The sequence below is a fragment of the Mytilus californianus genome, unplaced genomic scaffold (assembly GCF_021869535.1).
Source record: "Mytilus californianus isolate M0D057914Y unplaced genomic scaffold, xbMytCali1.0.p SCAF_12, whole genome shotgun sequence".
Classification (NCBI taxonomy): Eukaryota; Metazoa; Mollusca; class Bivalvia; order Mytilida; family Mytilidae; genus Mytilus; species Mytilus californianus.
The window spans coordinates 20,643,264-20,715,352 of record NW_026262604.1 but is presented as its reverse complement, the minus strand read 5'-3'; the positions used below and the strand labels follow the sequence as shown (position 1 = coordinate 20,715,352).

At 32.6% G+C, this 72,089-nt stretch overlaps 1 protein-coding gene across 4 annotated transcripts; it reads right to left on the bottom strand.

Moving 5' to 3' along the window:
- Positions 1 to 18,304: 18,304 nt before the first annotated feature.
- LOC127721528 (coronin-6-like) lies at positions 18,305 to 52,930 on the bottom strand. 4 transcript variants are annotated; one of them, XM_052228289.1, is made up of 14 exons: positions 52,851 to 52,923; positions 51,898 to 51,960; positions 42,840 to 43,034; positions 41,033 to 41,149; positions 40,050 to 40,196; positions 38,119 to 38,283; positions 36,919 to 37,035; positions 34,350 to 34,548; positions 32,702 to 32,814; positions 31,535 to 31,651; positions 30,455 to 30,693; positions 29,392 to 29,533; positions 28,832 to 28,852; positions 18,305 to 24,045 (listed from the first exon to the last, which is right to left on the bottom strand). In XM_052228289.1, the coding sequence occupies exons 2-14, from the start codon at positions 51,901 to 51,903 to the stop codon at positions 23,896 to 23,898; spliced, it is 1,728 nt and encodes a 575-aa protein (XP_052084249.1). In that variant the 5' UTR covers positions 51,904 to 51,960; positions 52,851 to 52,923; the 3' UTR covers positions 18,305 to 23,895. The 4 variants fall into 4 exon arrangements, with proteins under 4 accessions (XP_052084249.1, XP_052084247.1, XP_052084248.1 ...); XM_052228287.1 differs by lacking the exon at positions 28,832 to 28,852 and adding an exon at positions 25,263 to 25,340; XM_052228288.1 differs by lacking the exons at positions 28,832 to 28,852; positions 51,898 to 51,960 and adding an exon at positions 25,263 to 25,340 and having other exon boundaries at positions 52,851 to 52,930.
- Between the last annotated feature and the right edge of the window lie 19,159 nt (positions 52,931 to 72,089).

Genomic DNA, 72,089 nt, shown 5'->3' with positions numbered 1-72,089 from the left:
TTAAGTTTATATGGCAATAAACATTTAAATTGAATTGAATTGATAAATTATAGATAAATATAATCCTCTATATCGTATCATCTATGACGCATATCTTACTTCTGTCGTGACCGATCGACTAAATAACTAGACTGTGACGTATCGTTTTCTGTATCTAATGTACATACAGTTTCAAATAAAGTTGGTTTACTTTTGTTTTGTTTTTTTATGTCATAGCAATTTACATAAAGTTTATAAATTCATCACGAATTAATAAAATTTCGTCTTTTTGTGTTTATAAATGACACACACAGAAGGAAAAAAACATATGTCTTGCCTGCATTGAAGCACGATAAAAAACACTATATTTATATAAATCATATGAATAATGTTTATATTTGATTTTTTTTAAAGTAATGTATCTTAAGATTACCGTTCCAAGCTTTTACTGCCGAAACTCTAAAATAGTGTCGGTCCTATACGGCAGTATGGGATGGGTGTTTTATAATAACACAATTTTTGTAAATGATCATCCTATCATTATTCAAATTTGGTTTTAAAATATTTATCTCTGTATAGTTCCTTCACAGATGGATGTTTAATATTAGCTAATCTGAGAATCAAATATGCGGAATAATTATAAAGGAAGTTCCATACATTATTTCTTTCATTGAAAGTTGAGTTCTAATTGGCCTGTGTTGCAAGTGATCGGGGTGATGAAACTTTGAATTGTCTCACGACGAAAGAACGGACGACGGACGCAGTGTCTTCTCTTTTCATCTCTTTAGAATATGCAGGATCAGGGACGGATTCCTGATTTTTGAAGATGGAGGGGCTTACTTCCCTAAAGCTGAAGAAATATCGCGATGCAAACTGAAAAAAAAATTAGACGATATACTGCTAAAAAAAAAATATATTTTCAAATCGAATGGGAGCGTACACCCTCTACGCCCCCTCCTGAATCAGCCACTGAGAATCAAAATACGGAATCATACACCAAGATTAAAGAATAAGGAAATGAGGGACCACCCATCAAGACCCTCATAAATATGCAATTCTTTGATTTGATAATTTTCGAAATAAACTTTTCTGTTAAAGATTTATCTGATGAAGAAAAGGTTGTTTTGTATACTCAATCAATCAACACCATCACAAGTAAATAAATTGGGGTTCTACATTAAAAAGTCATTAGAACTGAGGACAGGGGACTCGATCTGGGCTAGTTACTGTTATTAAATGTTGTGTATATATGTGTGAATTTCAGTTATATTGTACATATACTTATTTTGTATTTGTCACAATCTTATTGTTTAAAGTTCATATGGCAATAAACATTTGAATTAAATTGAATTGATAAATTATAGATAAATATAATCCCCTATATCGTATCATCTATGACACATATCACAGCTGACGTGGCCGATCGACTGATAACTAGACTGTGACGTATCGTTTACTGTATCTAATGTACAGACAGTTACTAATGAAGTTGGTTTACTTTTGTTTTTTTTTTTTTTATGTCATAGCAATTTACATAAAGTATAAATTCAATAAGAATTAATCAATTTACGTCTTTTTATGTTTAAAAATGACACACACAGGAAAAAACAAACATATGTCTTGTCTGCCTTGAAGTACAATACAAAATTAAACCTAAATTTATATAGATTCTATGAATAATGTTTATATTTGATTATATTAAAGTAATGCATCTAAAGATTACCATTCCAAGCTTTTATTGCCGAAACACTAAAATAGTTTCGGGTCCTATCAAGCAGTATGGGATGGGTGTTTTATAATAACACATTTTTTGTAAATGATCATGCTATCAGTAGTCCAATTTGGCTTTAAAATATTTATCTCTGTATAGAAGCAATCCGAGTATCAAATAAATGCGGAATAATTATAAAGGAAGTTACATACATTATTTCTGTAAAGTTGAGTTCAAATTGGCCTGTGGTTGAAAGTGATCGGGGATGAAAGAACGGGCGATAGACCCAAAGTGACTTCTTTTATCTCTTTAGAATATGCAGAACCAAAATACATATTATATACACTTCGTATAAGAAGTCATATATATCTTTGGGTGACACGGATGTTCAATTAACAGAGAAACACTTGTCGCATAAAAGAATCGGACTTTCAACTTCATTTTTGTAATCTTTTGTGATACGACTAATATACTTCATCAATCGTTTCAAGCCTTGCAGAAAAAAGTCAAGAAAAATTATATTTTTAAGCAATTTTCTATATCCAAGGATATACAACTTCTGTAGAAGTCACTTAATCAGAACGAAAATCAGACTAAATGTGTGGCTTATTCTTACAAACATATTTGTATATATGAAATGACTATATATATAACTTCGATATATATTGAACCATTACTCACAACAACAAAAAACGGAGAGCTGAAGACACGGTTTTGACGGACAAAATGATCTGACGGGAGCGCAAACCTATAAAACCCCTTTACCGAAGCCAGAAGGGAAATAGAAAGACAAAAAGACTGACAACTATGCAGAAAACTACAAAGGCCGAGCAAACCGAATGGCTACGGAACCAATTATGAAAGAACCTTCATTAGGGAAAAAGGTCAAATCCTCCACGCGGCAAAACCAATATTTCCAAAAAGTATGGACTGTTCTATCTCCTATGGAAAAAGGGTATCCAGGGTAAATGCTGGAAGATTCTACGGGCACTATACAAGAATGTTAGCAATAAAGTCCTTTTTGGTAATTACGAGTCTGATTTATCGTGAAATGATTGGATGATGATAGATGGATGGCTGTTAAACCTCAAATGCATGATCAGGACGAGAATATGTAAATGCAATATGAAGTGAACCCTACTTTGTACTACACCGACTCATTGAGTCGGATTTTGAACCTGCTGGGTCAAAAGGTAAAAGTGCACTGGAAGATGTCATCCTTTTTTGACTTCCCAGTGTTCTCACTCCTTACCGCGGCGTGCGGCGTATTTCTCCGTACCAGAGGCCGGCAAGCTACCAAAAGATCACGGAAGCAGTTGAAATACTTGGAGACTTAGTAGATATCTTTCTTCTGTTGTTTAATGGTTATGTCTCTGTTCTCAATTTAACATGTAAATTTAATTTTTATAGTTACGATGAGATGTTGACATCAGAACCATTAAGGCTCCTCCTTTATTTCTGACCGAAAATGTTTGGTTTTGGTCCAATCCCATGCACGGGTCTGTTTTTGGGTAATTGTGTGGGAACCTCTTATCTGCGCTAAATTCATTCTATTTTTAACAACTGTGACCTTGGCTTTGTGAGGCATCATGATATCAAAATCAATAGGGAATTTCCTTTAATACTTGTAAATGTTACAATACATGAATGTTTTGTTACAATCCATGCATGTAAAACACTAGTTATTATCAAGTAACCCCTTTTCAGGACTTGTTTTGGTCTATTTTTAATAACTGTGTCCTTGGAATATTACCCTCGGAATCACAAGGGATTAACCTTTTCTTGTGACCAAATATGCTTGGTCTGGGTCCTCAGAACGAGTCTGCATTTGATATATGTATGGAAACATCATCTTTCCTGTATTAACTTCTATCTATTTTTAATAACTGTGACCTTGACTTCGGAAGCAAAGATTCCAACATCAATAGGTAATGTCCTGTCACATGTGACCATATGTGCACTTTAGTTACAAACCAATTTAAATTTCAGGAACTGTTATCCGGAAATCCCCTTCTCAGTGAACTTAGACCTCTACTTTTAGCAACTATCCTATGACCTTTACCTTGGAAAACATTTATCTCGAAATTTAAATGAAACTTCCAATTATTTTATGTGACCATATATTAGTTTGGTTCTTATCCATTACAAGGTTCTTGAAATCAAGTCTGGAAACTCATTTCTTGTTGTTTTGTCTATTTTTTGGAACTGTAATCTTGACCCCTAGATGAAGTAACCTCGAATCATTATTGTTGATCTTCACTATGTTTGACCATATATTCAAGCTGGGTAAAAGTATACCAGGATAGTGTATATGTCCCAGATCCAAGCAAGAGTGCAATCCTATTTGGATTGTCACCACAGGGTAATAGAGTAAATTAACACCCTCGTATTAGCCAATCAAAATATGGCATTTTGACATGAAGTATAATTAAACACAATGGATACAAATCAAATTCAAATCCTCACGCAGTGTTGTTGAGGAACTACGGATTAGATTTCAATACGATTCGATCAACTGTCGGACCTTTGCTAAGGGCGGTTATAGGAGTTAAAAAATGCATACTACTGAAGTATATCATATGGACCACTTGACCATCGTTTTCACTAACATCTCCGTAAAGGTGATCACGCAACCGGTACAAACGAATCATGCCAATCTAAATGGTTCAAGGGCGGATAACTCCGTCGGTCAATAAGTCCACAAATTGTATAAATGGACCGAAACGGCTCGCCAGAGACTTTTGAAAGATGATGGGTTTAACATTCAGCGGCAAATTAAATTCATATTCAGGACCTGAACATATTAATGCGATATGAATATGAACACTATTTGTACTCAACAAACACGCTCACTCAGATTATAAACGTGCTGGTCAAGAGCCTGTTGTTCAGTGGTTGTCGTTTGTTGGTGTGGTTCACAAGTATTTCTCGTTTTTTATTTAGATTAGACCGTTGGTTTTCCTGTTCGAATTGTTTTACACTAGTCATTTTGGGGCCATATATAGCTTGCTGTTCGGTGTGAGCCAAAAAGCTCCGTGTTGAAGGCCGTACTTTGACCTATAACGGTTTACTTTTTATACATTGCGACTTGGATGGAGAGTTGTCTCATAGGCACTTATACCATGTCTTCTTATTCATAGTTCACAAGCTAAAAATCGGCACAAGACATGTCACCTACCCGGACACATTAATCGAACTCCGAACAAGTTACCCGTCTTTGATCTTACTAGCTCCTCAATACCGCATGCTCATCGGAAAAGCAGCAAATATAAATGTTTAAGTACCTCCCGCACTCCGAGTCGAGAAGGCTCCTAAAATATTTTGATATTTGAAATAATAAATACTATCATCATGTTGTATAAAGATTAACGTGAAAAAAACAAATAAATAATGAAATTTGCTTTTGAATCTGTTCGTGGTTACCGTGATATAGACACAACAAATATATTTTTTATTTTTATTTCTACATGCAAAAATATAGCCCTATAAGACATCATTTTGTATTCCTTCACAAATGGTATAACAATATATATGTACAAATTTATAGATTTGCAATGCTTCTTTTTTAAAATCTCCTTTCTTCTTTTATAACTAAACTTTAATTCCGTGGTCAATATTGTTATCAATATTTATTACTTTTTTCTTACTTTCCACCACGTCATTTATTTACCAATACGGCATCGTTTTTCTCTTTTCAAATATACTAAAAAACTTTTCTCTCAGTTTTAAGTAACTGCATTATATTCAATTCATTTAAGAAAGCAAAGCGTGTTTCTTTCTTTTCTCATGTATTAACACATCACTTTTCTTTTTTCATGAAAAAAAAATAAAATAAATAAATAACAAAAAAATATAGAGGTTCTCTATCAGATTTGAGTACCTGTATTACCTACCACACTAGTATATACTTCAATTCAAAAGCAGTAAGAACTAGCTATTATCAAATATATTTTTTCTTTTTTCTAAAACCAAAATTTTAAAAACTATTTACAAATGTCTTCAACTTTTTCCCTGTTTCATGTAAAAGAAAAAAACTTATAAAATATAAAGGTTCTCTTTCAGTTTTCAGTAACCTCATTACCACACAAGCAATTGCACCTCAACTCATTTAGAGCAACGCTACAAATTCGCAAAGCCAAAAACCTCCAACTATAAGAAAATAAATACAACTTTTTTTTTCTGTTGTCACATTACCTAAAACAACCTATGAAATATAAAGGTTCTTTCTTTTTGGCAACTGCATTTACTAGACTAGCATATAGTTCAATTCATTTAAGAAGGCAAAGCTGCAAATTTGCAATAGCAGTAGTACTAACCAGTGTATTATTTTTCTCCTCCTTAAAACAAAATAAAATAGTAAAAAATAATTTCAAGTCATCTACTTTTTCCTCTTATTTACATAAAAAAAACCTAACAAGTACACGTTCTCTCTTTTCAGTAACTACATCACCGCACTTGGAATATACGTTTATTGTCAAATATATTTTTTGTTCTTTCTAAAAACAAAAATAAAAAAATAAATACAATTAGCATGAAATTTTTTTTCTCTTTTCACATTACCTAAAACAACCTATGAAATATAAAGGTTCTCTCTTTTTAGTAACTACATTACTAGACAAGCATATCCTTCAATTCATTTAAGAATGCAAAGCTACAAATTTGCTAAAGTGATAAAAACTCATTATCATACTTAATCAAGTATATTTTTCTTTCTAAAAACAAATTGTAAAAAATAAATGCAACTGTCGTCAACTTTTTTTCGTGTTTTAAAATTATGATCAGCAACTTTACTAGAACTTTAAAATCATTACAAGAATAAAATTATTTTTTTCTAGATCAGAATATATCGTAAAACCATAAAAAATATAAATATAATATGATAATCAAGTTCGAATCAGACCATAATTAAAAACGTTTCAAAATCGTCAAATCATGATTATAATGTTTCCTTTTATAGTATATTGGAAAACAATTTACTAAAACATTATGCAACTCATTAGCTTGAACCATTTTAAAATCGTAAGAATAGACGATCTGTCAATTAAAATTTAAAACCTTAAAAAGTAATTAAAATAATACATTGTTTTAGATTAAAAAGTATTTAAAAACTTTGAAAATCATCAAAATTGTATAAAGTCGTTAAAACTATTCAACTATACGTAGATAAAGAACTTAAGTCAAATCAAAAGTTTTAAAATTTCGTGATTAAGGCTAGTTATGTAAATTTAAGAACAGTTGTAAAACTTTAGATTAAAGACTCGCTATGAAGATTTAAAATCAGAACTCGTGTATGTAAGGGCATGACACTCTTGGTTGCCATATACCGAGAGATTCAACAAAGGAACCCCATTTACTAAATAGTTTGTTAATTTTTTAATTAAACTATTTACACTTGGATACACATCGAAGATACCGAAGACAGACAGACAACATTTGAAATATATGCTTGGTCGACTGATATAGCTGGGATATATGCCCCCCCCCCCCCCCCCCTTCTGTCAGTCGGCTGGCTTATATCCCAAATACTGTCTGCCAGAACTTTATTCCTTGCATGGAAAAAGTAAAAAAAAAGTTTAAAAAACCCAAATATTCAATAATTGGGGGTCATTTTGGTTGTCTCAATGCAAGGACAACCAAAGGATTTCCTGTCGACACGTACCTGTGATTCGGTACAGTAGTAAATCTTGCGTTAAAAGTACGTGATACGAAGATAACACATAAAGACGAGTCTTAATCAATTTAAAGTTTAGGATGTCTACAAAATGAATAAATCTAAAATGCAGTTTACAAGTTAAGTAAATAAATCTTGAATTTGTTTTAAAATTCTATGACATCTAAAAGAAAATAAATAAAATTCAAATCTGATCAGATAAACTCTGGGGTACTAGGCTAATTCACGTCTTTTGGTCCCACATGGGATAATTTAAAATCTGTTTTAAAACTTTAGGATATTTCAAACAAAATTGATAAAATTTAAAACTCCGGAGTCTTGTGACCAATTCACATCTGTTGGTACAACAGGGATATCTAAAAATAATATATTTAAAACGACTTTAAAAAGTATCCGAGTGCGACATCTTAAAAATTAAGAAATTTAAAATGAAATAAAAATGTTTTAGATATTAAAAAGCTGAATTAAACTTTCGCCCTCAAACGCATTTAAAAAAACATTTCACAAATTAAAAATATTGACAAATTGTTTAAAAAGTAAATTGTTTCATCTTGGATACAATACGGTCTCCGATCAAATTATGCGATCTTCTTTCGTCGTCGTCCACAGCTACTTCTGAGGGTATAACAAGTCTCCGTGGTCGACGACCCCTGGGTGTCGGAGAATGGACAGTGGCGGAGTGTATGGGCGTTGTCACCTGTGGCCTTACACTTCGGACAAACGTATTTGCGGAGTACTGGACAAATAACTTTTCCCCTATTGTCTTTCAAAACGTGTGTAGTGTAGTATTCCCTGGTCTCACCATTCCGTTTACAAAGAATGCAGTATTTCTCATCAGAAACTGGTTTAGCTGGCATTATCTGGTATTGAAGAGGGGCGTGTACCATATTGTCCGTGTTACAGTTCAATTGTCTAAGAAAGGCTGATAAAATATAGTCGCTGGAATACCCGTCATCTGAAAAACTGTTTTCTCCGGAAGATGCGGTCTCCTCGGAAGAAAGAGAGTCCGAACGACATAACTGATTCTGATCATTGTTATATATTTGTACAGTCATCATGTTGTCCTCTGTGTCTGGCATATTTTCAAAAACGTCAAGGTCTTCATCCGAAACAGAATCAGAGGTAAAAGGTTCCGATGATAAAATGTCTTCTATTGAGCTAATCGAGTTTGCCCAATAATCAACCTCTATGTCAGATAACGGTTCAGGTGTCTTCTCGACATTTTCTTCCGTAAGATTATCTTTAAATAAAAGAGAACTTAAATTCAGGTAGTCTTTGAATGGACTGTATTCCATCTTGTCAAATCTGCAAGTATGTAACGACTGACGCTGTGTGGGATTTTAAATGTCGGCGAGATGCTTTTTTTCCCATGCTCGTTAAAATTTGCATAACAATACTGTAGACATCAAACGCTTTGCGGCTTTTGATCTTTTGATTGACATGACTATCGCACGGAACAGTGGTCAGTCCAATGAAGGGTTATACTTATTTCATGAAATAGGGGCGGTGGTCTGTGTTTCTTTTTAAATGATTAATAAAATGATAGAGTTTTTGAAATTTAAAATTTTAATCAGAGATCAAATATTCTATTAAAAATAATTAAGTTAGATATCAAAAATTCAAAAATGTAAAAAAAGAGTCAAAACTCCCCAAATTAAAACCGTCATTTGCGTTATCAGTAAGATTTAAAATTTTTTTTTTTTTTTTCAAAAAACTCAAACTGGGATGAATGGTTTGAAATTTTGAATTAAGGGAGCTACCATTTGATTTTTTTATGGGGAGTCTTAGGGAGCTACCATTTGATTTTTATGGGGGGGGGGGGCAGGGGGGCTAGGATAAAATTTGAAAAAAATAGGCAGGACAGGAGTTTTGAGTAAAAAAAAAAGGCAGGATGAGACACTTTGCTAAAAAAAAAGGCAGGATGACAATTTATGTAAAAAAGTCAGGATAAACTTATACAAAAATAGGCAGGACCGAATAGAGTGAAAAATAAAAAGGCAGGACAGAGATTACAACTAAAAAAAATGCAGGACAAAATTTTTCATCCTAGCCCCCACCCCCATAAAAAACAAATGGTAGCTCCCTAAGAGTCAAAATTCCAAAATGTTAAAACTTGTTGGATATTTTGAAATTTATATACCTGAAATCAACAGTTTAACCAGTAAAAAATAATTTTAAACGGATTTCGAGATAGAGTAAACGTTTAAGTTCGAATTTAATTCGACATTTCAAAGTTCGAATTGTAGTTGTTTTATAGATGTTCGATATACAGGTATAGTATATATACTAGTTCAAATTCGGATTGATGTTCGAGACCCGCTGCTGCATTTTTAATATTTTGAGTTCGAATCAAATTTTGAAGCAATGTAGGTTGAATATGTTTATCCTGACCAGTTCGGTTTGAAGTTCCATTTAAAAACGAAAGTATAATGGGGATCTGCATGGGGTTTACAGAATAGAGATTTGTAAATAGAATTTAATGAGCAAAAAAATAAATAGAGAAAAATAGTAAAAATAGAATGGAAAATAATGAGGTGCTTCAATATTAAGAATAGAGAAATTGACTTGTAAAAAAATAAAGAATACAGAATAACTGATGACCCCCCCCCCCCCCCCCCCCATTCAACCCTAAGTTGTACAGTTAGTTGAAAGGCGGATCGAAAACAGAACCAGTATACATAGAAAATACCGGGATCACAATAAAAACAGTCTACGTCATTTGGTCTCTGATTGATAGTTGTGTCAATGGCAATCATACCACATCTTCTTATTTTTAAATATCAGGAAAAAACATCCGTTTTCGAGTGCTTTTATAAAACATTGCAGATTTTGGTTGAAATATACCCTTTTCGTGTGTTACATGTAATAATATACAGCCAGAGAATGACAGAAAAGTCTGTAAAAATGGCGAAATTAGGAAAAAAATAAATCGTGACTGTTTGACATTCACATGCTTTGAAATACCATACCATATACTGTATTCTTTAATTTTTTTCATAGGCCATTTTTCTCTATTTTTTTAAAACTTTTTGTCCATCATTCTCCATTCTTTATATTTTAGCACCTCTATACTTTATTTTTGTGGTCCATTTTTCTCTATTCTTTTTAAACTTTTTGTCCATCATTCTCTATTCTTTATATTTTAGCACCTCTATACTTTATTTTTGTTGTCCATTTTTCTCTATTCTTTAATTTTTTTGCCCATTATTCTCTTTTCTGTAAACCCTATCCACACCCTCATACAACACAGCGCTGCCGTCATCCAAAAAGATATTTACACAGTACTAGTAAGTATGTAAGTTGTGTTTATAAAAAAAAACCGGACTATTTTTTTCCATAACATGCAGGACCGAGAAATGTTTTTAAACTCCATTTTGAATTAATTGTTTTCTTAATTTTAATGGAAACAAACTATTTTTTTACTTCCAAACAGAAACCAATAATTCGATGCCTCGTGTAAGGAGGGTGCAATTCTTTCTGCATGTAATAAAATTGAGAATGGAAATGGGGAATGTGTTAAAGTGACGACAACCCGACCAAAGAGCAGAAAACAGCCGAAGGTCACCAATGGGTCTTCAACACAGCGAGAAAACCTCGCACCCGGAGGCGGGCTTCAGCTGGCCCCTAAACAAAAATATGTACTAGTTCAATTAAAATGGACGTCACACTAAACTCCTAGACTAAAATTTAAAAATATACAAGACTAACAAAGGCCAGAGGCTCCTGACTTGGGACAGGCGCAAACATACGTCGGGGTTATACATGTTTTGTGAGATCTCAAGAACCCTTGCAGCAATCCAGCATGATGAATCCGTAGATGATTGTCTGCATTGTTAAAGATTAAATATCTGCTATTATAAAAATATGCTCTCTTTTATCAGTGGCTGTCTAAATGTACTGTCCTTCGACCAGGTCGAACCACTTTCTATAGAACCTACAATTGGAATTGTTAAGTTGAAATCGTCAAGAATATGCTGAAATATTTGACACTGGACGTTGACTAAATAGCAATCAATCAATAAATAGCAGTTACTTGTGGTTAACTGTAAATGGATGTTACTTTGATGGAGTATATGAGGGTCTGGATCGGGGGTCCTTGAATTCTGTATATATTCTTTATTATTTTTAAGCCATTTTATATTTTCTTGATTGCCCTTCTTCTATATATTTTGGCCTATTTTTCTCTATTCTTTATTTTTTGCCCCATTATTCTCTATTCTGTAAACCCCATCTAGACTCTCGTTTATGTATTTATAAACTCTGCGAACACTCGCAAGCTAATTACTAAATGCCCAAAAAAGGCGCAACCCAGGGCCGACCGTGCGAGGGCTGTATAGCCAGTCAAGGTCGTTAAAAACTCTCATCATCATCATCATCATCATCAAGCTAATTAAAGACCGAACCACGTAGGTTTTGTTGAGGGCAATGCTGCGTCAACTTTTCAACAGTTACTCTGAAAAAAGACCCGAAAAAAAAAAACCCTTCAAATAAGCGCATCTTCATATTCAAATCTTACAATGTACAAAGCTTTATGAACATCTGATGAAACATATAAGAGGACTTGTGGCCACAAAATGGATACTGAATTGAGTTTCTCTTTTCAAAGGGTATACTCGTTGGATTTGTTAACAAACCATGCAGGATACCCTACTCAATATTAAAAAAAATCGAAGATCATGGACTTAGTTTCAGAAATCTCAATGGAAAAAAAATCGTTTATGCTGCAAAATTTACACATTATAATGTGTAAATCATAATGTTTGGTCAACATTTGATAAAAGACTCAAAAAGAAGTTCGGATAGATTGATAGACAGATGGACGGACGGACGGACAAACGGACAGTCTGATCAATTCCTTAATACACAATATATATTCTCCTGAGCTTTGTTTGGAAGGGTATCAATATATCTATCTTGAAGGTATGGATTCGGGTTTACAGAATACAGAATAATGGGCAAAAAATATAAAGAATAGAGAATAACGGAGTACAGAGATGAAGGACCCCCATCCAGACCCTCTATCATGTATAAGTTGCATTCCTATCCTTGCATAAAATATTTGATTGCTGTAGTTTGCTCATTTCCCAAATCCCTCTTTTTTGTATTTTTTGTTCTATTTCCCAATTTTTTATCCTTCTTTTTTTCCAGACTTTTTTACCCCCTATACCCAACATCGCCACTTTTTTTATCCCCTATATCCCACATCCCAAAAGCGTGTCACCCCTTCTCAATTTGGTGAGTATAACTAAAATGTGAATTTGTATTAAAAGTACATTCTGTCGTCTCGCTATAATAATTTGTACAATTAAATGCAGATTACATCCTGGATAGAAATCAATTTGTCGTCATCGGATTTCCAATGTCAATTTCTGTAAACAAACGATAGGAAAGAACCTAAAGCTATATCATATACTAGGATCTTCCGCAACTGTTGTCAATGGATAAACAATCAAGGCTTTATAATTTAATCAAATAGTGAAAAAAGGTGAAGACATAATGAAACAATTGCGTAAGACAATATTCGGGATTTTTATCTGTGTCTGCGTATATTTGTTGTACGTGACCGTATACCCGGATGCTAAGAGACATAAGACCGTAATAATAGACAAGATAGATGATTTAGGGAATTACATTCCGTTTTTCGCTTATTCAATCATATCTATGTGTGATATAACACCAAAACTAATTGAATTGTATAAAGTATTTAATTCATCACCAATTTCAAAATACTACAAACCACTAAACTATACAACGTATCACATGACTGTTTATAATATATGGAATCAGAGGGAGAAATTATATCCATATCAGATCGACCAGAGCGGGCGAGCACAAAAAAGAGAGTTTTACACAATGAATGATGTTATGAAACCTGTTCTCTTAAAGATGGCAAGCAAAATCAAGGAATTTAAAGATCTTAACGAAATGCAAGTTACTTTTTCCAAAATTAAAAGAACTTCTACGGGAATTGTTATATCTGTTCAATTAGCGTCTTCGGTACAAATAAAAAGTCTAAGATCATGGTGTGCAGCTAACTTTTACAATGATGATGCAAAATTGAAATTCCACATTTCTCTTGGATATTTATACAAAAACGTTGAAGAAGATCTCAGTCAACCAATACATAAACTGGAAGAATGGATAAAAGAAAATATTCCAGTTATAGTGGTCAGGCGACCTACACCAACTATATTTCTGTCTATGGAAAACTTCCAATCGGCAATCCTCGGGTGAATCCGCGCTACTCCTTAGACGGAGGAACGGAGTCGGCCGAATTCGAGAAAACTTTTTTCTTTTTTTTAGGTATTGCAGAGCATTTGGCAAACTTAGGATTAGCAATTCGAATTCAGAATTTTTAAACTAATGCACAGGGTATTCATCTTTTGTTAGTGGATGAGTGTGGTTTTTCTTCTCAGGACTCAGAAACTGTAATAGATAAATAGAAACTTTAAAAACTTCAGAAAAAATTATCAGCAGGATAAGATCTACTAATACGTCAACACGACTGATATTGTCAGTTAACTCTTGATAGAGTTATTTCCATTTAATGATGTTTTTTTTAACTAAAAAGTGTGCAGGTGAGCGACACAGGCTCTTCTGAGCATTTAGTTTAAATATCTGGTTAGATTGGAACGGTTTCATAACGTTTTGAAGAAAAAAAACACCAATGATTACCTTTCATATAAGCAAACGAAAAGACAAATCACATATACGGTATTGGTGTAAAGAAAGAAAAAATGTTTGCGCCTGGCCTTTGTTAGTCTTGTATGCTTTTTAATTTTGTATATGTTTCGGAGTTCAGTGTGACGTCCATTTTTTCTGATCTAGTACACATTTTTGTTTAGAGGCCAGCTGAAGCCCTCCTCCGGGTGCGGGATTTTCTCGCTGTGTTGAAGACCCATTGGTGGCCTTGGGCTGTTTTATGCTCTTTGGTCGGTTTTTGTCTCTTTGACACATGCCCCGTTTCCATCATCTCAATCAATTTAAGTCATATACGGTATTGGTGTCATGATTCCTTGTTTTAATCGGTAATATGTGTTACAACGAACATTAGCATGGCTTTCATCTTAAAAAATGAAAAAATAAAATAAAAACATACATCTGAGAATTAACATTATTTTCTATAAACACTTTTTGTTGTGATCTTCGTTTTTGAGTGTTTTTCCAGTCTTGTTTTTGTTACTTATCCCAGCATACCCTTTTTGATATGGAACCTTGTGGTACAATGTCAGAGAGATACATACACTAACACACAAGTTATGTCTGGAAGTTACAAAAATGCTTATTTTTGGCCCCTAGTTCCTTAACTGTTGGTACCATAACCCCCAAAATCAATCCCAACCTTCCTTTTGTGGTATTGAACCTTATGGTAAAATTTCATAGAGATCCATTCACTTAAACTAAAGTTAGAGTGCGAAAACCAATGTGTCTTCGGACGACAACGACGACGACGCCAACGTCATACCAATATACAACCGCAAAATTTTTTTGCGGTCGTATAAAAATGTCAATGCATATTTTTTTTAATATATTTATTTGGAATAAGTCCATTTAATAAGAATTATTCTAAGTTTTCTTGTCGCTTCTTGACGTTTCTTGTCGCTTCTTGACGCTTCTTGTTGCTAATTAGTGAGACCCCTTATCATTTGCTAGTCGAAAGAAGGACGGTTCTGATCTCAAAACATAGTTTTATCCTGCCAGATATTCAAAAGGGTCTGGATGTGGGTCTTATATTCTGTATCGACATTTAGCTGTATTCTTTATTTTTTGCCCAATATTCTATATTCTGTAAACCCCATCCAGACCCTAATTCATATGCCTTTGCAAAGTCAGGAAGCTCGTCAATGGTTGTCTTATGTCATATCTTGTCGTAATGAGGGTCTGGATCGGGGTCCTTCAATCGTTTTGCCATTTTTTTTATTCTTTATAAATTTTGCCTGTAATTCTCTATTCTTTATATCTTAGCACCCATTATTCTCTATTCTTTATATGTTTGTCCTTTAATTCTGCACGTTTTGTCCATTATGCTTTATTCTGTAAAGGCACTGGCTACGGTTACATGTAAATGTAACAATAATATAAAAAATATTGTTACATTGGAGACTAATTGCCGGAATGCAGGGTTGGGTAAGGAACCGATTAATTACGAATGTAATAATAATATTTGGGTCTACGGTTACATTGCGTTATTGTTACATTAACGCACCGCAATGTACGATGGGAATAGTAATAAATATGTATTAAAATAAAACTTGAAAACTTTTATTTGATATTTACTATATTGCATACAATATTTTGATTTTTTATTTACGATGACAGTTTCTACAAATCCAGTATGTTGTTTTTGGAGCATGTTTTAGTCCGACGCATTTTCGGTGAAACCACTCTAAGCAGCCATCACAAACCAGTGATACGGCAATGTGCACTCTCTATATTTCATACCGTACAATTCCATTCTGCATTTTCCCTTTATGAAGTTTAAGAATTTTTCAATGTCTGAATGCCATGCTTCAGGTGAAAAATATTTTGTTACTCTTGCGATGTTTACATTTTCGTCCAATATTTTTTTTTGGAAGCATGTTAGGTAGTTTAAATACAAGTCAATTGTGAAAGCAGTTAATGTTGACATTTGCCGACAGATTGAAATTGGTGGAAACAGTGTTTTCATTTTTAGAGTCCAGATATTTTGTGATCTTATCAGTCGTGACAGTACATGCTCTATTGAACAGTTTATGAAGTATTCATCAATACTGATAGTGAACTAAACTGTAGTAGTCATGATTTTTAACAACACCAAAAACAATCAATGAGGGTGGTAAAGGGGGGACCTGAAAACGGAAACACGTGAAATAAAAATCGAAAAAACGTTGCACGGAAAATAAAAATCGGGAAAAACGAAGCACGATAAATTAAATCGTAAATATTAAGGAAAAAAGTACTAGGAGTTATTACTCAGCCGTTCTTGGAGATCATGCAGTCATTATTTATGGACATGAAGACCCTGCGGTCATCTTTTAGCGTCCGCTAGTTGCATCTGATTTGAAAAAAAATATTACTCATAGTAATTTGATGGACTTTATTACATACCATACATATAATATAGAATTGTAAATATCCGAGGTGACTTTGAATTAGTCCCGTTTATTTTTTAATCAAACTCGGGACAAGCACGAGAAATTTAGAGTACCGACACGAAACACGGAAAATAATTAATATTTATTTTCCGTGTTTCGTGTCGGTACTCTTAATTAAAGGGGAAACACGAAGCACGCACATCGAACCAAACACGAGAAAACGAGAAATAAAACGTCAAAACACGAAAACACGTGAAATAAAAAAGCCGAAAACGTTGCACGAAAATAACCCTTTACCACCCTCATCAATACTTATTCGCTGAATAATATTATTATCATTAATATTATCTAGTACATATCGAAGAATTAAGCAACATAACTATAGAAGGTTTAAGTTTAATAAATCTATCATACATTGCAGTCTTTAATATAACAATAACGCAATGTAACCGTAGACCCAAGTATTATTGTTACATTCGTAATTAATCGGTTCCTTACCCAACTCTGCATTCCGGCAATTAGTCTCCAATGTAACAATATTTTTTATATTATTGTTACATTTCCATGTAACCGTAGCCAGATCCTTCTGTAAACCCCATCCAGACCCTCCCCAATGTTGATGACAGATCTTTGGTACTTACTGTTTAACCTAATATTCTCAACAATATTTTACCCTGTATCTTTGGAAAAAAACCAAGGAGTTCGAACATCTGACAAAAATTCCTAATCCTGACCTGTGTATCCTATATATTCTCAACTTAGATGACTTGAGCTAGACAATGTATATATATATCGGTCTATTGTTGAAAACTCTGCATTTCCCTCTATTGGTTGTTTGTGTCTTTAGGTTGCTGTCAAAGTGATGTATACCACACATCTACTTTTGAATAACACAAATTTATCAATTGAGTAATTTTGTATTGATGGATTATTGAATTTGATGCTTAATGGCCAGTGGCAAATATTTCATGCATAATTGGACACAAACATGAAGGATGGATGACTGTTTAAAGTCCAGTGGCATATAAAATGCATTCCTGCAAAGAACATGATAGTTAAATATGAATATAAACCCTACTTCGTACTAGACCGATGCACTGAGTCTTAATTATTTTTTAAATTTTAGTTCAAAAGGTAACAACAGTCTGCAGGGTGACATGTCCAGGGGCGGATCCAGCCATTTTCAAAAGGGGGGTTCCCAACCCTATATAAAGGGGGGGATGGGGGTTCCAATCATATGTCCCCATTCAATTGCATTGATCGTCCAAAAAAAAAGGGGGGGGGTTCCAACCTCCAGAAACCCCCCCCCCCCCCCCCCCCCCCCCTTGGATCCGCCATTGCATGTCAATCTTCCAGAACACATGATTATGACTGAGCCAACCAGTCTTGTTCAGTGGTTGTCTTTTGTTGGTGTGGTTCATAAGTGTTTCTCGTGTCTCATTTTTTATATAGATTAGACCATTGGTTTTTCCCGTTTGAATTGTTTTACACGAGTCTTTTTGGGACCCTTTATAGCTTGCTGTTCGTTGTGAGCCAAGGCTCAGTGTTGAAGGCCGTACTTTGACCTATAATTGTTTACTTTTTACACATTGTGACTTGGATGGATAGTTGTCTCATTGGCACTCATACCACATCTTCTTATTTATATTTGCTCTTACTCCTAAATACTGTGTGCTTAGTATAAAAACAACAAATACCAATTTTGAAGTCTTTGGTTTAGACTCCGTTTGACTGGGCCTGTGATGGAACAAATGACCTCCCGCACTCTAGGCTAATACGCTACCACAAGACCACTGATACAAAAACATAAAGGATGGTTACCATAAAATAAGACAGCTGATAATAATATTGTAAGAAAACAAAGCAAACCAGAATTTCCTCATTTATTTGCACAGTTTTTACAAACATTTTGATAAAATTTAAATATTCATATAAAAGGAACACTACTCAAAGCAGAGTATATTTTGCATAATAATAATATAATCACATCTACAATGTCGTTCACATAAGCAAATAATAGGTCACATGATCACCTTAATCTGTATGACCTTATGACCTTGACACCATTCAAAGAAAATATCCCCTTTTAAATTTTAAAGCTAATTATTTTTACAAGATTTTGTTTGTACACAAAAGTATATCAGTACTTTGTTAACCAATAAATATATTCAGAGGCAGATTTAGGGGGAGGGGGAAGAAGGCCTTATGGAGCTACATATATTGTTAAAACATAGACTTTTTACGAGTCCTAATCCTAATGCTGTCTTTCCAGTGGTTCCCCCTTTTTTCCCCCAAAATCAGGGGTATGTGCCTGTTGTTTATGCAACTTTTGCAATTATCGAAATAAATTGAATTCAAATCATCCAGAATTTTTCCGAGATTGGATCCTCTCTAAATGATTGTTTAATAGTATAACTTCTGAAATTTTTACAATATTTTTACTTCCATATATCAACGCAATTTTGGAATGATTTAATTTTTGGTTTTGCTGGTCCCATGAATCTTAACATGATGGTTTCAAGGAATAATTTTACATGTGCATTTTCTGCATAAAAATCAGAAATACCAGATCAATAATTTGATGTAAAAACAGGAATTTTTTCAGTATAAATTATAACAAGAAGATTTCAATACAAAAACAAAAATCTTCATTTGTTCAAATGAGTAACAGTTGCATTACTTGAGTATACATTTTTGCTGAAAATTTTAATGGCAATAAAATTTTCTGTACCTTGAAAATTCTGGTTTGACCAGACATATCAAAAAACATTTGGGCTCTTTTCACCATGCAAGATTTTTCTTTTTTTTAGAGAAATAACCTTTATTACTGATAATTCCAAAAAATTTTACTTAAAGTTAGATAACCTTAATTTCTCAAGATATAAATCAAATTATCTCCAGATCAAAGCTTCCATCAACATCCATGGAACTATTTTACCTGTGTAGGAATTCATACTGGTGACGTCATGAAACAGGTTTGTACATGTATACATTTTTGGTTACTATGACGTTCACCAATGAAATAAGACCTTACAAACACAGTTTGAAATATAGCTCAATTAATTAATATTTTTAATATATTTAAAGGATCTGCTGTGACAACTGGGTCTAACACATTGTTTTTTCTGACACCATTCAAGAAAAGACAACCACATTTCATCCATAAAGTTTTGGACATTTTTGTCAAACAGCCAGGATAAATTCACAGAATTCATTAAGCAATGATAAGCACATTGAATCAGTATCATTGTGAGCACTGAAGGGTGAAGATTGCTTTCATTTTGGAATGAGAACTTAAAATTAAACATTTCATTGCATTGCATTTAGCAATATTTGAATTGGAGTTATCTTTCTTTGTCCATAATTGCTGTTGAACCAATTTATATCCAGAGTCCTACACCATGCACAACTTATGAAATTTTTATTCAAATATTTTTCTTCACATACACATCATTTTGTAAATTGAATATCTGAGTATATATTATAGATAAGTTGTTTATTCTCTTAAAGATAGAGATGAAGTCTGGCAGATATAGATACAGCTTTCAATTGGTGTTTGATTGCATTTGATGAAATCTTTAACTAGAAAAGGATTAAATAGATTTAAGTTAACATTATTTTTATTCTCTCTATTCAGAAGATTATCTTATAGTTTATTTTTAACATTTGCAGTTTAAGTCTAAACTTCCTCAATCATTGTACCTGTTTTAACCAATGCAACAATTTCAAAACAACAATTCACAGTAAGTGAAGAGGGTCTGGATGGGGTCCTTCTTTCTGTATTCTTAAATTTTTCTATGTAATTGTTCTCTCTATTCTTTATTTTTTTTGCCCTTTATTCTAAATTCTTTGTTTTTTGTCCTATTTTTCTCTATTCTTTATTTTTTTCCACTATTTTTCAGTTAATTTAGCCCATTATTCTCTATTATGTAAATGAAACCCCATCCAGACACTCATAGAACAAGTAAATGAATCAATTGTATCTCCTAAAATTTCCTAAAACTTGCAGAACCTCTATTAACCAACTTATTTTCATGAGCAATTTATTTTTGCTAGATTTGTAAAATTTGCCTTTGCTCTATAATGAATACACAAACAACTGTGGAAAATCAGGGAAATAAATTGCTGCGAAATAGGCTAGAAAGAACGAAATGTGAAAAAAAGGTATCCACAAAAATGAAGTTGGTTTACAGAAACTTGAGGCCCACAAATTTTCAAATACACTGCTGCGGTTTCTAATTCAAAGGCAACTGAAAGAAAACACTAAAATCATACATTTTAAAATAATTCACAACACTTCTGGAATGGATATCCTGATAGGACAAGGTTCACTTTAGGCCAAATATGGCCTTGAATTTCAACTTTATCATAAAATTTCAAAATTGCTATAATTTGGTTCTTAAATGAAAATATTTCAAAAGTCTTACTTCTTTGTTAAAATAAATCTCTTCACAAGAGTACATTTTTGGCTTCAGAATCAGCACATTTTGGATATAATGTCAAAACACTATGATTTTGTGCATTTTTCGGACCTAATAGCTTGAGGAAACTCTTGGCCACAACCTAGGATCCAAAATGTTCTGTAATAAAAAGTTGCCAATGATGATATTGCATCCTTAGACACAAAAACTTTCTGGATCATGGGTGGCAGCCAAAGTAAATTATGCAAAACACTGTTAAGAATTATTAAAAATATGACAAAACTGATGTTACAACACAAATAGTGCATACCTGCCAACTGTCACTATTTGGGGGGGGGGGGGGGGGGGGGGGGGGTTTCCCCCATGGAGGCTCCCAAATGGAAATTTTGAAAGAGCTATTTTGTCCACAATTTTAAACAAAACAATTAATTTTACAATGGCTATAGGCTTTTAAAAGTATGAAGAAGCCAAAAAACAACATTAAAATATATTTGAAGGCCCCCTTGAAGGTTTTGTAGGATTATAAGACCCATCTTGCACATAAAACCCCCATGGGCATTTTGAAAAGTTTGCAGGTATGATAGTGCATACTTAAGGCGTACAAAAATGAAGTTATTTTGTATTAATAGTAATATCACACTATTTTTATGTGAAATTTGTAGTATTTGGGCCAGATTAAAAAAAACATCAAAATCTTAGGGCCAAATTTAACCCTTCGTGAACCTACTCCTTTGTGGCGTTATTCAAATTGATTTATACTCTTTTAAGACAATGTATGGTTCTTCTATATTTATATGACTTGAATTTTTCTTGAAAATGAAATGTTCATTTGTCAACAAACAATATTAACATAATAAAACGAAAATCAAGAAAAATTAATAACAGATATTGTACAAAGTGGGAAATGTTTGTTCATTTCACGATTAAGACAAAAAAAAACAAAATGCCAGCTGTGTCATAAAGATATATTTAAATAAATGGGGAATGTGTCCATGGGACACAAATGATGCCCCCGCTTGAATATAACATTATAAAGGAACATAACTCAAGAATGGTAAAAGTGATGCTACCCAAATTCGTACTTGATCTGAGTTGTGTGGTAGTAAGCATTGTGAATAAGTTTCAAAATATTTGGTTGAGGCAAACTAATGTTAGAGACTGGAAACCAATTTTGGGACGTATGGACTGGACAAGGGTAAAACTTAATGCCCCCCACCGCTAAGGCGGGGCATAAAAAAGATTGTCAGGGAAAATATTTTTTCTACATTGCCTCTTATAAATAAAAAGCAAAAGTAAGAAATGTTACAACCAAGCATCCTAAATATGAGATTCTAAAAGTGTTTTGATTTGAATTGAGCAAAACATAGAATTTTTAGTTTTGTCCAATTCACTTTAGGTATTACTGACCTAAGAATCCCTTAGAACTTAATCACTTGTATTTGTGTATATATCCTAACTTTGTATTTTACAGATCTATATCATGTATATATACATCCGACTCTTTACACTTTTTTATTTTAAAAATGAAAAAATAAAATACTACATTTTCATTTTCAAAAATAAAATTAAGTCAGTCAGATCTGAAGTTTTTCTCTAATATTCATTTTAAAAAATAAGCACTAGATATTTGTAAAAACATTATTATGACTAGTAATCCAAATTTGGGTGCTTTCTTTTTAAATAAAAAAAAATTGAAATAAAATTCTTGTTAAAAACAACATACATTGTAAAACAGAAAAATAGATTATATAAAAAATAAATAAAAATGAAATATTGGGAATTTTGAAAAATTATAAAAATAACAAGCAACTTAACAATATAAAGCCTGAGAAACGAATATAAAACAACAAAATATGATACATTTCTTGTAGTTTTAATCACAACCAGAGTTATCTCCCTTTTACCATATACACTTAAACTGTGTCAAACAGTTGGTATATTTTGAATCAAAATAATTATCTTAAAAGATTTTTTTTCAGAAAATCAAGGAGCTAAAATTCTTTACAACCATTCTTCAGAAAATAACTAGACCAATTTTGAGGTCTTATTTGTGAATGAGTTATGCTAGTTGACCAGAGGTCATTTAGCACAAATGATGTCATTGAACAGTTGGCTCTTACTATGACTTTATAATATAAGCATTGTGATGTTGGAAATGTAAGGGAAAATGCCACAATGTGTAAGTTGTCTAAACATAATCCATAAATTTCTGTCAAATATGATCTGATAATTGTACTGTATACAATTTTTAATGGCACACAATTTCTGGTTTAAGAGAAAAAATTAGATGCTCATATTTTACAGATACCAAATTAAGTTAATTATGTATAATACAGCTACAAATGATACATGTACAATCATTTTCTCTTTCTATGTTGATACAAAAAAAGCAAAAATCACAAAAATACTTTTTTGTCCCAATTCTTTTCCACACGAGGATCTACTTTGTATTGCTGACCTTTCAAAAATGTACTCACAATGCAACGCTTTGGACCCTTAAAAGTCCATTCTCCATCACCAGTCCTTTGCAATTAAAAAAAAGATTTAGGATAATCAGATACAAGCAATGAATCTTGCAGCTAGTAAAACTTTTTCATTTATTTTTTTCTCCTCATAAGATAATTGCCTAAAGAGAGTTATTCCACAAATATCTTTTATTCTGACCAAATTCCTCTGTTTAAATGATCAACCAAAAATTTTAACCATGATAATTATATTGAAATTTGATCAGTAATTTTGAGAAGATAAAAAATCTAAAAAACATGAATGACTGGAAATGTGGAGTATATGTCATTGAGACATCAACCTGACAAAACGAATACAAAGAATGCACTCTTTGGTTCAGGTTCAGACACCAAGCGTTGACAACAGGTCTTATCGGCTCATTTGTTTGTGAGCTAAAAATCTCTAGTCTGGCACAATTCTGCAGTTGTGCATTTTTTGTCCAAATATCTGCATACAAGGCAAATGAAAATGATTCTTGCAGTTAGCCCATGATTAAATGACCTTTGCACTTTACAATCAGAATTGCGTCAGAGGTCAGCAGTCACTCTGACCCGGACCACAGTCTGACGGAGTCCGTAATATTTTTAATTCATCTTCTAATTGTCTTATTCTTTTGTCTTTTAATTTCACCTGTTCTTTCAAACTCTTCATTTCTTCCGATTGTTGGAAGTAAGCTTTCTGTAACTATAAATAGAAAATATGATAATGATAACAGGTGCTCTTTAAAGTTATTTAAAAATATGTAATATTGTGTCATATTTCAAATATTGATGGTCTGCTGTCTCGTAGACATTTACCCCCAATATTTCCTTCATAAACATGTACTCTTTTAATTCTCAATTAAATGCATAATACTCCAAAAATATAATATGAATTATCAAAAACATTGGCCAGTACAACAAACTTGACTATTCAACCATGTGAATAAATTGACTTTAGCATATTTTTGTCTGTGTTCCCAATTGCCGATTTTGCTATGTATTACCTATTGCATATACTGTAATGATAGCTGGTAATATGGTGTGCAGCTCCTAGGTAGCACAAACTGTATACCTGCCTAATGGAAAGGGCATTTTTTGAAGTACATAAGCTGTAATGAACTGTTATGAATTTTCGTTATGTTATCCACAATTTTACAATCCCATTATACAAATAGGTAATGCACTACTCAAGAACAGTAAAATTATTGTCTAATCTTGCACACTAAACCATGCTTGTTCTGCTTGCTCTGCATATGGAGGGATACAGTTTTTACTACCTAGGAGCTGTTACCCTTTGCCAAGCATTCTCAAATTGGAAATAAAGACAGCAATCTGAAAATGGATTATTTCAGAGAATAGCATTTATCACATAAAAGAATTAACATGTTGTATCTAATATAAATATGAAACACATTAAAGACATAAATAAAACAATGACAGAAAAATATTATGACAAAATAAAATATATATTAGTGGTTCTAATTACAAAATCAAAGAAGTTTGGGTTGGGGTGAAGAAAAGTGATGCATAATTGTGCCTATTTTGAAAGTGAAGAAAAATTGGAACTGAAAACAAAAAATTAGGGAACCAGTCAGAACCACAAATACATATCATTTTGACCTTTACACAATGTGGTTGAAATACAAATCTGGAGTCCAAGCTTCACTTACAAGGGTCTGACAACACTCCATTCTACATTTTCTGTTCTGGTAGTAATCAGCCAATGAAATGTCAGCCTTAACATTTTTTAACCAATGAAATTTCTCCCTCAAAAACAACAAAACCTGATGATCTCAAATGTACTTCATAGCAGACGGTCACACAGAACATTGTCAGATCCTTGCGAACAAAGCATGAACAGAGGATCTGTTTTTAAACCAGATTGGCCTGAACAGAACTAAAAGTGGAAGAGATACCCACCTCCACGTCATTAAGTGGTGATTGACAAGGAAGAGCAGAAGGAGGCGGAGTTGACCAGACTTTCTTGACATGAAATTTCTACAAAAGCATATATGGACAGGAACAAAGCTTTATATATTTGTTTATATTGTGCAGACAGATATACATTGAAGCTGAACTGTAAAGTGAGCTACTTTTCTCTGTCACAATTGTATAAAAAACCTGAAACACGAGCAGACGACATAAGGACATTGAGATATGGCAACAGCTCGCATTGGCCAATGGAACTTTAATTCAGTTAAAAAATTAAAACTATTTCCATCCAAATTATAATGAAAGCAATTAAAACTCAATCTTTTTAAAAAAAAAATGATTATCTTGAATAATCTTATTCAAAACTAGCAATGGTCAATTTCTGTTTCAATTTCTAAAAAAATTACAAATCATATAGATGTACAGAGATATATCCTGCTCACTTTACAGTGTAATATACTTATATATATAAATATTTTAACTTCAGGGGATCATCATAGGATGAAATACAGTGAATGATAAACAACCGCTCATTTTAAAAACAACTTCATAAACATGTAGTGCTAATTCAGAAATTTTAGTGTGCATTAGTTATAGCAATTGAAAAACAATGGAAAAATTAGGCAAAAAATCATTACTTTTACAGGAATTGCTGTATATCAATAATGATTTCAAAATTTTGAATGTGAGTTTATATTTTTTTTTACAAAATCAATCTTGTTGTAATTTTTCGCAATAATAAAAAAAAAAATTGCAAAAATTTCTGAATCAACAGTTGTATCTAATCACAGAACCAATTCAATTTTGTAAGGGCTGTTCCAGATTTTGCGCATGGGGGATGGAAGGCATTTTTTTAAGACCACCCCACCAACAAAATAAAAATTTTCATTTTACTTACAGTATATTTCTTACAAAATTCTAAGGAAAATGCAACCATCCATATTTGATTAATTTGGGGCCTCCCATTCCCCAACATAATAAATTTTGGAACAGCCCTTAGAAAAACCTGATAAATGAGAATTTTCAACAAACAGGAAATTGCCAACTGAATTTAATCAACAGAACATGGATTTACTGTCTCACCATAACCTCCCTTTTCATATTAGTTTGTACGATTATCTCCCTTTTCTGCTGTGGATACAAAGGGCATGCTTCATTAACTTGTGTGATGATATGGTGGATTCTTAAAGGGCATGCTTCAATAATTTGTGTGATGACATGGTGGATTCCTTTTTTTATGGGTACCAATTTTCAAGGATTGAAAAACAATACATAGTATTTTTGTGGATATTTTTTTTCTTGGTTCTGCCAAAGACTGCATATAAGTCTATATAAAAATTTATACTTCCTTGAACATTTGACCAATAGCCACAAATTCCACGTAAAATTGGTTTCTGACTAACTATAATGAATCCTTATTACTTTCCAAAAAAGTGAAAATAAACAATATCATTTTAATAAATTAAGGAGATTTTGACCCACAGTCAGAGTTTTATAATATGTCCAAAAATAAAAAGATAAAAACAAAATCTTGTGACAAAACCAAAAAGTATGGATGGATAAAATGATAATAGCAATATTGTTCCTTTTGTATTACCTGCAAATATTTTTTTGAGAAAAAAAATTCAGACAAGATAAGACAATACTGACATTTGTCTTCTGTTTAACTGATTATGAAGAATAATATTTTGAAACCAAAGTCTAAATCCATATATTCTTTGGCAGCAATACGGACCTAAAGTCTACATCCATGTATTCTATGCAGCAATACACCTTATCGCTATTTAGTCCAATCCGGAAAAAACAGTCATTTAGACAACTTCCTGTTTGGGTCAACAGGCAGCAAACAAAGGTCATCAGTAACGAGCTGAGGGAGGGAAAATTTTAGAAAGCGATCAATAGGAAACTTTGATAGATTATGATCCACTTTTTCCAAACTCAAATTATAGTCAAAAAAATATTTTGTTTGAAGTATTTATGATGTTTTAAACAGGTCTCATTAAAAAGTATCATGCACGGTGCATTGTTAAAACAGGGTCCCAGATAGCTTCAACTGGATGAAAAAGTTGTGTAATTTTAGAATTTATCCGGAATGGAATAAATAGCGATTAGGTGTATACAGACTCAGGTCTGCCTATAAAATACTTGTATTCTATGCAGCAATACAGACTCAGGTCTACCTAAATAAAACATGTATTCTATGCAGCAATACACACTTAGGTCTACCTAAATACATGTATTGTAGGCAGTAAAAGGACCCAAGATCTTGACAGCTTAACAGAATCCATTTTGTACCTCTCCCCCTTTCCCTTCACTCAACTTTCCCGTACAAATATCACATGCCAAATAACACATTAATTCATTCTCCTGCTGTCACATTTTTGAATTCATTAAAAAATCGCAAGTTTTTTTTAACGATTTGGAACATTGATCTGCCAATGATTATTTCACATAAGATACCAGTGAATTCAGGTTGGGCGGGTACTGTTGATTCATTATTATTCATGGGCTGCCAATTTTCGTGGATTTCCTGGGAACACAGCAAATTTAAATGTTCAACTAAGTATACTTTTTTCTAAGCTTGTATGCAGACTTTGCCAAAACCATGAAATTAAATATTTACGAAATAAAATTGAGAATGGAAATGGGGAATGTGTCAAAGCGACACCAACCCGACCAAAGAACAGAATACAGCCCAAGGCCACCAGTGAGAAAATCTCGCACCTGGAGGCATGATTTTACCTCAATCCACATAAAATTAGTATCCACGAAAATAAATTATTCCACAGTAAATGTATATCAAATTAACCATATGGAATAGTAAACTTAAGATCAAATTCTGTAGTATTTCAAAGAGAGGAGCAGGTATATTTAGGAGGTTCCATCAGCTCAGTGTAAGGGCTATTCCATTAAAATGTATGTGGGAGGGTAGGAAGGGACTTTCAAAATATCCCTACAATCAAGAACCATTTTTTAGATAATTTTGCATAATGGTAAAAGACGCATACTGAAAAAAGACTCATGACCCACATTCAATAATTAAACTTCCCTTCCTACCCTCCCACATACATTTTAAAGGAATAGCCCTAATGTCAGTTCTTATGACACCCCTTGATTTGTTGGAAGTATACAAAAGCATGAATAGAGCATTGTTAAACAGAAAAGCGCTATTCAACAGAAATAAAATTCATTTTAATGATAAAACTACAATTGTTCTAACTAAAGCGTTAAATTAAAAACATATAACTGTTCAGACAAAAAAGTATATGGCAGAAAATTGGACGCATTAATTGATGTTTGTTTAACATCTGAGATGAAATATAACATAAGGTAATGTAGTGACAGACTAACTAAGGTTTAGAGATTAACTTTGTATTTCCTGAAGGACTTTGATTGTTATTCGGTGATGAAAAGACAAAGGTTAAAGGTCATCTTCATATTTCACGAAAAAGAAGCTATAAATAGAAAAGCTAGTCAGATTTTTATTATTAAATTTCTACTGGTTATATGAAGAGATATAATATCTATCAATAAGCTTCAGCACTATAGCAACTTACATAACTACGATCACATGATACCTAATTAACATAAATTATGTTAGCGCGCTAATTTAAGAATTGATAAAATCAAAAAATGAATGTATCTGGCATCTCAGTTATACTCAGGCAATCCTATATACCATCTACACATTTTTCCCTGGTTTATCATTGTTGTGTGATTAATAATTGGCTAAACCTTAATATTTCCGACATATGATTCTTTAATCCTTGGCAGACCTGAGAGACTTGATACCTTATAAAAAGGTTCAACTCAAATCATAAAATTTTCCAAATCTGTTTTTTTTTAATCCATTGCAGACCTGTGTGAGTTAATTATAAACAAAAATCATCTAGAATTATGATATTATTCAAACTAAAACAGTGTAACAGAAAATCTTTGATGAAAATGCAAACAAGGTCTGTTTGAATAAAGAAAGTGTAATAGGTCTGTTTGATTTAAGAAAGTGTCAAGTACATTTAAAGCTAAGCATGGTAAATTTTGACAGGAAGACAGTAACAAAATGATGAATGTGCTAAGGTTATTAAATAAATCAATAGCAAATTTAATAGACAATTACCTCAGGCTCAGAACCAGTAAACCCATTAGTCATTGTATCTTTTGTTGGCGAAACAGGGGACCAGCCTTTCTTTGTTACTTTCTTTTCTTCCTTGTGGCCGTTAGTCATACCATTTTTATTATTGTGGTTCTCAGAAGCATCACTGAAAGATGTTAAACACAAGTAGAACTGTGAGCTCTTCGCTGTTTCAGAATAAGATGCATTTTGGGTAGTTTCGTTGTTTGTACCCGAAAATGAAAACGATGACACTTCATTAGTTGAATTTCAATTGTTTGGGATGTTGTTAGCCAATCACAGCTTTTTGGTGAACGCTTTTAAAAATATTACCCAGAATGCATTAGATACTGAAAGGCAAATTATTCACTAATGATACCCCTGCTTTTAAGTATTTTGTACATTAAAGAAGATTATTTGAAGTTAAAGAGCAATGGATATGAAAATGCACCGAAAGGTACTGTGGATTTTGTGGGTGTACCAATTATCGTGAATAAGGAAAAAATGTATTTGCGTGGATATTTGATTTGGTGGTTTAGCCAAAGTCTACATAAAAGCCTATAGATAATTGGCACTTCGTTGAACATCTAAATTACCTATACCCACGAAAAATGGATATCCCACGAATAGATTGATGAATTCACAGTACTCCCTTATAATAACCCCGCTTTCAAGTATTCTGTAAACAGGAAGTTGAAAAGCAATGGATATGAAAATGCACCACAAAATTTTGCATGTTCACCCGAAGCCTGACAATAAATTTCTGGCAGCTCTTACTTGCTGTGTCCATAGAAAAATGTGACAAAAATTTCATACATGGCTATTACATGTTCCAAATTTAAGTAATCAGTCAACAGGAAGATGAATTTGAAAAAGCATTACACTGTCAAGCATGCTCACACATGAAGCCTGATAAAAAAATTTAAGAAAGCTCTTATTTGTAGTTCCCTAGAAAATTGCTAATTTTTTTTTCGATGATAAAAATTCTTTAAATAATTGATTGATTTTCAATAATTATTATAATCAATAAACCGAAACTTCACCAACAGATTAGATACTGAAGTTATACCTGACAGCACTATAAGATACGTAATCTTCATTAGTACTGAGTCGCTTCAGGTTCTGTAGTGATGCAGGTCGCTTGTCTGTCCTCCGCGGTACATCTATCGTATTAGCTCGTGTAGGCATGCCCTGTTTGTTGACAGTTTTGTACGTGGTAATGGTGGGAGCCTGATGGATGATATCATTCTGTTGGTTCTGTATGGCTGTTGATGATGTCGTCTTAGGACAATTTGTCACATGACCATCCTATAAAATATATTGTTTTATTATACTTCATGTCAAAATGCCAGATTTTGATTGGTTAATACGAGGGAGACAATTTACTCTATCCCATGGCAAATACTCTATTACCCTTCACAGAGATGCTTGCTCAAGTGTGCGCTTTAATAAATACTGAGGATTTTTATGTACAAGACGTCATACTTTATTACTTTGAATTTGAAATTTAATAGAGAGTAATAACAGAACATTCAGTATAATAAATTAAATAACACATATCTGAGAGGGTGATAGAGCAGATTGTTACCACTGGAAAAGACATTGTCAACCTTGGCTTCGCCTCAGTTGACAATGTTTTCTCGGAGTAACAATCTGTTCTATCATTTTTGGGGCCCTTCATAACTTGCTGTTCGGTTTGAGCCAAGGCTGTGTGTTGAAGGCCATACTTTGACTTATAATTGTTAACTTTTTATACATTGTGACTTGGATGTAGAGTTGTCTCATTGGCACTCATATTTTCTTATCTATATAACATTGATAACAATGCTGGTTTCCTATTTTCACCTGATATTCTTTCGTCACCTGTTAGTGAGGGTAACAGACTAATTGTATAGGGCATATTTACTAATTGTACATTTATATGGTATGAATTTCCTTCTGATTTCAGATCCTATTTGATACTGTTGCACAGGTAAATTGTACAGTGTTCTGTTCACACAATACAATTTTCCATTTGATTAACCAAACAACACCCTATTTTAGTGTTCACACTATGCGATTTTGTCAAAACGACATTAAAGGTAAATAAAAATCAGATGGAAAATTGTACAGTGTAAAGCTACCTTTAGGTTTAAGATAGATAACTCACCATCATTGACACCATTACTGGTTCCCTGTTTTGACCTGATATCCATTCATCAGCTGTTAGTGATGGTAACATGCTGGATGTATTGGGATAAATATCACTATGGAACTGAGAGGAGGCCTGAAATGTAAAACATTTTTACATATTGAATACTATATAATCTGATGTTCAGTAGTTGTGGTTTGTTGATGTGGTTCGTAAGTGTTTCTCGTTTTTTATATAGATTAGACCGTTAGTTTTCCCGTTTGAATCATTTTACACTAGTAATTTTTGGGGCCCTTTATAGCTTGCTGTTCGGTGTGAGCCAAGGCTCCGTGTTGAAGACCGTACTTTGACCTATAATGGTTTACTTTTATAAATTTTGACTTGGATGGAGAATTGTCTCATTGGCACTCATACCACATCTTCTTATATCTATTTAAACCTTCTCAATTTTGCAAGAAATTTATATCAGCTACTTTTGCAATATAAAAATAACACGATAATTATCGTCGTGAAATTGTTTAACTAGGATCTTGTTCACAAATACATGAGGGTCTAAATGGGGGTCCATCAATTCTTCATTCTTTAATTGTTTATAACATTTTCTCTATTCTTTATATTTCAACATCCCCTTATTCTCTTTTTTCTATTTTTGGCCTATTTTTCTCAATTTTTTATATTTTTTGGCCTATTTTTCTCAATTTTTATATTATTTGGCCTATTTTTCTCAATATTCTATATTGTTTGCCCTTTATTCTAACTCTTTTTGCCCATTATTCTCTATTCTGTAAACCCCATCCAGACCCTCTTACATCAACAAAGTAAGAAAATCATGAAAATTAATTGGTGTGAAGTGGGACAAGAAGGCTTAAGTGCCAAAAAGTATTTGAAAAATTAAATTATTAAAAGTATATTGCGTAGTCATATATTTTCCTTGGTATAAATTGTTGTGGTTCGAGATAAATTTTCTAAAATGAAGATACTCAATTTTGTTGTTTCTGACATTTTTGGAATTTTTTTTATTGCCAAAGTTGCAGGAGAATAGGTTTGGTAAAAAAAAGGTTACATTTTGATAGCATTACTTGTATGTACTGAAATCGCAATAATAAATTTCACATTTTTGTCAATTATTCAATAATCGCAATAAATAATTGGGCCCATTTTTTTTTTAATTTACAGTATACTAGCCTTTCTGGGGACTATCATTGAGATCGGCTCTATAACATCCTTGCCTGAGTGGAGTTTATAAAATCGCATTACTTCGCATCTTGATGTATCACAGCCTCTTTTTGGCATCATACCTGGAAAGAAATAACATATTGTGTGCTTTGACAACTGTTAATTCTGAAATTTTTGCTATGTTTTTATTTTGGTGAAAATTGCAACAAGATAGATTTCACAAAAAATTCGTAAGGGTTCCGTGGAACCCAGTGTCTCGCCTACTTTTGGTGTTAATCGCAGGCTCAACAAAAATGAAGAAAAAAATTAATAAAAATATTCCCCTCTATACTATGTTTTGATTGTAAGTAGCTTCTGTCCAAGTTTGGTAAAAATCCAGGATAAATTATGAATCTAATAAATGTTTTAAAAACTTAAACTGCAGAATGTATGTAATGTTGACTGGAAGAAAAACTAAGTCCATTTATAAGTAAAACACAGAAAAAATGGAACAAAATTTTATCAAAATTTCCTTCTAGATACTATCTTATGATCATAAACAAGCTTCTTTCCAAGTTTGGTATAAATCCAGGATAGTTTAAGAAAGTTATTGAAATTTCAAAAACTTTAACCACAGAGTGAATGTAATGTTTCCTGGCAGAAAAACTAAGTCCATTTATAAGTAAAATACGGAAAAATGGAATTTTTTTTTTACAAAATCTACTTCTGGATACTATCTTATGATCATAAACAAGCTTCTTTCCAAGTTTGGTAGAAATCTAGGATAGTTTAAGAAAGTTATTGAAATTTTAAAAACTTTAACCACAGAGTGAATGTAATGTTAACTGGCAGAAAAACTAAGTCCACTTATAAGTAAAATACGGAAAAAATGGAATTTTTTTTTTACAAAATTTACTTTTGAATATAATCTTATGATCATAAACAAGCTTCTGTCCAAGTTTGGTAGAAATCCAGGATAGTTTAAGAAAGTTATTAAAATTTCAAAAACTTTAACCACAGAGTGAATATTTGTGGACGCCGCCGCCGCCGCCGACGACGACGACGACGCCGACGGAATGTAGGATCGCAATGTCTCGCTTTTTCGACAAAAGTCGAAGGCTCGACAAAAATGAAAACTCACTTTGCAATATTTTTATGCAATATTTCTTGTATATTCAATAATTAATCTGGCATCATTGTCCCTCATTCAATAATAGCAATAATAAATGCATTGTGTGTTTTTTTTGCTGTGCATGTACTGATTTTGTGTCATGGATGGATACCCCATATTCTTTGTTTTTATATTATGCAAAAATTTCTGAATTTCTGGCATTTATATATCAAGTAAATGTTAAACATACACAAAGTTGCCATCAATGAGTATACAGAAATAGACAGAAATAAAAAATATAATTTATTTGCAAAACTTTGTCTGAATTGATAAGTGTGGATTCTACTGTACTAAAGATTTACATGTGTTAGTTCTCTCTCATTAATTATTATTAATAATAATGAAAGATAAATATTTTGTATTGTTTACACAATAACCACTGTCATGGTGCTTGTTAAACAATTTATTTTTGCGGATACTTAGTTTTGCATTTATCCCTTTCTAACAGACGAATCACGGCGATTTATTTTTTCGCAACTTTCTAGTAAAATTTGCAACATTTCTTACCTAAACTCCGCTGTGGAAATGAAGACATGAAGGCGTTGAGGAAGAAACAATTTGATTGGTCATCAATTTCATAATATCGTATATTGCTATCACCTTTGCCTGCTAAATACATAACCCTATTGTCTCTGTCGTAATAAGGTAACAGAATTCCGTTTGATGTGTCAATTGTGCTCTTGAATAATGAATTGTTGATCTTCCTCTGAAATAGATAAAAAATATTTAAATCATGGTATTTCAATTGCTACAAACACTTAAGATAACCTAACAGTACATTTGTTAATTTTTTGGTGCTAAAAACTGTGAAAACTATCCCTGTTTCAGATATGCCAAATACCAGAGAGTAATTCTGTTAAAGGGGCATTAGCTATGAGATACAAAAAAAAAATAAAGTGTGATTTTTTTGGTTCAATCATCAATGAAAGTGAAATAGTGAAATGAGAATTTGCTTTTAGCAGCCAATTTGGTTCAATTTTGTCAAAATAAGATAAGAAACATTGCTGATGAATTATTTACTTGAAAGTGAATAATTCGACCTCATTAAATCTGTATCTATGTGACCTTTGATTAAACCCTTTAGCTGCAGGTGGGTTATGCATGTATTCAGCTATTTAAAGGAACATAATGTCAACAGTGAAAGTGAAACAAGGATGAAACATTTGGTTGACTGATTCGATCCACAAAAAAAGCCTTCTTATAACAGTTTGAAAAGATGATGAACATACTGTTTAACCTATAATATGAAATCAAACAAACCTAGAAAAATCCAATTGAACGTGGTAACTATCTTTTTATATCTATTTTTTAATTTATGTTTTTTATTGGGTTATATCAACGTCAGCAGTCTCTGGAGGTCATCTCGATGGTTAATTAGATGATGTTTACATATTATCAAGTCCATGCATTGATAATTGTTTATTTCTATGTATCGAGTCCATGCATTGTTAATAGTTTATTTTAGACTTTTTGTAGTTTGGATATATGTTTTAGTATTTTATAAATCTAATATGAGAATTTGAGACAAATCGTAGAATGTTTTAATATTAAAATTATTTCTGTCTGACCTTGAAACATAAGAATAACTATGATCTACAGAGTTCACGAAAATGGTCGGTCCTGTCGGTCCTGTCGGTCAAAATGAGGCTCGGACCAGTATTTTGAAGGCTAGTGCCGGTCCCGATGACCGATGTAAAAACGGCCGTTGTAGTGCATATTTCGGCACTTTTTTACATCGGTTATTAGATGTACCGCAACTGTTTCCAATAGGTGTTTACATCGGTTATCAGATGTACCCGCTGCCAATTTCCGGTACTGGTTTACGGATTTATTATAAACAAACCAAAGCGGCGATCTACACGTGGCCTACTAAATTTGTTCATAGAGCCATCCCTGGCAAACAATCGGCAATTGAACCCTACAATGGAGCAAACAAATACTGTAACAGCCGAGAAAGTGATTCAGATGATGAAATGGATAGTGAAGATGACTTTAAATAAGAACAGTCAGAAGACCTGAACTGGTCCTTCATTGTTAATTTGCCTGTGGGTGCGAAGAATAAAACTAATATTAATAAAGTTATTTTTCGATAAAATATGTTAATAATTTTATTTCAGGATAAAATTGACAGATTTTGTAGGACTGGCTAAAGTTTTGTAGGACTGACAAATAATCATGCTTTGTCGGTCCCATGACCGACGGGTCAAAATAAGTTTTCGCGAACTCTGGATCTATATTTGAAAATTTCAAAAATTAAATTTTTAAGACCATAAATGTATAAAACAGCTAGCATTACAAATGGCGGTTTTGCAATCATGTGCAAAATCATCTTATGAAACAACCGTATACTGTAAATTCGGAAATTATTGCGTGCATTTATTATTGCAAGTTTTTAAGAATGGGCAAAACTGCGAGATTAATTATTGCGATTTCAGGAAAACTTCATACAGACATATGCATCGAATTCAGAATGCGAGTTCTTATTATTGCAATACTCACAGAGTCGTATTATTTGCGATAATAAAAACCTCACAATAATTTCTGAATTTACAGTATCAGGGAAAAACATATATAATGCCTTAAAAAAAGTAAATTCAAATGGCGGGCTTCATGTTTGATGTTTTGCCATGGTCTTACTAATCTATTGAAGATATTCAGATGCTGTAAATGAAATATTTCTCTCTTTTCGGATATAAAGGGGAGATAATTTAATCCAAGCATTTTATTGTCACTGCTACAGTTTTATTCTTTTTTTTAATACAATTGTATGTTATGAAAATCAAATATTATGGTGGTACCAAACACCTTGACTAAAATTAATTTGGATCTTAAAATTTTTCATAAAATTTTGACAAATTTTTACTTTGACCCTTTGACAAAATATAAAAACTTCAAAAAACTTGAACCACACACTTTATCAAAAAAATTTCATTGGATATATAGCAGTTTGAAAAACACTAATTTTGATCATTGAGAAGCTTAATATTTCCTTAACAATAGAACATGATTAAAACGTTCAGATGATTTTTAAAGAGTTATCTCCCTGTAGTGCTATGTACCATTTTATATGACTTACAATATCCCAGACTGCAAGTTCTCTACCACTCGTTCTGGTCATACCGCATGTGAATATTCTATTATTATCTACAAATACTGATTTCGACGATCGGTTACCATCATGGCCTTGACCTTCCTACAAGACGAAAATACATTTCATCATTAAACTTTTAATTTTAATTACATTTATTACATTATTCTAATGAAAATGTAACCACCCACAATTAAGTAGTTTGAGTTCCTCCCATCAACCCCCCCCCCCCTCCTCCTCCCCCACAATGATCAATTTTGGAACAGTCCTAATTGCCATGCAAGACACCTTGGTGTTCTAGTTGGTGGCTGAACTATGATGGTTTTTATTTAATTTATTCATAATTTGTATACACTCTGGAAGATAAAGAGCTTGACACCTGTCTATTGTAGAAGACTGTGTGTTGCCCTGTGTTGAGGTTTAGTAATTTCATTTTTTGGGTATAAATCTCATTATTTTATATCCCACTAATCCTTTTTCATAACAAATTAAAGAACCTTTGATAGCATTTTCACATACCCCACGCCCCCTTATTGTCACTGGGCAAACAAAATATCACCAGATTCCCAAGTTCAAAGACACATAACTCCTAGAAAAGTCAACAGATAATTTTTTTATTGTGGATATGCACATCAAAATAATATGTCCTTATTATCTACAGAGTTTCAGCAAATTCTGTTGTTTGGTTTCAGAGGAGTTGCGATGACAAACCGTTGCAGTAGTGCATTTGGGCCAAAATTCTAAGTCCAAAGGGGCATAACTACTAGAAAAAGATTTGAATCATAATTTCCTGTTGATATTCATATCTACATGGTATGTCCTCATTCTATACAAAGTTTCATAAAATTATGTCGTGTGGTTTCATAGTTGTGATGACAAACTGTTGCAATAGTATATTTAGGCCAAAATTCTAAGTTCAAAGGGGTATAACTCCTAGAAAAAAAATTAAATCATAATTTCCTGTTGATATGCACATCTACATAGTATGTCCTATCTAACTACAAAGTTTCACAAAATTCCATTGTGTGGATTCAGAGGAGTGCAAAGCCTAGAACAGGACTAACAGACAGACAGGACAAAAACATTATACCCTTGTTCAGTGGGGTATAATAATGTGCAGCATTATAAACCCTTCAACACTTGCTTCAATTAGAAATTTTCAATTGTTTGTTCTTTAAATGTTCTTACCATTGCAACACTTGTGGTTCTGGGATCGAGAACTCTGATCTGTTTGTCCTTACATGTAGTGCAGAACAAGCTACCGTCTGTGTTCCATGATATGGAATAAATACTGTCTGGATGTTCGGATATGACACTGATTGGTTCGGCCTGCTCCACATTCCATAATATACACTGCAAATAAAATATTCCAGATTATGCACTGCAAATAAAATATTCCATATTAGGCCAATTAAAATTAATTGATAGATTTTCATCCCCGCCCGCCCCTCTGAAATCGTTCCGCCCCAATTTTTTTTTATTTTGAAAAATTTACGATTTCCGGATTTTGTTCATTTTCGTTACCGGTAACTGTCGATACTTTCGTTTCATTAATAACATCCTGTTTCAAATTTTGGTTTTTGCATTTCTTTGTATGTTTGATTCGTTATACATGTATATACATGATAGAACCTTATTATTACACTTGCATATATGAAGAACACGTCACAAGAGCGTTTCATATCTAATAAAAAATAAAAAATAAAATCCTCCCACCCACCCCATTTTTTTCAAAAATTTGGATGAAAATCTACTAATTAAATTTACTTGGCCTTATACACTGTAAATATAAAATTCCATATCATGCACTGTTCAATAAATTGCAGTATTATTATACTATACATAAAATATTCCAAAACATACACTGCATATAAACTATTCTTCAATGTACACTATACATAAATATTTTCCAATTACATTGTACATAAAATATAACAAGCATTCTGAGAGTATTGCATGGCAATACATAGTCCCCTACCAGTTAAAAATTCATTGTATTTGAACAAAATGCTAACTTTATCGAAAACTTGTCATGGTGTAAACCTTATAACAAATATCAAGTCAATATCTTCAAGCATGACGAAAAAAAGTGTGGAAAACTGATTATTTGAGTGAATTTTCTAAGTCCAAGGACCATAACTCTGCACAAAATCATCAGACTGGAACAAAATTTGAACTTGATCTGTAATTTGTCATGATAGAACAATATATAAATTATCAAATCAATATCTTCAAACATGACGAAAAAAAGTGCAGAAAACTGATTATTTGAGTGAATTTTCTTAGTCCAAGGACCATAACTCTGCACAAAATCATCAGACCAGAACAAAATTTGAACTTGATCTGTTACTTGTCATGATAAAACAATACACCAAATATCAAATCAATATCTTCAAGGAAGAAGAAAAAAAGTGTGGAAAACTGAATTGCCGGACTGATGGACGTACAGACAGACAGACAAACAGACAGAGTGCAAACCTAAAGTCCCCTTCGACTTTGTCGGTAGGGGACTAATTAACATTACTTTGTATATTTTTACTTTGATCTTTTTTTGTGATAATTTTTCACATCATGCTACTCACTTGAGATAGAAAATTATCATTAGAAGCTAAGGGCGCACATGCCAGTGTCAATGTAAACATCAACAACTTCATAGACAAAATAACGATAAACAGATTATCAGTAGTCTTTAAAACTGGAGGAAGTTTCTCGGCCACCTCCTCTCAGGGTTGTTGCCCTTCAATGAGATTGTAGCTGAGAAACACTCTCTCGTTTGAAAAACCATCGGTAATGTATTAGTCTCTAATTAATGTTCAAATTGAATATTTTCAGTCTGTTTGCATCATCAACTAGAGAATACAAAATAAGTGTAACATGTCAAAAATAGGTATTGTACATGTATTTTTTTTTTCTCTTCTAAATCAATTTCTATGTTTATTATAGTCTGTGTTTAATTTAGATTAATTTCAAGCTGTCTCAAAAAATGCACAAAGAATTAATATCCTATTTGAACTGACAAAAGTTTTAAAGCTGTCTGACAGAAATTAACACAGGTCGTCTGTCAATTTCAATATGTCTGCATCAGATATCTACATCTGTATAGTATACTGACACTCTACCTTATGATCAAAGCCAGCACTAAGTATAATGTTCTCTGCTGTTGGATGCCATTCAATGTATCCAACTCTCCGATGATGGCCGTGGAGATCCACTTGCCATTCTGATAAATTTTTGTTAAGATTATCTGGAATTTGCCATATTTTTACCTACAATGGAAAAACAAAAATCATTTAAATTAAAAATTGTCAAGATAGAAATTATCACAAAAATCCCAGCAAGTCTGACTAAACTTAGTTGATATCAGTCAGATGTCGATATTGTCCGTTTTTTAATCATCCCAGAAGGACAGAATTACAGATACATGTACTTATATTCAAAATATTCAGGTTCACTATACAATCGTGGTTTCCTGTGGTTCAAGTGTGTTTTTCAGTAAAATTTTGGTAGTAGAAAAAAAATTGAATAAAAACTGGTGCAATAACGTGAAACTTTTTAATTTTTCTTTATATATATACATGTATATATACAAAATCAGAAAAATCACTGATATAAATCACTGCAAAGTCAACTAAACGTGGTTTTTGAGGAAAAAATTTGGTTTGCAGTATAGCCCTTTCCAGAAACTCGTATCCAGAATCAGGATGTTTGATCTAAAATTTTAATTTCAAGCAGGTTATTTCCCTTGATGAACATTACATTTGCTTACTGGCAATGAAGAGTCAACAATAAGTGGTTCTTAATTTGTGTTAATTTAAAGATAATATTTTTTTTTTTTAATTTATACTTTAATAACAGTCTTCTTGTTTCCAAAATACTTGTAAGCAAACTTGATTATAAAGCTGGAAATACTTGTATAATAAAATAACATTATTTTCTATTTATTTCTCAACATTGCTCGGAATTGCAGTGAATCAGTATTTTTACCAGTAAACTTTTTAAAAAAGGGAATTAACTTATATTCAATTGTTTTTTTAAAATCTGATTCTGACATTCAGAAAGCATGTTTTAAGAAAGGACTACATGATGGTCTGTTGGCACTTACTGTGCTATCTTCTGATGATGATGCTATGATGTTATCACTAAAGGGACTCCATTTTATGTCTAATACTGCTCCTGAATGACCACATACTTTAGGAACACTGAACTCTACTCTACCAGTCTGAAAAACAAATATAAAGAGACATAAATATAAAACTCTAGTAAGACTGCACTGTACTCTCCCAGTCTGATATAAAAAAAAACTTATATTGATTGATTGATGCTTTCTTTACGTCCTTAGGCAAATATTTCAATCACTGTACAGACTAAAATACATTATGATTAGTTAGAACAATAGGTATGTCTTGCAATTGGGTTGACAGAGATGAATGGAAGAATACAATAAATTCAGAAATTTGTGTGATTTTTTATTATTGTGAAAGACATTTTTGGCAAAAACAATAATTTCATTTTAAATTTTGATAGTAAAATTTCTATGCAGTATTTTCTGAGACTGCCATAATTGATTTAGCACTTGTGTCAACTGTTCAACAATTACAATAAAAGCCCACACAAAAATTGACGTAGGCATTTAGAAATCCATTACCATATCAGCTATACTTAAGTTATGTATAAGTTACTTTCTAAAACAAATCCTATGCTAACAAACTCAATTTTAACCAGTCTTCAACAATTAGGTATTTGGTATAGAATAACTATACATTGTCTCGAAATATAAATTTTATTTGTACAAGGCTTAGACACAGGTAGAAAACATGGCTTTTGCCAAGCATTTCTATCCTGTTTTGAGTCGAGTACAAATAAAATTAATATTTCGAGACAATTTATCGGTTATTCTTTATATACTAACTGCAACTCCTATAACTGTTTCAAATGAAATATTTACGGTAAAAACCATCATTTTAAATGTGGAGTGGAAGACGTAAAATTTCCGCGAACCTCTGTTGTTAAAACTCTACGGAAACACATTGTCAACGTCATAAGCAAGGCAATATACAGTCAGTGACTGTAGATAACAAATGAATATGGGTTCAGTGCAATTTGACTGCGCAAATAGCACAGCTGCAGTATATAAGCTAAATATTATAATTAAATGTACTATATGAATGTGCGTGATCAATGTCATTAAAACAGAAAAGAAGCAGTACAGGTTGACAAACACAGACATTTTGAGGTAAACATACTGTTTTAACGAAGACAAAAGTCTATACAATGTGTCAAGCTCTAAATTGCCATTGTAGGAGTAAATTTGATGGAGACAATATAAGACCAGCATGCAACACCAAATCCCTGAATGACCATAAAGAACCACTGACAGGGTTTCTGACTTAGGGTAGGTATATTAACATGTATTAGGGTTAACAAGTTTTTTGAGATCTCAATATTCTCCCTTTTTATCTGGATCTGTGGAATAACAAGATTTTTTAAAAGAATGTACATTTACAGAACCATTAGTGGGCAAGCATTTTGTCTGGTTCAGTCCTTTATAGCTGACTATAAGTATGGGTTTTGCTCAATGTTGAAGGCCGTACGGTGACCAATAGCTGCTTACATCCACATCATTTGGACTCTGGTGGATAGTTGTCTCATTGGCAATCATTAAATATCTCCATACTTTTATATAAAGGAAGGACGCCTTTCTGGAATTTTGGGATTGAGCTGTTTAATTCATGGGAATTTGGGAATAACCAGTTAAATCCAATGAATCTCTGTAAATCAGGATCCAAAAATATTGTGATGCGCTAACAGACATATTATTTTCACGGAAATTCAAAATAATGAATTTGTCATTTATTTTCTCAAGAATTTGGGATAAAACCCCTCCTCAACCCCTCGATCTATAATCTTACCTGTTTAAGAGGAAGACATATAAATGATCCTCCACCACCTGTGTCAGGGACAACACACAAAAATTTAGGGTTTACGGCACAAAAATTACTGTCATGTGTACTCTTAGTTATTTTTACGTTCTCGTAACATTCTTCCTTTTTGGCAGGATTTCCATACACGTGTCTGAACTTTGAAGTACGAATTCTAAATGGCATCTGAAAGTACATAGAAAATGTTAATGATATACAGTGAAACCTGTTTTAAGAGACCACTAAAGATAGAGCACAAAAGTGGTCTCATAAGACAGGTGGTCTTTTAATACAGGTTCAATCTATATGAAATGCACTACAGAGGGACTTACAAGTAACAGGTGGTCTTCTTAATCAGCTTTGACTGTACCTTTATAAAATTGTACATCAATAGATTAATGTTTCATTATTATGCATGGTATGTTTTATAAAAAAAAATGTTTCGTACAAATTAACCCTTGCTAGAAAAAGATCTAAAACATTATCATATGTTTTTACCAAAAAATTTAACAACATCTATGGGTATTTGACATTTTTAATACTGTTTAGGCCAAGTAAATTTAATTAGTAGATTTTCATCCAAATTTTTGAAAAAAATGGGGTGGGTGGGAGGATTTTATTTTTTATTTTTTATTAGATATGAAACGCTCTTGTGACGTGTTCTTCATATATGCAAGTGTAATAATAAGGTTCTATCATGTATATACATGTATAACGAATCAAACATACAAAGAAATGCAAAAACCAAAATTTGAAACAGGATGTTATTAATGAAACGAAAGTATCGACAGTTACCGGTAACGAAAATGAACAAAATCCGGAAATCGTAAATTTTTCAAAATAAAAAAAAATTGGGGCGGAACGATTTCAGAGGGGCGGGCGGGGATGAAAATCTATCAATTAATTTTAATTGGCCTTAGTGGATAAAAATCAAAATCAAGGAATGGGAAAAATGCTGAAATTAAATTACCCTAGAAATCATGAAAATTTAAACCCTTCATCAATACACTACTTTACTTTGTGTTGGAGTTATAGAACCGACTTTAAACAGTAAGTCAAAAGAAGCCTAATAGGAATTCATTTCTGAGACAAAATACAGAAATAAGTTGGAAATGACGTATGTAGAATAACACTGCCTTTTGCCGTTATTGTCAAACTGGTTAAAATTTTACCGTGATTCGTCAAAATATCCTTATCCTGTTTCATCAGAGGTCTCAAATAATTATCGTTACTGTTATTTTTGGAAAAAATTTAGCGTGATTCGTCAAAATCAGTTGATTTTTTTTATCGTCTAAAAGAAAGTGTACATTTTATCGTCATGCACCAAAAATTACCGTTAACGTCATTTGGCAAGAATTTTTACCTTTATTCGTCATAAAGGTACCCCCATTACGACCTTCAGTTAAAATTCATTTGTATGATTCCTAGATTGCCTTAATCCATTCAATCTATAAAAATTATCAGCCACAATTGATCATGCATTATTCTAATGAAACTCCAAGTTCTTTACAAGTGTGTTAGCAAATAAACAGACAAAACAGACAGATGTTGAATGTCCTATTTATTGACCCACAGAATATGTAACAGCAGATATTTCTACCATGCACATCAATCAATATCCTGGTCTCCAGAGGTGTAAAATCTATTTAATTATTCATGCAACAGATTTATGAGACAAACTTCCTTCTAAACTTTATTTAATGGTCTGTAAAATGCAGTTTTCCTTTCTCAATCTGTAGTTTTACTTTTTACTTTAATGCATTTTAACAATAACATGCAGAAATGTTCATGGTAAATATATATAGCAAAACCTATCGATTCAATTTACTTTCAGTACGAAACTTCCTTCTAAATTTTATCTAATGGCCTGTAAAATGCAGTTTTCGTTTCTCAACCTGCAGTTTTATTTTTATAAATTTTAATAAAAAACATGCATGTAGAAATGTTAGCGAAAAACTATCAATTCAATTTTACTTTCAGTATGATTTGCATTAACAATATCTTTCTCGAATCTTCAGTTCAAGTACTGTTTTTACTACTGTATTCTAAATTCTTAAAGCTGTTTCAATCTTTAAAGGTTACACCCAATCATTTAGTAAGTTATTTATGAGTTGGCATTGATGTATCAGGAAAACAAAGTCAGAATGCAAATTTTGGCGCAAAACATTTTTTGTCCGTCCTTTAGATCGAAAAAATATTATAAAGTTCACATTGTTTTGTTCTCTGCCATTGTTTATTACGAATAAAAAAAGAATGTGTCTCAGGACACAAATGCTCAAGCTTTCCATTTTTCCAAGTAAAAAAGGGGCATAATTCTAGAACTCTAAATGACCCACAACACAAATTCGAACTCTGTCTGCATGTTGTGGTTTTAGCAATGTGTATGAGTTTAGGATGGGACAAACTTAAGTTAGAGTGCAGAAACGAAAATATGACGGATGGACAGACGGAAAGACATATGGCCAGTCAAGGGTAACACTTAATGCCCCTGTCGCCTACCGCGGGGGCATAATTACCAAGGACGTATATTAGATTGTTATTTATACGTCCTTGGAATTAAAACAAAATTAATATGAACTCCAACTGCAAATTTTCATTCTTCCCATTCTGTAATAAAATGGTTACTAAGGATTCATTTATTTTCGTGGGTACCAATTTTCGTGGATTGAGGAAAACTTACACTTCCATGGATATTTTATTTCTTGGTTTTGCTAAAGTCTGCATACAAGTCAATGGAAAATTTGTAATTCGTTTAACATTTAAATTCGTGGGTCACCTGTACCCACGAAATCCACGAAAATTGATATCCAACGAAAAATAATAAATTCACAGTAGTTTCGAAGGTAAATCAGTAAAAGGTATTTGTTTACATTCCTACATCTTAATTTTTGTTTACTTGAATTTGTTAGTAATTGGGACAAAATTGTACACACAAAAATTTTTAGTCGTCTGCAAGCTTTCTAGAACACAGAACCATGAGCATGCCATACTAAGATCTAAAAATAATACACCACTTGTGTATAACTTAAGAAAACCTAAACTTATATAAGCTAGTTGACTAAACACATTTATAAAGGAATAAAATTCAATACATAATATACAAACAACAAAAAATTTTTGTACCCCTCCCATTCCAAAGTATAGGTTTTCTCAATGTTGTAAGCACCACTTATAAACATCTATGAATACCTAAACTTCTATTAGCTAGTTGACTAAACAAATTTATTAAGGAATAAAATTCAATTCACATTTTGTCCCACGACATATAAAATTACACTTTAAAAAACTGTTTAAAGGACCTAATATAAATGTAAAATAACTTTGAAAAGATATATCAAACTTGTAATAAAAGTTAATAGCTTATGTAATATATCAGTACCTGGTTTATAGAGATGTAATAATTTACTTTTAATAGGCCATGACATAAAAGTAAACAAACCACAATGTATGTAAACAAATCAAGTCAGGTGTGACATTTTGGGGGAATTACTTACAGTATAAACAACACAACAAATAGATTGGTATACTGATCTTTCATTCAGGCAAATAATTTGAGACCAAAATCTTCCCTAATAAAAAAAACAGAAAAACTATATACTGTATTTTTAAATACTCTATGGAGAAATACATGTACCATTGAACCTACAGTATTGTTAATTCAACAAAATAGATTAAATACTGATCTTATATTCAGGAAAACAATTTGTGAGACAAAAAATCTTCCCTACATATCCAAAAAGACTTTATGTACTGTATTTGCGAATATTCTGTGGAGAATTACCATTGAGCACTGTGGTGAAACTAACTTCAGTATTGTCAATTAAAAAAAAAATAATGGATTGATTGTTTGCTTAACCTCCAGTGACAACTAAATAGATCATATACTGATCTTTCATTAGGGCAAATTATCTGAGAGACAAAAAAATTTTCCCTATTTAATTTGTGAACAAGACTTTAAATAGTATTTGTTAATACACAATTAACAGGTCTGGCAGCATGCTTTTTATAAAATACAAGTCTAGGCATTGGTTAATTTTAATTTAAGAATATGCGAGTTTTGAAAGGGTTAAGGTGACATTCAATATATATATTCAACAGTAAGACAATTTTTTACATTACCCAAGACTATGTTTTGATCTTTTGTAATATATGCTTATTCAATCGCGGGAGAGGATTTAAAAGTAAGTCTATAATTGGAATATAAACATATATCATTGTGAATTCATTATCATTCGTGGGATATCAATTTTTTTTTTTATTTCGTTAGTATAGGTAATTTAAATGATCAAGGTCCTACATATTTTCTAAATAGGATTAAATGCAGACTTTGGCAAAACCGTGAAATCAAATATCCACAAAAAATACATATTTTTTCTCAATTCTGATTATTCACAAAAATAATAATAGAATCCCCTGTATTTGGATTTTTCAATCCTTTCCTCAATCTTTTTTCCTTTCATCACATCGTAAAATAACAAAATGACAGTTAAAAACAAGCTACATGTACTAGTATTGAAAACAACAACAAAAAATCACACACTTACAACAAAATATATTAAGACTGGTTTACATTTAAAGCTTCAAAAGCAAGACAAAAAATATACTATTCTTAAAGGAAATACTATAATCTACAAAGAATACAAACACTAACTGAATGGGAAAAATATAAATACTTTCGACAGATAAAAATTACTCAACCTTTGACCGCTGTTCATTTATCACAGAAATATTTCAGGCAATTTTACCCCTATTCAAGGACGTATTAATTATAAATCCTTGCTCTTTTCAATGATCATGATTTAAAGCTAATAATCTCACAGAAATATTAAAGTGCATAGAATGCTATTCTTTAATAGAAATACTATCTTAAAACAACTGAATGGGGAAAATATAATTATTGTTGACAGATAAAAAAAACTCTACCTTTTATCCACTGTCCATTGATCATGTGGATCATAATGTAATAGGAGTACTTCTTGTAAACAGTAAAAATGTACCAGATCAATAAACCTAATACATTAACACAATTATATGGTCATAAATAACTGATGTTTATTTTATTGTTTGTCAATGGACTTGTCAGGGAGGGGGTGGTTTGTGAAATAAGTCATGGCATTTAATAATTGGACTATGGTATTATCAGTCTAGAACTCTTTTTACAAGGAGAAATAAAGTAAATTTATATAAAACACAATTATATGGTCATAAATAAATGATGTTTATTTTATTGTTTGTCAATGGGCTTGGCAGGAAGGGTGGGTGTGAAAGAAGTCATGGCATTTAATAATTGGACTATGTTGCATATACTGGTACAAGAAATCAGTCTATTGCCCTTTTACATGGAGAAATAAAGTAAATTTATATAAAACAAAATTACATGGTGATAAATAATTGATGTTTACTTCTATTGTTTGTCAATGGACTTTTTGAACAACAAATTTTTGGGGCCCTTTATAGCTTGCTGTTCGGTGTGAGCCAATGCTCCGTGTTGAAGGCCGTACCTTGACCTATAATGGTTTACTTTTATAAATTGTAACTTGGATGGAGAGTTGTCTCATTGGCACTCATACCACATCTTCCTATATCTATTGTCAGGGAGGTTGTGATTTGTGAAAGAAGTCATGGCATTTTATAATCGGACTATGTTGCATGTACCGATACAAGGAATTTATAATCAGTCAAGTGCCCCTTTACAAGGAGAAATAAAGCAAATTTATATAAAACACAATTGTATGGTCATAAATAACTGATGTTTATTTCTTTTGTTTGTCAATGGACTTTTTGAACAACAAATTTATTTATGTTGTAAAAAATATCTCCGTACTCCTATAAACAAAATTATTATATTGAAATTTTACATGTGTACGTTATTTTATTTAACACCATTTTGTCCAAGGTTATAGTTGTCTTTTTGACACTGTTTTACATCCCCCCTTTTTTATTTAATATTGAATTTATATTGTGTCATAGATCAAATTTATTTAGACAGCGTATGTTTCCTTGTTTTTGTTAGTATGTCTTTTTTCTTGAGTTAAGCCATTTCAATTGATATTTTATAGTGTGTCTTTCTATGTTGTAATGTTACACTACTATTTCAGGTTAGGGTGAAGGTTGGCGCCTGTTAAAACGTTTAAACCCGATGAATTTGTTTGCACCTGTCCTAAGTCAGGAACCTGTTTCAGTGGTTGTCGTTTGTTGATGTGGTACTTAAGTGTTTCTCGTCACGTTTTTAATATAGATAAGACCGTTGGTTTTCCTGTTTGACTTGTTTTACACTAGTCATTTTGTAGACCGTTGGTTTTCCCGTTTGAACTGTTTTACACTAGTCATTTTGTAGACCATTGGTTTTCCTATTTGAATTGTTTCATACTAGTCATTTTGGGGCCCTTTATAGTTGGCTGTTCAGTGTGAACAAAGGCTCGGTGTTGAAGGCTGTACTTTGACCTATAATTGTTTACTTTTTACACATTGCGACATGGATGAAGAGTTGTCTCATTGGCACTCATACCACATCTTCTTATTTATATTGTCAGGGAGGGGATGGTTTGTGAAAGGAGTCATGGCATTTTAGTAATTGGACTGTGTAATATGTACAAGATATTATCATTCTAGAACCCTTATACATGGAGAAATAAAGCAAATATATATAAAACACAATAATTGGAATTTATGTCCCTGATTCACTATTTGATTGTTTCTCAATAAACTTGTCAAGAAGGGGTGGCCTCTGAAAGAGGTGATTGCATTTTAGTAATTGGACTGTGGTAAACATACAAGGAATTCAGTGGCGGATCCAGAACTTTTTATAAGGGGGGCCCTCTGACTGACCTAAGGGGGGTTTTCCGCTCCAGTCATGCTTCAGTGATTCCCTATATAATCAACCAAATTTTTTCCACAAAAGGGGGGGCCCCCTGGATCTGCCTATGGGAATTGTCAGTTTAGCGTGCTGCTACAAGGATAAATAGAGCAAAATCATTTAAAACACAATTATAGGAATTTGTGTCACTGATATCTATTTTATTGTTTTTTAATGGGAGTTGTCAGGGAAAAGAAAGAAGTCATTGCATTTCAGTAATTGGATTGTGTTTAATACACAGCTCATCTTATTATTATGATAATGTAAATTTAAACCAAATATAACTGTCATTGTTGAGTTTTGTCCTTTTTCAGCTTGCACAGAGCTAGATGTTTTTTTCTTAAAACTAGAGGCTCTAAAGAGCCTGTGTCGCTCACCTTGGTCTATGTGCATATTAAACAAAGGACACAGATGGATTCATGACAAAATTGTGTTTTGGTGATGGTGATGTGTTTGTAGATCTTACTTTACTGAACATTCTTGCTCCTTACTACTATCTCTATCTATAATGAACTTGGCCCGGTAATTACAGTGGAAAATACTTTGTAAAAATTTACAAAAATTTACAAAATTTATGAAAATTGTAAAAAATTGACTATAAAGGGCAATAACTCCTTAAGGGGTCAATTGACAATTTTGGTCATGTTGCCTTATTTGTAGATCTAACTTTGCTGTACATTATTGCTGTTTACAGTTTATCTCTATCTATAATAATATTCAAGATAATAACCAAAAGCTGCAAAATTTTCTTAAAATTACCAATTCAGGGGCAGCAACCCAACAACGTGTTGCCTGATTGGTCTGAAAATTTCAGGGCAGATAGATCTTGACCTAATGAACAATTTTATCCTCATCAGATTTGTTCTAAATGCTTTGGTTTCAGAGATATGAGCCAAAAACTGCATTTTACCCTATGTACTATTTTTTAGCCATGTCGGCCATCTTGGTTCGCGGGCGGGGTCATCGGACACATTTTTTAAACTAGATACTCTAATGATGATTGTGGACAAGTTTGGTTAAATTTGTCTTAGTAGTTTCAGAGGAGAAGATTTTTGTAAAAGATTACAAAAATTTACGAAAAATGGTTAAAAATTGACTATAAAGGGCAATAACTCCTTAAGGGGTCAATTCACCATTTTGGTCATGTTGACTTATTTGTAGATCTTACTCTGCTGAACATTATTGCTGTTTACAGTTTATCTCTATCTATAATAATATTCAAGATAATAACCAAAAACGGCAAAATTTCCTTAAAATTACCAATTCAGGGGCAGCAACCCAACAACGGGTTGTCCGATTCATCTGAAAATTTCAGGGCAGATAGATCTTGACCTGATAAACAATTTTACCCCATGTCAGATTTGCTCTAAATGCTTTGGTTTCAGAGATATATGCCAAAATCTACATTTTACCCCTATGTTCTATTTTTAGCCATGGCGGCCATCTTGGTTGGTTGGCCGGGTCACCGGACACATTTTTTAAACTAGATACTCCAATGATGATTGTGGCCAAGTTTGTTCAAGATTGGCCCAGTAGTTTCAGAGGAGAAGATTTTTGTAAAAGTTTACGGACGACGGACGACGGACGCAGGACGACGGACGCAAAGTGATGAGAAAAGCTCACTTGACCTTTCAGGTCAGGTGAGCTAAAAATTAATGGAGAATGTTTCCATGGGACACAGATGATGCCCCGGCTTGCATATAACAGTAGAAAGGGACATTACTCAAGAACGGTAAAAGTGACTAAGTAACGCAACCCAAATTCGAATTTGATTTGTATTTTGTGGTAAGAAGCATTGTGTATAAGTTTCATAACATTTGGTTGAGGCAAAATAAAGATAGAGAATGGAAAATAATTTTGGGACATACAGAGGGACATTGGTAACACTTAATGCCCCCTCCAGTGCGGCAGGGGCATAAAAAAGTATAGGTCTATACATTGTGTCAGATTAATAAATTTCATTCGGGTAATAGGAACAGCAATAACTATCATGGTGTCAGATTCATAATACTCATTCAAGGAGGATGAAAAGCACTACCTAACTATCAATACAACATCATATCATTTTAGTTAAAAACATCAAAGGCTTAAACTAAATGTAATCTGAGAACAGAATTTACCATGCTGTAGCTTTTCAAACAAAAAGACAAATAAACAAAGCCTGTACATGTACAATGAACCATGCTTTTTTACCTCCATGTTTGAAACTAATATTTTGGTCCAATTTGCTCAATTTAGTCACCACAAAGGCAAATACTGTACAATAAAATTATAAACAATAGAGCAAAACAGATCAATAATTCAGGAAAAGGCGAGAAATACAAGAATCTTACATTGGAATATACTGCATTTGTATGTTAACAAGCTTATTTTGGAACATACAATGTTAACTTGTATTGTTCATGTTGTTGGCATTTTGTCTCATTGACAGTTTGCTAAACATCTTCTACAAAGCTATGTTCCTTTTTTGCATTAAGAATTTTTAGATGATTTCACAGCGATTTATTTTTGTGATTTTCTATAACTTATTTAATGTATTCTTATCAGAGAATATGCAAGTTTGACATTTTCGCAAAAATTTTAGTCCGCTTTATATTTCTTCTCGCGAAAATCGTGAAAAATAAATTTCTTGAAAATTAGTTGGCTCACAGTATCACCAGATTCAATTCAAATCATGAACAGTGGCAACTAGTGTTGCAGGAACCTTGCTCAATTTTGTGTTTTCAGATTAATGTTATGTGTGTACTGTTGTTGTCCCTTTGTCTTTTTTTCTTTTGCCATGGTGTTTTTCTTCCATTTATAGTTTTTGATAGCACCTTCGATATCTTTCCCTCATTCTTGACATTAATGTAGGGTCATGCCATGGTGGCCAAGTGGTCTTTCGGAAATACATCTACAGTTTTCACTAGCAAGTCAACACTGAGATTGTGAGAATGAACCCTGCAGTCATAGCATATCTGATTTTTGAATGCCTACATTTATTTCAGTGGACCCTTCTGCCACCACCACCAACCACTACAACTTCTTGAAATATCTTCTTTGTTATTGCTTATACATCGTCATGGCCACTTAATTTTATTTTCTTATTGAAGACACTATCTGAAAATGCAGATCATATACTGCTTTCAGTTTAAGAATCAACATACCTCTTAATTGTTGGTTAATCTCTGATCTGTGGCTTTTATCTTCATATCGTTACACATCTGAATATTGGATCATAAGTACTGGAAAAATAAAAACACAAATATAAATTTCTTTACATCTTACCAGTAAATAAGCTTATCATAGATACCATGATTAAAATTTTGTATGCCAGAAACCATTTCGTCTACAAACGACTTGTCAGTGACACTCGAATCAAAAAAGGTAAAAAGGCCAAATAAAGTACAAAGTTGAAAAGCATTGAGGACCCAAAATTCCCAAAGGTAATCTATTCCTGGGGTAGAAAATCCTTAGTAATTTAAAGTGTAATATGGTACAAGACTAACTAGAGATAACTATCCTACAGAGAATAAAGGACACAGAAGTATTCAACTATAGGTCACAGTACAATGGCCTTCAACAATGAGCAAAACTCATATCATGAGGCAAAATATAAAAGGCCCACACATCATCATGACAAATATAAAACAGAGTTCTCTAAAAGTGGTGGTCTGAATGTTTTGACCAACACAATTTTGGTATTTTGCAATAGGAATTATAGTGAGGACAAGCAGAATTTCTTCAAGGACCACTAGGGGAAAACATTTTTTGAGAACTCTGATAAAAGGCCCATATATGAAAAGTATAACAGGCCCACACATGAAAAATACAATACAATTCAAACGAGGAAAGTTCATTTGTAATAAAAGTTGAATTTGCTATGATTTTCAACTGTTGAGAAACAACAGCTACTTTGCATCAGTTGGGTACTCAAGGTTGGGTAAACACAACAATTAAAACCAGACAAACCAGCAATGTATATTTTAATCATCATAAAAATAAACTTACCATACATATTCTTAACAAATAAATCAATTATATTTAATAAAAGTGTTTCTATATCCATAATGACATGGGCGTCTACATCAATATCTTTTCCAGTACATTTAATTCATGACATGCATTCGTTTAATTCATTTGTAGTCATGCATGTTTTACTGTTTTAATAGGTTTGCAAACTAATACCAGTGCAGCTCAAGTTATTTTATCAAAGCACTGTCATCTTTTTATAAATGGCCTTGACAGAAGCTTTAAAGGGAGATTTTTGTCTAATCTAATTTGTTATGCACAGTAAGATATACAATATACTTAGGTGACTTTGAAAAGTTGGTTTATATATGAATTAAATGACATTGATAAATTTTTGTTCTTATCAAATTTTCAAAGTTAGAGAATACAATTGTTATTTTTAATCCTTCATATTGCTCATTTCAAAGGGACTACCGGTAAAAGTTTGTATTTCATCAGTAGAATAGAGAATGGGAACGGAAAATGTGTCAAAGAGACAACCAGACCAAAGAGCAGAAAACAGCTAAAGGCCACCAAATTTGGTCTTCAATGCAGCAAGAAAATCCTGCACAGGGAGGCAGGCTTCAGATGGCTCCTAAACACTTATGTATACTAGTTCAGCAAAATGGAAGCCACACTAATCTCCGAAACATACAAATGAACCAAAATTTAAAAAAAAAAAAAAAAGACTAACAAAGGCTAAAAATGCATGTTTTACTGTTTTAGTAGGTGAACAAATCTACCAGTGCATCTCCAAGTTATTTTATCATTTTTAATCGGCCTTTACAGAAGCTTTAAAGGGACATTTTTTTTGGCGAAATTCAATCTTATCTTTTATACACAGTAACATATATCATGTATATACTTGTAAAGTAGTATTATGTATATATGCCAAATTTAAAAATTTGTTTACCAAGTGCGTGTAATACAAGAATGTATGAAAATAGCTGATCCAAATGTAAAGTTATCTAAAAACTGATTTAAATGTTAATTTTCAAACTACCATAGTTGATTTTTTTGTGGATGACAAAAAATTGACTTAAGTCTCACAACTATTTTGATGACCTAAGATGCGGTCACATTAATCATAAAACTTACCAATAATTGTACAATGAATTCATTTATTTCTGTTTACATCAGTTTTCATGGTTGGAGAAGACACTTGCTATTTTGAATGTTCCATAAAATCTTGTTACCTCATATTGCTCATTTCAAAGTCACTAAAAACTTATTTTTCATCAATTTAAATATGGGGTTTCCCCTAGCTAGCTTACCCATAAAATCAAATAAAATTGGTATCTAACAAATATTAATGAATTAAATGAATGTTGAGTTAAATAGGGTGAGAAAGCAACCAAACAATAACTATTAAGTTTCGGATACTATAAATTATTTACCCTGAAGATAAATTGTAAAGTGTTTCTAAAAATCACTTCCAAGATGTTCCATTTGCATCCTGTTCTCAGGGGTGGATTCAAGGGGGGCATAGAAGGTGTACCCCCTTTTCGATTAAAAAACAGATTTTTTTAGCATAAAATTGTCCAAAACAATTTCTGCAATTTAAACCTATTTTTGGAATTACGACCATCCCCCCCCTTACCTCCCCTTTCCAGAAATTAAGGATCCACCTCTGTCCTGTTCTTTCGGCAAGATCTAACTTTTTTCCCCGTGTGACATTTTTCAAAACAATGATCATGTGACTAATGCATTTTCTATGAACCTTGAAAATGTGGTTCTTCAAAAAGATCAAATGAACCTTCACCCGCTAGGTTTTTCAACTATACATCTATACCAGGTAGACATAAACTATATCATATTTCTTCTTAATCTAACCTATTGTATTAATAATCATCACCTCTTCACCTTATGTACACCTTAAAGGCATGAGAAAAAGTGGATGGAAATTATTTTAAGCTACTTTTCTACATGATATCTAAAAAAAATTAAAGTTCTTTAAACTTGATATAGTTATTAGAAAACGCCTCTGGTAAATATTTTCCATTCCTGATAAAAAAATTTGCATTTCGAAATATTTCGACTGTGTAAATTGTATTTGAGAACTCACAACAACTAGATGTGCGACCAATATTTTCTGAAAATGTCTTTAGTTACTTTTGTACAAACAACAAAATGAACAGACTGGGTCCTACATTTAATTAAAGCATTATGCCTTGGACGTCTGTAATTAAAACATTTAAGGTTCCCTCCCAGAAAAAACCTCAGGGGGTCCAAATCATGGATCTACATATACCTGTATGGTTAATGAATAGAATTTTTACATGTTCTGCTCCTAACATTACCCAGTTTGCCCCCCATTCCCCCCCCCCCCCCCCCCCCCCCCCCCCCCCCCCCCCCCACCTCCCCCCTTCCCCCCTTCCTTTTTCAAAATTCTGGTTCCACATCTGCAGATATGTTCACCAACTTGAATCCTTGAAGGTTCCTTTTATTCATAAAATAACCAACACTTCCAATCATATCTAGCTCAAGATAATAAACAATGTAGATATCCGATTATGTAGGACCACTGTATTGACTGTTGTTTTAAAAATTGATGACAGAATGATTTTATTGATTTACAGAAATAATACAAATTGTATAACAAAACTATTCAATATTGTGACATAAACAATAAAAAAAACTTGTGTGACTAAAAAATTCAATAAACAAAAGAACAATAATTGATTATTCATGCAGTATTATCTATAAATATGTACACAGACAATCAAAAGTATTAGTCCCCTGTCCAAGGGTTCAAATTCAAATAATAAAAGGTCCATGACCATTTTAATTTTCAATAAAAAAGTATATAAAAGACAGGTCCCAGATCTGGGTCCCACACTTATTTGGACCCTAGGACTGCAGTAATCAATTCTTAAAAGGAAAAAGAAAAAGAATTCCATATTACAGACAGAATAAGGGCATGAACTGGAAAACTAAAGAAAAATTGATAGTGATGGTAATCTGATAAATTTTTAACCATGCAGCCATCAATTCAAATAAAGAGTACTTCAGAACATCAATAGTGCGATAAATATTAACCCATACAGTTATTAATTCTAGTTAAGGAAAAAGAAACACAATTCCCTATCGACAGACAGACTAAGGTCATGAACATTTTTAAAAATAAAGAAAACCTTTAGAGCTGATAGCAACACTGATAGCAACAATAATTCGATAAATTTTAAACCATTCAGTCATCGATTTTTGTTGAGGAAAAAGAAAAACAATTCCATATCACAGACAAACTAAAGACATGAACATTAAAAAAAAGAAAACCTTAAAGCTGATGGCGACAAAATATATAAATTGAATAAATTTTAACCCATGTAGTCATCGATTCTTGTTGAGGAAAAAGAAAAACAATTCCAATTTCACAGACAGACTAAAGACATGAATATTTAAAATAAAGAAACCTGATAAGGAACCACAATTCAATTACATTAAAAACAATTTACTTCTCAATAACCTTAATAACGGAGAGTGTCCTTCACATGGCTTCACAACATTTTGGGGTTCAAGATTTCATTTTGCCCTGTTATATACAAATGTTTATAGTTAGTATTAAACTAGAGCTTTTCCATTTTTTAAAAATTTTCTTGATTGACCCTTGGTCTCATCATGGAAGTAATATTGCTTCCAAGGTCTCATCTTTTTACTAGAAAAAAACCCTTACCTGTGTGCTGTGGAAAAGAACAGAAATTGACAACAGTCAGTGAATGTTTACATTGGCATGGTTCAGTGCACATTCTTACACTAGTTACATGACTAAAGTCTGATATTGATTCTGACTTACTGAGGTTTATCAATATCATTTAAATGTGTCAATCCAGTTGCTTACTGCATACTATGACTCAACAAATGAACTATAGAAAATGTTCAGCTTTAGAATTCATAGCAAATATTTTATTTTATTTTTAAGAAAATCATTAGAACTGAGATTAGACAGCATCATGCTCCATTTGGTTTTAGATTTTAAAATATTTTTATGCAATAATGCAGGAATTTGGTAACATACTTTTCCATATGTAATAATTGTGCATGTCATATATGTATGGGATTGAAGTAGAAAGTTACTCAAACATTCAGATGCATTTGTTTAGAATACTGTACAACAAAAAGGTGTTATTGGCATTTTAAGGCTTTCCTTACATACCCTGAAAAAACATTTTATAGATCTATGTTTTTACTTATAATAATATATACCCCCCAAGGGTGACTGGGGAATAGAAGTATGGTCACCATTGGTCTTCCTCCGACGGCAGTAAAACCCTTGCTAAAGTGGGGCGTCCGTTTGGCTGTGCGGGATGTGCAAATTTGCAGCCATGTCCGGTCAGAATGGGGACGTTAAATCCGATGCCTCGTGTAAAGAGAGTGCCACGTTCTTTACACGTTAAGAACCCTTGCAACAACTCTTTGAGGGGTCAGTAGGTGGCCTGTTGCAAGGCAAAATTTCTGTCCCTATCCAATATACCCTCATTTCCAGTGGCAGTGTAAATTTCTCCGACCTTTCCCGGACGCCCCTCTTACAGAACCTACCTATTGTATTTATTGTTAATTTGTTCTCGTCCTGAATATGCATGAAATATTTGCCACTGGACGTTAAGCAACCAACAATCAATCAATCAATTTACTTATAATATTGATAAGTAAAAATTATAATGAATTAATTAAAATTTCTCTACAATTGATCCATTTTCGATGATAAGATCAATAATCAGTCAACCATTCTTAAAAGGTTTTGGGAAATATAAGACTATAACTAGAGGAAATGGTCCATTTGAACGCACATCTTTCTGCTCAATTTCAAATTTCATTTATAGAAGCTATTAATATGAAACTGACAAAATTAGATCTGTTTTTTGTTAGAGCTAATATTATTATTTCAGATGCTTCAACAGTTATTCTGTCAGTTAATCTCTGGACCTGCATTAATTATATGAAATCATCTCCTAAACAGCTGACTGTAGGTTATTAGAGAAGCAGCTGGTCAGAAAAAAAGAGCAAAATTAAGGACGAAAAATATATAGAAAAGAGAAGATTGAAAAATAGGCCAATTGTATATTTCAGCACCCTTTTATTTTCTTGGCCTATTTTTCTCTTAGTTCTTTTCTTTTTTTCTGTCATTTAATTTTCTCTTTTCTTTATATTTTTTGCCCTCTTTATTCTACAATTTTCGTCCATTATTATCTATTCTTTATTTTTTGGCCTATTTTTCAATTTCCTCTATTATATATATTTTTTGTCCTTAATTCTACACTTTTTGCCAATTATTCTATATTCTGGAAATCCTCATCCAGACCCTTACTCGTTTACGCTAATAAGAAGAGGAAATGACCCCATCTACAAAATATTGTTCTGCCTAATTTGAAAAAAAAAAATTGGTTAATTGCTTTTAATATGAAACTGAAAAAAATATGATATCATTTTTTGGAGCAGCTATATCATTATTTCAGAAATTATAATAGTTACCCTCCATTTAATTAATCTGTCTAGTTAACTTGTATGAAATATATGAGGTCAACAGCTGACAGCAGTTAGGTTATTAGTGAAACAGCTGGTCATCTGATTTGTTTATAACAATCAAATCTTCTCCACAATAGTTATCCTAAAATAGCAAGGTAACAGATTTTGTAGACAGAAATAACAATAAATAGGTCAAAGTGCAATATTTGTGAGTCGAATTGTGACTATATCTTTGCTGAAAAAAGACTAAGTTCCAAAGTCTGGAAAAATGGTCAAGAAAAAAATCCTCAAATACTTCAATGTATGTGCAATCTTCCTGTGAAGTTTCAGGGATCTGAGTTGAAAACTGTAAAAAAAGTTGTTTACACAAAACTTGTACCTTCTTTCATAAATTTTGCTGAAAAATGTCTGAGTACCCAAGTCTGGAAAATGAGAAAAAATCCTCAAACGTTTCCATAGCAGCAGGTGCACAACTTCAATATGAAGTGCAATCGTCCTGTGAATTTTCAGGATCTGGCTTGAAAACTGTAGGAGTTGATGACACATATAAGGTACCTTCTTCCCCCGCCCACACAGTCTGACTGTTCTTAAACGGCTATCTCTGCAAATAGACTATTGCGGTGACAGATCCAGGACTTTCAAAAAAGGAATTAAAAGGTCCACTAAAAAAAGTTGATAACAGGCAGTTAAATATTCCAAGGATTTGTATAGTAAGAAGGATTGGAATCTCGTGGTTTTTCGTTTTCTTACTATACAAATCCTTTAATATTCTAATAATGCCTTAAAAAACAAAATTTGTCATAAAACGGGGGATGCATGGCCATTTTACCCTCCCTCTGTTCTCTTGGACCCCTTTTGTCTAGAACCTGTATGCAAAATTTGCTGTCGCATACTTAGTGCAAATCAAAACAATATGTACTGCGCTTGCAAAGAATGTCATTCATCTTCTGTTATGCTCTATAAATTCACTACCAATTACATAATGACATGCACATTTGTGAGGTCAAATAACTGATCATCTCTTGAAATTTTTCAATCATTAAATGTCAGCTACAGCTAACCAAGACTCTTTATAAATGTCAAATAGTTTATGTATTTATAATTTACTCACTTATTTCTACAGGGATGCATTTTATTGGTCAATTAATCCCTCGAACAGTGATGAATTTTCTACTTGTCCGGTCAGACACAAATTACATAGATACTTATTTCCGAAATTATGAATTAATATAGTAAAAATTTATCCTTTAACAATACAGGTCCCCACTTAACAAAACTTATTTCCTCGAAATTTTATACGAAAAATGAAATATTTTTATCCTAAGTCTTTAACAGTACTAAATGTTATCTTGTATTACAAATATTCCACTAATTCACTCTCTGCGACTTTATCATCACAAGTTATGTTTATTTTCCCAGATCAATATCACAGCCGTCGAGTTACATAATCCTTAAACCCTCATGATTGCATCACAATCTACTGCCAGACTCTTGTGTATTTATAACTAATCTAATCCAGGTGGAAGGGATAATAGGTCAATAAACAATGTGAACCCTGCTTAAGGACAGTCAAAATACTGTTACAGCTAATTAACACTTTAATAGGATGCAGTTGTACATAGTTCACCTGAGGACATGACTCAGAGCTGATTCATCCCATGTCAACCTCTCAGTACCTTCTGATTAGTGATTGGTAAATGTTCAATATTAAAATGGATTATTTTAAAGATTGATAATTGTGATAGCAGACAAAATTTGAAAAAATCACTTTAAAAATTAAAAAAAAATCAAATTTAAATTATAATAAAACAGCTTTATGATTTAAATAAGAATTAATTTATTGATTTAACGCATACATGGAATTCTGATGCAACAGTTGAAAATAAGAAGTTTTTTTTTTTTTTAAATATCCTTTGTCAGAATTTACTATCCATGCTAACTGAACATGCAGCTGGTGTTTTACACAAAATACCATTATGTCAAGATTATATCCTGCATTTATCATGCTTCATCTTAAATATTTGATCAAATTCCTATGAAAAAACCTCCGTTCACAAATATTTTTTTTTTATTATTAAAGCACAAATTACACCCACAAGAGGGCCAAAGGCATGACAATTGGAACCTATCATTTCGCATTACACAGTCTTTATACAGTTTTAATCAGATATACATATACCTTATCAGGCTAACACCCTCAGCAGTCGTTCCCAAGGCTTTGAGAAATCAACTGGACATTTGGCCCAGTAGACCATTCTTCTTAACTCAGGATCAGACTCTTTTTTACAGGACATTTACAATATGATTTGGACAAAATTAAAGATTTTACTGGTCATTTGGTCCAGTAATGCATATATTATTTAACTGGAACAAACCCATTTTTACAGGACTTTGCCCAATGTCCAGCGACCTTGGGAATGACTGACCCTCAGTGGTATTTATCTACTACATGTATGGAATACAATAGCATAAAGTCTACAATATATATATATATATTTAAAATCCTATAAGAAGGTGGTAAAGGGTTAATATTTTCGAAGCAACATTTCTGCAATTTCAATTTCACGTTTTCATGCCTGAAGCTCATTATTCGCTTCAGTGTTTCGTGCAAATTGGTGTTAAGCAGTGTGCAAGCTAATTTTTTGTCCATTTTAGTTCCAGTTCATCCCACATACATTTACTCCCTCTTTATGACCCTCATACAAGTCTCATTCTTAAAAGATCTGGGTGTTCGAGGTATTTTTTATCTTATTGAAAAAAAAAAAATCTTATCATACAATTTCAATGATCTCCGTCCTCTTACCGGGTAGTATATATGTAATAAGAAAAGTTTAGAGATAAAAAAGGGGACAATAAGTGTTTATTTGGACCTTTTAATCATGTCCCAGACAAACAGCAATATCTTTTGTTTACATATTTGATTTAATACAATGAAAGAAATCTCAAGAGCTTATTTACAGGAAAACGTTGATAAACTAGGTATGTCACCAATGGAGTAATATTACACAAAGATATATGCAAAACATTGCGTAACCATGGTAATTCAGTTTAAGCTCTTGTTGCAAGATTTTCACAGTGAATATGGATGATTGTTGGTGACATTAATTCAATGTTTAATAATAATATCTCTACATTTATATTCTACAGGTATTGTGTACTGTTTAGGCCAAAAAAAAATATTTACTTGTTTCCGGCCACCTGGCCATGGATTATTATAGGAAGGTAAAATGATCTTAGATTTTTTTTTAAATATATTAAATAGACCATACAGAATAGAGAATGGAAACAGGGAATGTGTCAATGAGACAACAACCCAACAAAGAGCAGAAAACAGTCTGTACTTTAACAGTGCTTAACCAAGAAGGTCAATAAAATGTGTTAGGGTAGCAGAGTTCTCAAAATCTTTTTTCCCTGGAGGTCCTTGAAGAAAATCTCCTGATCACTATCATTTCTTTTTCAAAATACAAAAACTGAGTCGGTCTTTTTCAAATTTTTAGAGGTTACATTTAAAACCTCTGGACAACAACTTTTTGAGAACTCTGGGGTAGGCATGAAAACATGAAAGATAAAAAATAAGTCAAAATTGCATCTTCTCTTTATAGGGAAAAGAGGGATTCATTTGGGTCTTTGAATTTCTGAATGCCCCTTTGAGTTATATATATATATATACATGTGCCATTTATCCCAATGTATTCATCCAACTAAGACTGCCCCTGATTTTGGTTCTATGAATTCCTAATCAAGGTAATTGCATTGCCTCCTTGATCTTCTAACTTCTTATCCAGATCGGTGCATTGGGCAGAGCAAAAACTATATCAATTTAGTTTTTAATTGGTCAAAAGAAAGAAGATGCATAAAAGCAAATTTAACACATATTTGTTTTCAAATCCTGACAGAATAAAATTGAAGACTTAATTTCCTAAGCATACACATTGTTATCAGGCCTTTATGTTTACACGGACCTGATATCAAACGGAAAGCTATTAATTTTTGTATTAAATACAAATTTACATGTTGTTCATTTCCTATACCGATACACAAACTCAAACATGATTGGCTGTTACTTTTGTAACTAGTCTGAGATTGCTCTGTCTGTCAGCTTTTTTGGGGACTTGATGGGGTGGTCTGGCATCAGGGTGTCAGATGTCCAGAGTAATCTTGGACTACAACAAAAAAATAACAAAAATACCGAACTCCGAGGAAATTTCAAAACGGAAAGTCCATAATCAAATCTCAAACACATCAAACGAATGGATAACAATCAATGCTACATATCTAGCATCAACTGTTATGCAGACATTCCATAGTGTAAGTCAATTAATCAGAACTGAGTTCGTAAAACTTGAGGACTTCAACATTAAGGACCCTTAAGTAAATATTGTGGATTCATTTAATTTTGTGGGAACCAATTTTTCGTGGAATGAAACAACAAAAATTTTTTCATAGATATTTGATATCATAGTTTTCCTAGTTTGCATTAAGGCCTACATAAAATTAGTACTTCAATGAAATTAGTTGTTTAACTAAATCCATGAAACCCATGAAAAAACAGCATTCTGTATTGCATGGCAATACATAGTCCCCTATCAGTTAATAAACAGCTGTGCCATGTGCGCATGATATGCCCGTCACATTTTCAAAGAATAAAGATCAATAAACATGATAAAGTTCAATTAATTCTCAATGTCATATTAGAAATTTTTGAAAATCAAAAGGGAGCTTACATCAATAGTTATAATGTAAGATGTAACAGAGAAATGTAAAATGTAAAATTTATAAAATTCTAAAGGGAGCTTACATCAATAGATATAAACAATTCACCAAAGTTTCATAAGAACTGCTGAAAGCATTTTTGAGTTTTTGTCCGAAAACTGGAAAATCCCCCTTTTTTAATGAATAAAACCCTGCAACTCGGAAACGTAAAATCTAAAATTTGTAAAAATCAAAAGGGAGCTCACGTCAATAGATATAAACAATTCACCACAATTTCTTGCAAGTTGGTGAAAGCATTCTTGAGTTATTGTTCGAAAAACTGGAAAATCCCCCTTTTTTTAATGAATAAAACCCCATAATCGGAAACGTAAAATCTAAAATTTATAAAAAACGAAAGGGAGCTCACGTCAATAGATATAAACAATTCACCAAAGTTTTATGCAAATTGGTTAAAGTGTTTTGAGTTAAAGTCCGACATGTTGACGACGGATGAACAGACGGACAACGGTATACCATAATACGTCCCGTAAACGGGCGTATAAAAATTCATTTTACTGGAACAAAATGCTAACTTGATTTATAACTTGTCATAACTATATAACAAATATCAAATCAATATCTTCAAGCAGGACGAAAAAAAAGTGTGGAAAACTGATTCAGATTGGCCGGACTGACAGGTGGACAGATAGACAGTCGGAGTGCAAACCTATACTTCGTCGGTACCGTAGGAGACTAAAAATTAATATCCAACAAATAATGCTTACTCGGGTCTCCATAGTATTTATTAAATACCATGTATCATGAAAATGATAGGAAACCATTGCCTGGAAAATTGTATCAATTCCATAGACAGGTGCTGCTAGATTGATTAATTGTTGCTTACTTATAACAGCGGCTAATATATCATGTATACTCCGATAAGAACTAATAAATCAAAGCAACAGACCATATACAGAGTTCATGCAAGGGTTGTTTAACATGCAGCCAGAAAATGTGCAATTTGCCCAACACAGAGGGATTTGCTGGAACGTAGCTTCATAGAAATGGAAAGTTCACACTGGAAAAATGTTAAAATTTTTTTCATAATGTTTAGATTGAAACTGACCATTTCTGTCAATCTCTGGGTGCAAGTCAAGATATGAATAATTATTGTATTTATTGTATTCTTAATTTCAAATTCAAATAGAAATCTTAGCAAAATGTTTATTTGTATGTTTTTGAGCGATAAATAATACTTTTAAAATAATGCATGTACATGTATGGAAAAAAATATATAGTTTATAATCTGACTCAGTAATCTATTTTCAACATATTAACCGGTTGAATAAGTTAAATGACCATACTATTAACTGAAATTTAACTATTCATAACGATTAATCTTTTGATCCCAGTTATAATAATATTTATAATACAATTTACATGTTAAAACTGACTTCTCCCCCTCAAGCTACAGGACTTTTAATACAGTGGTAACAGTTTAACATTTAATTTAAAGTTAACAATAAGGTAAAATATCTTGACACTCATAAGGCTCAATCATATAATTTCTTAACCTTGATAGTCAGGCCAAATTATAAATACATATTTGTTTCCTGTCTCCTGGCAGAAATAAATGGAGAATGTGTCCTGCTTACATATAACATTATAAAGAGATATAACTAGAGAACTGTAAAAGTGATGTCACCCAAATTCTAACGTGTTTTAGGGTAAAAAGCATTGTGTATAAGTTTCATAACATTTGGCTGAGGCAAACTAAAGTTAGAGAACGGAAACTAATTTTGGGACAGATGTACGGACGTACAAGGGTAACACCTAAAAATAAGGGTATATATTTACTACTTACTATATTACTATTCTAGAGTATGAGGATTAATAAAGGAAAATGTTCTGGACTTGAACTGTAATTAACCAAAAATGTCTAGACTTAAGATGCTTAACCAAAAAATCCATAAAATGTGTTCGGTAGGGATAAAAATTTAGGATAGGAATGGAGACAGGACATTCAACTATATTTTGTTTGGCTTATATAAATTCTTAACTGTTTGGGTAAATGTTTTAAATCATTTTAACAACATAAAGCCCATTTAGATTATTATGAATATATTCTAACCCCATTTTGTAAACAGCAAAACAGCATGAATGTCTCAAAAATCTGTAATATAAAAAATTCTTACCTACAAGAAGTTTTCACCTATACTGTAGAATAAATTACAAAACTATTTTCCTGTTCGAAGTTTAAAATATTTAATCCTACATCAAAACCTTGTTACATAAAATCAAACTTCTTATTAATAAATACAAAACACTTCAAGATACCTTTCTCACTGACAAGGCAAGATAGATCTTATTAAAGATTCACGACACTCGAATATCTTCCCCGCACAGGTATTTTTAAGGTAAATAAACAAAGTTTATCTCTCAGACTTCATTTGTCAAATATCATTTAAAAGATTAAACTTATATGCTTTAAATATACTGAGCGGTAATAAAAATGCACTACTAGTTTAACTCATCCACATAAGTATGTGCCTGTCCCAAGCCAGGACCCTTGACAGTGGATTTCTTGATCTACATACCATACTAGAGTTTTTGTTATTTGGAGAATTTGGTGTTGCAGTCATTCCCTGGTGAAGGTCACCAGACATTGGGCAAAGTCCAGTAAAATTGGTTTGGTACAGTTAAGTGATATGCATTACTGGACCAAATGACCAGTAAAATTGTTAATTTTGCCCACATCATATGTGTAAAATTGTCCTGTAAAGAAAATCTGGTCCAGATAAGTAGTGTGGTTTCCTGGACCAAATGTCCAGTTGATTTTTCAAAGCCTTGGGAACCACTGCTGTTGTCAGATGACATTTTATACTTTCTGTTTAATTTTAGTATTCAAAACTTTTCTTTAACACAGGGGACAATTTTGAGTTGACATATATATATGGATATTGCACGTCTATTGTTGAATACCGTGTATACATATTGTCCTATAGATATATTTATTCTTCATTATGATGCTGGGTTTCTGTCTTGTAAATGTTTATTCACTAAATTTACACAATGTTTATGAAGACCAAATAAAAAAATTGTGTTTATGGTGGTCTCCTTGAAAAGGGTAGGTAAGTAGGAATTCCTTATTATTTAGAAATTTCTCAAAATTTTGTTTTACCTTTGATAATACAGGGAGACAATTCAAACCAAAATTACCAATAATACATGTACATACCGTTAGTGTACAGGCAAATTGAGGCATAACCAATAACATGAATAAGGTTGGCAGGGAAACCTTTAAAAACAAGAATTTTAAGCTTTGGCTATTGATATCGACTCTACTAAAACTCATTATTTATTCTTGTCATTATATGAGAATGGCACCCAAAAAAATTGAAAAAATTGCTACATTCATGACAGTTAGAAAATATGTTCAACAAAAGAATGTTGCTTTTAATGTTTTGCATTCCCCCTTACTCATGAATAGTACCTGAGAATGTTGAGGCATGACTTCCTCTTAAACCTCCTTAAAATAAGGAGATGTGGTACAAGTGGTATGTACTTCAAATGAAGCAGATTCAAACCTTCAACAATCATGACAATTGAGATAAACCCATACAGAGTAGTCAGCTATAACAGAGGTCGACTTAACAAAATTTAAAAGTATGGCCAATAGGGCCAGTTAGAGGGTAAATTTACTGGCCCAACTCAAATAAAATTTGCCCTAATGATACTATCTAAGTGAAAATATAGTCAAATGTAATGGCCAATGGGGCCAGTAGTCTTCATGTTCAAGTGGCCCTATTGAAATTCTACTGGCCTTGGGCCAGTGGGCCAGTGGTTAAGTTGACCCCTGTATGAACATGATAAAAGGCCAGGACAGCAATGCAATTTGGGAAAAAGTAAATATAAATATAAGACATGAACCAACAACAACCAAGCTAGCCCAATTTTGTATGTATCCTTTTGAGTAGGGAAAAAGTAAAAATGAATGTTGAAAGAAAATATAATTAGAAGCCCTGAAGTCACTCTGATAGAAAATTAATTACTTTTAAAACACAGCAAACATATACCGGCAAGTAATCTTTAACACCTTTGAGCTGGTTAAGTTTAATAAAATGAACAATTAATTTGAATTTCTTTGTGTGATGAGCATAATCATAAATAGTTATACCTTGATAAGCAACAAAAGGTTATACAAATTAAATACCTTGCATTTTATCAGACATTTGTATTTTAGATGTAGCGTTATAACACTGAGGATAAGCAAGGTCAAACTGATAACTAATGATCCATAAAAATATTATGACACATTAAAGTTGGCCTTGGACCTAATATGTCCCAAAGTTGGCTGAACTCTTTCTGGAGAATTAATCCATGTTAATATAAAACTAAATGAATCAATTATCTAAATTTCTCTACATGTTAAACCTTTAGACACAAAGCATGTTTAAAGAGGATTTGCATGGCAAGTGACCATAGGCACTTGTCTCAGAATTTTTTTTTCCTATATACCTTAATATAACACAAGGTACTTAACTCGCAGTTTTGAAAAATGTCAGCCGGTTGCGAAATTACGTTATATGCCGATTTCTTAGTTGGCAACCCCACTAAAACTTGCTACGCCAGATTGGAAACACAAAACTCGCAGTAAATGATTAATTATAAAAATTATTTAAAAAAATCCTGTTAGTTTTTGTCTGAATAGAACTTATCACCCAGTTAGTAAAAATGTATAAGACACCGTGAAGAAAAATCTAACAAGTGTTATTTGTGGTATGTCTAATAAGTAACGAGTTTCTTTTTTTTGACACAAATTTTCCCATTACATCAATGTCATTCAGACTCTCTCTGGACTTTACATATGAAATGAAATAAGATCAGATTATTATGAACTCCGAGAAACATTTAGACCTTCAATGATCTTCCCATAAAATTTGACCAATCGGAAACCGAGATATATAAAGAGAGTGGGAAGATACCTTTTACTGCGAGATGTATGTTTCCAATCTGGCGTCTGTAGATGAAATAATTACGATTGACATACTTTGGTAGGATTGCTACGAGTGATTCCGACAACAAAAGTAGGCGTGCTATACACCATTGTGTAGAAAAATCAATTTAAATTTACGACATAACAAGTTTTAGTGGGGTTGACAATCGAGAAATCGGCATATAAGGGAATTTCGCGACCGGATGACATTTTTCAGAAATGCGAGTTAAGTACCTTGTGTTATATAAAGGTATATAGGGGAAAAAATTCTGAGACAAGTGCCTGTGCAAGTGACAGAAAATTTCTTTGTCAATCCAATTTTCCGTATCCTCCAAAATGTCCATCTAAATTGTGTATTAAAACACTGCTGAAGCACAAGTGAAAAAAATGGGCAATTTTTCATGCAACTCTGGATCAGGAATACTAACTTAAATTGCATAAATTCTATTGCAGCCACCTCAAACATGTCAAAAATCTTTTCATGACAACAGCTAGACTCATACGAAGATGAGATAAAGGACATAATAAATGTGACATTTTTTGGGGGTCTGGAACGCAATATCAGGAACCTGTGCATTGTCCAAAGATAATAGACGTTAATACACTTGTATGCAAATTTGTCTGCCGTTACTTAAATTCACACAAGTTCCCATAAAATTTGACATCACAATTTAAAAAATTTGACGTCATAATTTAAAAGGGATTATTGCTTGACGTCAGAAGGTTATTCAGAGACAGATCTAAGGTCAATAGGAGACAAAATTCAGCAAAATTCCAAAAGTGTAAATACGTTTATCATTTTGATGATAAAGAATATCGCCTTATCGGAAAACATGCTTAATGTAATGATTTTACCAGAAATTGACTTGCTTCCATGAATTGCTAGCAATAACAGTAAAATTCGAAGGACAGGACAAAATATTATAGCCTTTCCAAGACCTCATAATAATAATGGACAAGCAAATTTATGTCATGATGCAACACATTAACAGATTAAGACTATGTAAGAATAAAACAAAATCAGTTTTCAACATATCAATAAAAATACGTGAATTGCAGTTCGTATGCAATAAATGTATATGTCTGAAGGACCAGAGACATATGTTACAATTCTGCATACAATTTGTTAGTGGGCAAATAATTTATATCATACATATGCATGATAATTTGTTGGGGGGACTATCATGACTATCACTGCGGGAAATTAGTCGGATTCTGGAGTAAAATTTCGACCAGAAAGTATCTAAATTGATAGGTCTATGGCTTCAATTTTGGTCTATAGGACACACACATTTAGTGACATTAGCTTACCGTCAATGTTAGCAGTTAGGCCGTTTATTAAATGTTCAGTTCGAACGTGCTACTCCATATGGTTGAAGTTAAAAGTCTAGAGATGTTCCTGAATTCCGAGAACTTCCGAATAATAATTACGCGCCAAATTTAATATTTCAGTGACAATGACATGTTTACAAATTGTGATGACCGAAGAAAGAATATACAATAACAATCAGTTTATAGGAAAAACATTCTATATTTCTAAAATTACAATCTCATCTGCATGGTACCAAATTTAATAATAACATAAGGATACACTGAGACTATTATTCTAACATATATTATGTCCCAGGGATACGAAACGACCACTTGTCTCTGATTTTTTTTAACCTACATACTTTAATATAACACAGGTAAAAGAGACAAGTGCCTTTGTTAACGATACCAAGTCTTTATTTCTTTTTTTTTGGGGGGGGGGAGGGGTGTAGCTCTATTCTCTCTGTGTTAACACATAGGTCTACCTTTTTCTAACTCTAGCTTTTTTGACTTTTGGTATTAAAATTGTATGACATGATGAAAATCATTGAAGTCATCAGTGTTATTAATTTTAGTGTGTTATAGTGCAATTTTCAATTTAAATCTTAATTAGTTTTTATTATACAGTTGTTAGTCTGGTGTCCACTGTTCATAAAGAATGCCTCAAATATTTTTATTTTATAAGGTCACTGTTTTTTTTATTTATTTTTAAGTTTCTCTGCTGAATGCAAGTTAAAATTAGGCACTAAATTTACTTAACCAACCGGTAAAACTCAAGAGTTGTGTCGTCCTATATTCTCAATATCGATGCATGGCTGTACCGTTCACAGAAGATTTCATACAAAAATGTTAAAAACACGACCCAGTTTTTTATGGGGTTCGTGTTGCTATTAAAGTCTTTGGTTTTCAGTGTTGTATTTTGTGTACTGTTGTTTGTCTTTTTCTTTTTTAGTCATGGCGTTGTGGTGGTTTTACGAAGCAGATCCAGTGTGTCGTCGTTGAAGCGACATAGATCTACGACAATCGTTAGAGGTTGTAAATGGTCACATTTTTCAGTATTTTTGTTAAGCATTTACGTCTACATAGGGGCCTCGGTGGCCGAGTGGTCTAAGTAGTTACTATTGTAATCACTAGCCAGTCAACACTGAGGTTGTGAGTTCGAACCCCGCTCGTGCGGGTGCACTCGAATCCAATCTTAATTGACTAGGATTGTCAAGTTTTCCTATCGAAGGTCGGTGGTTTTCTCCGGGCACTCCGGCTTCCTCCACCAATAAAAACTGGCCGCCACGAAATAGCCCAAAAGCGGTGCTTAAAAGTGGCGTTAAAACACAAAAAAAAAAAATCAAAAGTCAGCAGGTACAAACACAAGTAAAGTTTGCAAAAAAATTGTCAGCTCGTCCGTATGTAAAATTTATTAAAACTAAATCTTCTGAATTGGAACAGATACGATTCATTGATCTTTCGAAATTGATTATTGCAATATTTTATTAAGATCACTGCACATAGTTTTGTTCCAACTCCTGTTTTTTAATCACTAGTCCAATGCGCATTTTCATACATAATTTTCCGTCGTTTTCAACTTGAAAGCTGATTGCAAAATCGTATTGATATTCCAATACCGAAAATGGATACTTTACCAAAATTATCATTTCTATGAAATCTGCTATATTGACATGTATAGTGATAGCGGTGAAAGGGATTTTTGCGGAGCCGCCGATTTTTTAAATCTTGGAAAGTGAAAAAAACCGTTAGAAGTAGTAGTTTTGCTCGTAGTCCATAGTGAAATTGAAATAACATGATTTCAAACGGAAGTGGTCAACATCTTTCCGTACGAGAACATGTATATCAAGTTGGGAGTACTTTATTTTTTCAAAGTGTTTACATAAACTATGATGTGTAAAAAGAGTCGATATACACCATGCAAGGACCGGGG

Bases quoted from the DNA above. Each gene is read 5' to 3' on its own strand.
- LOC127721528 (XM_052228287.1), bottom strand. The intron at 25,341-29,391 runs GTAATTGTCTAT...ATGCTTTTGTAG, and splicing joins TTACTGGTTCTGAGCCTGAG to AAATTTCATGTCAAGAAAGT. The intron at 24,046-25,262 runs GTGGGTATCTCT...TTCTATTTATAG, and splicing joins CACCACTTAATGACGTGGAG to TTACAGAAAGCTTACTTCCA.